Below are 51,632 nucleotides of genomic sequence, written 5' to 3' on the forward strand. Positions count from 1 at the left end.
AGTGTAATATTAACTGAAGCTTATGACAAGGCTATTTTTCTTCAAAGGTTCAAACAATAGTCTGTGAGTAAGGTGCCTCTACCTAGGGGGGAAGTTTCAATCAGAAAATCTGCCCGTTTACTGAAACCACAATTACCAAGAGGCATGAACAATAGGAGAACTAACCCCAGTCTCTGATCCAGTTAGGTCAAGCAGTCAAGTGCACACATTTTCAAGCAGGGGAAGCAGGGTCCCAAAGGCCACACAGCACTGCACCCCAGGCTCCCAGGACCTTCGTTCTTTTGTCCTGATCCTCAAATGGGGGGAGGGCCAACCGTTATCCAGGGTAGCGCCTTCCTAGACAAGGCTAAGGACTTTGCGATGACATACGCTCCCCCCGGAGGCTTTGCCGTCACAGTGGAATCACCTCCGCAGGCTTTTTGGCTGGAGGGGCCCCAACACAGGGTCTGCCTCTCTTCTTGCCCCTCTTCTCCGTTATTCTGTCAGGGAGGGGGCCAGGTGTCTTAAAATTTTGTTTATCCTTCTCTGTCTGGACCATCAGTTGTGAGGCATCTTTATCATATGACTTACTTACATAAGGCAGCTAATCTAATCAACGAGCCAGTGTGGGGGTAGATGTCACCTGAAAAAGTCACTGACACATCACCAGTGTTCCAATCAACCATTAGCAGTTGGTGCACCTCATCATCACGTGGAAGGACCAAAGCATCTCCTGGATGCCACCCAGCCCTACAGGATTCCGTTTGACCTCATCAGGTGCCAAGTGGCAGCTGTCTTGGTCTTGTTTCTACCTTTCGGATGTGCTGCAATGCTGCAGCAAACGTTCGCATACAGACTTCCTCCTGGAGTTGTGGTTCCGTTTCCCTTAGGTGCTTGCCTAGGAGCGGAATTGCTGCGCCATATGGTAAGTAACTTTTGCTTAACATTTTGAGAAATATCTAGAACAGTTTTCCCAAGGGACTATGCCATTTTCCATTCCCTTGGCATTATATAAGGATTCCAGTTTCTCCACGTCTTGGTCAACACTCCCTGTTATCTGTCTTTGGATTACAGCTGTCCTAGTGGAGTGAAGTGATACCTCATAGTGATCTCAATTTCAATTCCTTGATAACTAATGATATTGAGCACATTTTCTTGTACATATTGGCCATTTTAATATCCTTTTTGGAGAACTGTTTATCTTTTGCTTATTTAAAATTGGGTTATTTGTCTTTTCACTGTTGAGTTGTAGCAGTACTTTATATACTCTGGATACAAGCCTCATAAAATATATGACTTAAAATTGTTCTCCTTTTTTCTTTTTTAAGTTTTTTTTCAGAATTTTAAATATTTTTATTTTTCTTTGAAACATATTATAGATTAAGGAATGTGTATAATCCATTATCTCTATCAATTATTGTTGATAGTAACTCAACAATCATAACAACACAATACTGCCTTAGCAAGACAAGAGAATCAGTAGTGTAGTCACATTAGGTCCTCTGAGGTAGTCTTTGGCTAAAGTATCTAGATAAAACAGAGAAGACCCTAGTTTTAATTTTTTTAAATATCCATGTAATTAACTCCTTGTACAGATTCACTTTTATGGGTCTAAAACTAACCATTATAGAAATGAATATTTATATTACTCCTAACTATCCATTCTTTGATGGTTTCAGAACTGTGAAAGATCACTTCTATTTCACACATTTTTAACATTCTTAATTTTTTTTTCAATGTTTTATTTATTTTTGATACAGAGACAGACAGAGCATGAGAGGGGGAGGGGCAGAGAAAGAAGGAGACACAGAACTGGAAGCAGGCTCCAGGCTCTGAGCTGGCTGTCAGCACAGAGCCTGACACGGGGCTCGAACCCACGAACGTGAGATCTGACCTGAGCCGAAGCCGGAGGCTTAACCGACTGAGCCACTCAGGCGCCCCAACACATTTTTAACATTCTATTGCCAGCCATGTGTATTTTTTTTCAAAGTATAAATGAAAATAGACATACAATATCCTACTACTTTCAGCCCTACATTATAGTGATTCAATATTTTTATACATTATGAAATGATCCCAATGATGTCTAGTTGCCATATATCACCAAAGTTACAGCATAATTGACTATATTCCCTGAATACATTCCCTCTGTTGTGCTTTCCACTCCCATGACTTATAACTGGAGACTTGTGCCCCTAGACCTCTTTCACCTATTCCACAACCCCCTACTCTCTTCCTGCTGTTACCCAAAGTTTGTTGCCTGTATCTTTGAATGTGTTTCTATTTTGTTTTGATTGTTCATTTGTTTTATTTTTTATTTTATATTTTTTTAATTTTTTTTATTAATAGTTTATTGCCAAGTTGGTTTCCATATAACACCCGGTGTTCTTCCCCACAAGTGCCCCCTCCATGCCCATCACCCCCCACCCCCTTTCCTCCTCCCTCTTCAGCCCTCAGTTTTTCAGTATTTAAGAGTCTCATGATTTGCCTCCCTCCTTCTCCCTAACTTTCTTTCCCCCTCCTTCCCCTTCCCATGGTCCCCTGTTAGGTTTCTCCTGATAGACCTATGAGTGACAACATATGGTATCTGTCCTTCTCTGCCTGACTTATTTCGCTTAGCATGACACCCTGGAGGTCCATCCAGTTTGCTACAAATGGCCAGATTTCATTCTTTCTCATTGCCATGTAGTACTCCATTGTATAGATAAACCACATCTTCTTGATCCATTCGTCAGTTGATGGACATTTAGGCTCTTTCCGTAATTTGGCTATTGTTGAAAGTGCTGCTATTGGGGCGCCTGGGTGGCTCAATTGGTTAAGCATCTGGCTTCTGCTCAGGTCATGATCTCACGGTTCGTGGGTTCGAGCCCTGCGTCGGGCTCTGTGCTGACAGCTCAGAGCCTGGAGCCTGCTTCGGATTCTGTGTCTCCCTCTCCCTCTGCCCCTCCCCGCTGATGATCTGGCGCTCTCTGTCACTCAAAAATAAAACATTAAAAAAAAAAAAAAGAACTGCATTGTTTAATTTACAAGTGTTATGGGCACCTGGGTGGTGCAGTTAATTGAGCGCTGGACTTTGGCTCAGGTCATGACCTCCTGGTTTGTGAGTTCAAGCCCTGCATGGGGCTTGCTGCTGTCAGCGCAGAGCCTGCCTCAGATCTTCTGTCCCCCTCTCTGCTCCTTCCCAGCTTGCGCCCTCTCTTAAAAATACACACACACACAAATTTAATTTACAAGTGTTCATTTCCTGTTGTCTTTCTGCTGCTGATTTCTAGTTTGACTCTGTGTCCAAAGGAAGTAGGCTGTATGATTTAAGTTTTACTAAATTTGATAAGATTTGTGACCGAGGTTGTGATGCAGCTTGGCAAATGCTCCGTTGGTGCTTGAATAGAATGTGTACCTTGCTATTTGGGTGAAGCGTTCTATAATTGCTGACTGTTTCAAATGTTGGCGTTGAGTCCACGCGAGCAGGGGGACCAGCGGCTGATGGGGAGGCGCTCTTGTTATTTCCTGGTTGAGCCCCAGAGCAGAACCTACGCTTAACCACGTTTGCCCACACAACGCTGAGCTCCGCGGTCCGTACGACACCCCAACATGGCCGCCCGCAGGCCTTGGCGGCTAGTGGGCGCCGCCATGTTGGCTCCGGTCAGCCATTTGGAGGAGCCGCGTTTAACCGAGAGCCGTGTGGAGCACCGGCGAGCGACCGCCGAGGAGCCGCTGCGGAGCATGCGCACAGCCGGGCGGCGCCGTGAGGAGCCGCGGAGGGACTGGGACCGAGCGAGAAAGGAAGTCGGCCGGGTTTAGGAGCCGCCTGAGGTAAACAGCCGCTGTTTTGGGAGCGCGCGGGTGATGGGTAAGGGCGTCTGCGATGCGGGCACCGGGAGACGAGCGACGAAGCGTCGCTGATGTCCGTGGTTAGCAATCCGGGCACAGCCGGGGGCGGGCAGTGGATGCGGTAACGGGATCCGTGGAGTCTCGAAGGTGGCTCCGCTGGGACAGATGGGGTAGCTGGCATCTCTGAGGGCGGGTCCGCGGGGAGGGGTGGGGTCCGTGGGGTCTGGACGGTGGGTCCGCGGCGGAGAGTCGGGGTCAGTGTGATCTCTGACGGTGGACCGTCGGGTAGGGATGGCGACGATGGGGTCTGGACGCTGGATCCGTGAGGGAGGGATGGGGACGGCGGATCCACGGGGAGAGATGGGGGTGAGTGGCATCTCTGAGGGCGGATCCGCGAGGGAGAATGGGGCCGGTGGGGTCTAGACGCTGGATCCGCGAGGGAGGGATGGGGTTGGGGAGGGGGTCTCAGGGTTGATCTTCGGGGAGATGCGGGGCCGTGGATCCGTGGGGGCGGATAACTGCTGAGAAAGAGGATGAGGGATATGAGGTGTGAGAGACCGAGATCCGAATTGATTTTCTGTCTTTTATTTAGGCTTATCAGTTTACTTTTTTTTTAAGTTTATTTTTTGATAGAGTGTGAGTGAGCGAGGGGAAGAGAGAGAGAGAGTGAGAGTGAGAGAGTGTATTCCACTGAGGCTCTGCACTGTCAGAGCCTGGGCCCAGAAGACGGGGGGCCTTGAGCTCACCCAAAGTGGGGCTGGAACTGCTGAGATCATGACCTGAGCCCAAGTTGGATGTTTAACCAACTGAGACCCCCCCAGGTGCCCTCTTCCTTCCTTCCTTCCTTCCTTCTTTCCTTTTTTTTAAAGTTTATTTATTTTAAGAGAAAGAACGAGACAGCATGAGCAGGGAAGGGGCAGAGAGAGGGAGAGCGAATCCCAAGCAGGCTCCTCGCTGTCGGCACAGAGTCCCGTGCGGGTCTTGATCCCACCAACCGTGAGATCATGACCTGAGCCAAAGTCAAGAGTCAGAAGCTCCACCCACTGAGCCACCTAGGCGCCCCATTTTTTCTGTTTCAGACTTTATCTTTCATTGTAGTGATTAAATTTCTGTTCATGTTTCCATTCTATACCCCATATAACATGTTTTTTAATGTTTTAATTAGAAATGTTTTATCATAGAATATTATTAATTTTACCTTTAATGGCTTCATCCCGTCACCATCATTGTCCTTTTTTATAATTATATCTCTTGCAAAAATTATTGCTGAACAGTATTTTTGTGAGGCATTTCTCACCTGGTTCAATTTACATTATCTGGAATACTTCTTAAAGTATTTTTGTCAGATAAAGATAGATATAATCTGTAAGTACCTTTATTTCTGAAAATGTCTTTTTCTAGCCCTCATAGAGAAATGTCCTTTTAAATATTTTTTTAACTTTTTTTTTAAGTTTATTTGTTTAATTTGCAAGAGAGAGGGCAGCGGAGGGACAGAGAGAGAGGGAGAGACAAAGAGCATCCCAAGCAGGCTCCACACCATTATAGAGCCCAGCATGGAGCTTGAACCCATGAACCATCAGATCATGACGTGAGCCAAAACCAAGAGTCAGGCACTTAACCCACTGAGCCGCTCGGGCGCCCTAGAAAAGTCCAATTTCTGTTATCATTTAAGTTTCATTACTGCAGATGAGGCATCTTGATTCTCTGAAAATTTTCTCTCTAAATAATCTCTTATTTCACAAGGGCTTTGGATTTATGTGTTTTTTATTTTTATATTTAAAATTCAAGAATATCCCCAGATTTGATCATTGGGTGGGTTCCTTCCTCTGTGTGTGTGTGTGTGTATAAGTTTGTGGGGAAAGCTAATGATACAGACCCAGTGGCGTGGTGTGAGTGCAGAATGTGTGCCTGGGTGCAGGTGCAGGTGCATCTGGGTTGGGGACTCTTGGGATGATTGATGCGGATGCATGGGAGGTAGTGACAAAAAGTGTGTGGAGGTAGTAATGGGAGCATGTGACATTGTCATATAATAAATATTTTAGTCTTAGTCCATGGTTCCCAGCACATGGGTCCTGACACCTTTGTAATTTCCTCAATGATAAGAGCTCCAGGGCACCTTTTGTTCCTGACTCCTGAAATAGCTCCAGAGAGATGAAGGTGAAATAGGTATTTTCATCATTCATAATAAATTCTTTTGAGCCACACCTGACTTTATCTTAATGAAGTAATTTTTTGAAAGCCTCTAGATAACCACTTGAAGGGGGCTGGTTGCCAGGGGAACGAACCAACCATGTGATTAGAGGGTTGGGACTTGAAACCCACCCCCTGACTGGAAGTTGAGTCAGACACCAGTGGCCAGATATTTAATTAATCATCTGTACATAACGAAGCATCCATAAAACCCTGAAAGGTTGGAGTTTGGAGAGCTTCTGGATTGAACACATGGAGACGCTGGGAGAGTGCGGCGCCCCTTTCCATATACCTCGCTCTGTGCATCTCTCCCATCAGGCCGTTCCGGAGGTATGTCCTTGTACACTAAATCGGTAATCCAGGAAGTCAGATGTTAGTCTGAGGTCTGTGAGCTGTTCTAGCAAATTCATGGAACGCAAGCTGGGGGTTCTGGGAACCTCTCATTTATACCAGTTAATAAGCACAGGTAACAGCCTGGACTCATGATTAGCATGAGTTGGGGTGGGGGCACTCTCATGGGACGGAGCCCTCAACCTGTGCCATATGATGCTAACTCCAAGCAGAGGACGCCGGGATTTAGTTAAATTGTAGGACATTCAGCTGGTGTTGCAGAATTGCTTAGTGTAGGGATCCCTTCCCCCCCTCCCCCGACCTCTTCCAACACACACACGGTCACCAGGAATACTGAGAATAGAAGAAAAACATATAGGAGGAGTTTTTCCTTTGTGGGGCCTGGAATTTACTGGTGGTGAGCCAGGACGATCCGGCTAGAGTGTTGGAGGTTCTGTGGTCAGGAACTGTGGAATGGGTGAGTTGGGGGCCGTGGGCAGCAGGGTGTGGGAACAGTGATTCTGAGGTGTGAGTGATGGGTCCCGCAGGACGTCGGTGTGGGGCCGGCTGCGGAGTGGGAGTGAGGAACGGGGGCTCGAGGTCGGCGACGACGCGAGGGGACTGTGAAGTCAGATGACGCTGGTACAGCGATTGCGTTCTGCGTGCATTACTGATGCTGTAATAACATCAGCAACTAGTATTTACTGAGTATTTGTGTGCTTTTCGAGTATTCTAAGTTTGTTTATCTAAAGAGTATGAAGATGGGGAACCTGAGCTTGAAGTGAGTTCTCTAGAGTGTCGCAGCCAGAAGATGGAAGAGCTGGGATTCAGACAGACACTGATTGGGCTCCACATTCTCATTGTTCCCCTGTGCCACCTGTCGCACACTGTACGAGGCCCTTGGAAGGACAGCTGAGTGGCTGTCACCGTGTGGTGATGTCTCTGCAGGATCTCTGCGTTTCCACAGATCCCTGTGTCAGAGCACATAATGAGCCTTCAGAATCTCTTTTTCAGACTCCAGCCCTACTTGGCCCAGTATCCAAAAAGTCTATTTAATAGGAATACTTTTAATATAAAAGTTCAAAGCAAAAATTATTTTTAAAGTCTGTCATGAAAAGATATTGGGGAGGATAGGTCTAAGGTCAAAGGCACACAATGACCAATGTGTGCATCTTGATTAGAGCCTGCTTCCAGGGGTGCCTGGGTTGCTCAGTTGGTTGACTGCCTGACTCTTGATTTCAGCTCAGGTCGTGATCTCACAGTGCATGGGATCGAGCCCTGCATCGGGCTCTGTGTTGACAGCAATGAGCCTGCTTGGGATTCTCCCTCCCTTACTCTCTGCCCCTTCCCACTCGCTATCTCTCTCGCAAAATCAATAAATAAACATTTATTTTTATTTGTTAAAAACAATTTTTTAATTTTTATTTATTTTTGAGGGAGAGAGAGAGACAGACAGAGTGCAGCAGGGGAGGGGCAGAGAGAGAGGGAGACAGAATCGGAAGCAGGCTCCAGGCTCCGAGCTGTCAGCACAGAGCCCCATGTGGGGCTCGAACCCACAAGCTGTGAGATCATGACCTGAGCCAAAGTCAGAGGCTTAACCAACTGAGCTGCCCAGGTGCCCCAAATAAATAAACATTAAAGAAAAAACAGTTACCTGGTTTTATTAGCAAATAAGAATCTAAAAATTACCTATAATTTTACCATCACCCAAGTAATCTATTTTTAATGTGGTAGATTTCCTTCCAGATAATTTTCTTTCTTCTGTATGAATGCACTCATATGTGTGTATGTATGTATGTGTGCATGTGTATGTACACGTGTATTGTTTAGTGAAAATGGAACCATACTGTTTGATACATCTTTTACTTGTCAATTTAACATATTTTTCTACTGTAATTTAATTTTATGTGTCTTTATGTTTTCAGGATGGTCTATAAATTATTTAAGGAGTTTACAATTATTGGGTATCAATATGTTCTAGCCTTTTTATTTTATTGTTAGCCATGCTGTGGTGAAATTCCTGCTTTTAAATTTTTGTGCAGGGGTGCCTGGGTGGCTCAGTCAGCTGAGTGTCCAATTTCGGCTGAGGTCTTAATTTCACGTTTCCTGGGTGTGAGCCTCATGTCAGGCTCTGCGCTGATTGCAGACAGCCTGCTTGGGATTCTCTGACTCACTCTCTCTCTCTGCCTCTTTCTCTCTCTCTGAAAAAATAAACAGTAAAAAAATAATAAAATAAATTTTTGTGCAATTCAAGATGATTTTTTATGATGTTCTGGAAATGAGTTTTTGGGTCAGGTGAGATATGTGTCCACGTGTGGGGCTCTGGCCCACTGCCTTCTCTCATCTGTCCCTCTGTCTATCTCTTCTCAGATCTCTGCCTCTTTCCCAGAAAAGCCAGAAATGACCAAGTCCCTGGTAAGTTTTTATTTGTTCGTATATTTATGTTGTTTTGTTTTCTAGTGGATTTTAGGAGGTATCTAATAGTCTATATAGTAAGATGGACAAGTGTAAATTAATAAACACCAAGATCAGAGGGGAAAAAAGAAGTGACTATCGACTCCAGGTTAAGCTTGGAGTATAGATATATGTGAGTTGTTTGGTTTTATACAGCTGTGAACTTTGAACTGTTCTTCCTGAAAGACATGGCAATAATGGAAATGAGATACTGGGTTATATTGTTGATAAGTAATTTATTTCATCTGTAGTAAAGATTTCCTGGTTCTTGATGTTTGAGAACATTTTTGATGGCTTTTCAGCTGAATGGAGAGCGAACAGCGTCTGTGACAGCGAAGCTGTTAGGAACACACTGACGGGTTTTCCCTTGTTGCAAAGCAGAGCTCACGCTGGCACGTGCCTTCCGACTCTTATTTAACAGGATTGGGATCCCAACAGGGTGTCATTGCTGCTTGTCCAGGGACTACCTTGTGAAACAAAATTTTGAGGTTTTATCATGAATAGATGTTGAATCTTGTCAGATGCTTTTTCTGCATTACTTGACCTGGTTGTGGGGTTTTACTTCCTGAGCCTCCTGCTGTGATAGATTACATCGGTTTCCACATAGTGAGCCAGGCTTGGCAACCTCTGAATAAACCCCATTTGATCATGGCATATACTTCTTTTTACATATTTTATTTGCTAATAGTTTTTAAGGACTTATATTAATGAGGAATGTTGGCCTATTTTTAAAATTTTATTGCTACTGTGTATGGATGAAAGTTCCAGCTCCTTCCTGCTGTTTCCCACACCACACCATTGGAGCGTGAAGGGGCATCTTCGTTCAGCCAGGCAAGAGTGGGAGTCTAGGCTCCGCGCTGGATCTTTGCTGATGGACGTGGGGTCAGGCCCAAAGTTTTTTGTTTCTTTGGTTTTTTAAATCTGTTGTGTTTGGATAGAGTATATTTTCCCTAAAAGTTTTCTGCCTTCTAGGGTACCCCTTTGATGATCTTTTAGCTAGAGAGAGCGGACTTTTCTTTGAGCTCTCTTTGTGTGCTCTTGGTGATTCTGGGTTGTAGAATGTTCTAGCACCTGTCAGGGCTGTATAAGGGAGTCTTCGGGAATTCATGCTGTGTCCCTAGCCACTTTGCCTTTTCTTCTGTGGCCGTAGAGAGAGTACTCTCATGTTCGTTTTATGGGTGATGTCTGTGGCTTCTAGATGCACTTAGTGGTGACAAGAGACAAGGGCGTTTGTTCCCATCTTGTCAGTTGTTCACTGATTTTTTTTTTTGGAAAAGTGTAAATTATTTTATAGTAAGCATATTCTTATATATTTTTAAATTATGTTTATCTCTTTGTTCTTTGCATTTTAACTTAAAAATTTTTTAATGTTTATTTATTTTTGAAAGAGAGAGAGAGAGAGAGAGAGACAGAGCGTGTGCATGGGAGAGGCAGAGAGAGAGGGAGATACAGAATCCAAAGCAGGCTCCAGGCTCCAAGCTGTCAGCACGGAGCTCAAAGCAGGGCTCAAACTCACAAACCATGAGCCACAGTCAGACACTTAACTGACTGAGCCACCCAGGCACCCCTTGCATTTTAACTTTTAAAAGCAAATATTTCATTTTGAATATCATGAAAGTTATATTTACTCAGTCAAGTAGTTTTTTGAGGCTTCATAGAACTTCATTTAGCTCTCAGATTCCTGCTTCTCCAAGGCAATCCCTGTGAACTCAGTTGAACTGCTTATTTTATTTTATTAATTTTTTTTAATTTTTATTTTTTTTAGAGAGAGAGCCCAAGCAGCAGAGAGGGGCAGAGGAAAAGAGAGAGAGAATCTTAAGCAGGCTCAGCACCGTCAGTGTGGAGCCTGACGTGGGGTTTGATCCCAAGAACTGTGAGATCATGACCTGAGCCAAAATCAAGAGTAGGACGCCAAACCAACTTAGCCTCCCGTGTGCCCCACAAAGGTTTGAGAGAAACGGCTGTTAGAGCTATTGCTCATGATGATTGGAAGGAAGTGAGGAGTGTGTTACTGGAAACTGGAGGAGCGGGCCCTCTTGCACGGTGGCAGAGGCCTTGCTGCAGTCTGTCCTGTAGTTACGTGGAAAACAGCTTTGTCAGTGATGAACTTGGATTTTTCTCTGAGGAGATTTCCAAGCAAAAGATTGGAGATATAGCCAAGTTTCTTCTTCCTGATTTTAGTGAAATACGAGAGTTGAGATGGGTTGAGGGGAGAATTGTTGAGCAAACATGGGCCAGACTTGATGATGTGGGGAATCCGGGCTATCAGGATTCCCAAAGGTGCCACAGTTAGTTTCACTGTCAAGAAAGCTCTTGAAGAGGGGGGAGGAAAAAAAGCTCTTGAGAGAAAGCCAAGGATGTGGATAAATATAAATAATTTATGTATTTTTCTAGGTTTTTAGGTATTTATTTAGCAGGAAAAAGTAGGGTAAAGTGCACTTACTCCATTTTTTTTAGAACCAGAAGTCTCAATCTTTGCTTTTATTTTTTAATTATTTTTTTACTGAAGTACAGTTGATGCATTATTGTATTCGTTTCAGGTGTATGGCACAGGGATTCGATAAGTCTCTATGTTATGCTCACCACAAATGTAGCCACCATCTGTCCCCGTGTCACAGTACGGACTCTAGTCGGTACCGTTCATCCTCATGAGTTACTTGTTCTGTAACTGGAAGTCCGTATCTCCCACCCCCCTCCGCCCATTTTACCCCTACCCTCTGGCAACCATCAGTTTGTTGTCTGTATTTATGGGTCTGTTTCTGCTTTGTTTTGTTTCTTAGATTGTACATATGAGACCACATGGTATTTATCTTTCTCTGTCTGACTTGTTTCACTTAGCATAGTACTCTCTAGGTCCCCCATGTCATAAATTGCAAGATTGCATTCTTTTTTTTGGTCTGAGGAATATTCTACCATATATGCACACCACATCTTTATTCATTCATTTATTGATGTGGACACTGGGGTTGCTTCTATAATTTGGCTACTGTAAATAATTCTGCAATAAACATAGATGTGCATATATCCTTCTGAATTAGTGTTTTTGTTTTCTTTGAATAAATGACTGGATCATATAGTATTTCTATTTTTTAACTTTTTGAGGGCCCTCCACACTGTCTCTCACAGTGGCTGTGCCAGTTTGTATTCCCACCAACAGTGCACATCCTCATCAGTACTTCGTTCTTGTCTTTTTGATTCTAGCCATTCTGACAGGTGCACGGTGATATCTCATTGTGGTTTTGATTTGCATTTCCCTAATGATTAGTTATGTTGCGCATATTTTGTGTCTGTTGACTATCTTTTTTTTTAATGTTTATTTTTGAGAGAGAGAGAGACAGGGGGCAAGTAGCGGGAGGGGCAGAGAGAGCGGGAGACACAGAATCTGCAGCAGGCTTCCAGGCTCTGAGCTGTCAGCATGGACCCCTACACGGGGCTCGAATCCACAAACTGTGAAATTATGACCTGAGCCGAAGTCAAATGCTTAACCAACTAAGCAGCAGGCACCCTTAAGTATCTTTATGTCTTTTTTTTAAATGTTTATTTATTTTGAGAGAGAGATAGAGTGTGACCAGGGGAGGGACAGAAAGATGAAGACAGAGAATCCCAACCATGTTCCTCCGATGTGTCAGAGCAAAGCCCTGTGCAGGGCTCGAACACACAAACTGTGAGATTATGACCTGAGCTGAAATCAAGAGTCAGGCACTCAACTGACTGAGCCACCCAGATTCCCCATTATTTGGAAAAATGTCTCTTCAGGTCCTCTATCCATTTTTAATCAGATTATTTGTGGGGTTTTGTGGTGTGTGTTGTATAAGTTCTTTATATATTTTGGAAATTAACCTCTTATTTGATATACCATTTGCAAATATCTTTTCCTGTTTTGTAGATTGCCTTTTCATTTTGCTGATTGTTTCTTTCACTGTGTAGAAGTTGTTTGTTTTGACATAGTCCCAATAGTTTATCACTGCTTTTGTTTCCTTTCCTGAGGAGACATATCTAAAAACATGTTTCTCAGGCTGATGTCAAGTTACTGCCTGTGTTCTCTTCTAGGATTTTGATGGTTTCCTGTCTCACCTTTAGGTTTTTAATCCATTTTGAATTTATTTTTGTGTATGGTGTAAGAAAGTGGTTCAGTTTCAACCTTTTGCATGTAACTGTCCTATTTTCCCAATGCCATTTATTGAAGAGACGTTTTCCCCCATTGTATATTCTTGCCTCCTTTGTTGTAGATTAACTGACCATATAAAGCCTGGGTTTATTTCTGGGCTTCCTATTCTCTTCTAGTGATCGATGTGTCTTTTTTTGTGTTAGTACTATGCTGTTTAGCTTACTGTACCTCTGTGGTATCTCTTGAAATATTGGATTGTGCTACCCCCAGGTTTGTTCTTTGATTGCATTTGATATTTGGATTTTTTTTGTGGTTCCATAAAAATTTTAGTATTTTTCTAGTTCTGTAAAAGATACTATTACCATTTTTATAAGAATTACATTGTATCTATAGATTGCTTTGGGTAATATGGAATTTTAACTATTAATTCTTCTAATTCATAAGCATGGAATATCTTGCCATTTGTGTTGTCTTCAGTTTCTTTCATTAATACTTTATAGTTTTCAGGGTACAGGTCTTTTATCTTTTTCATTAAGTTTATTCCTAGGCGTTTTATTCTTTTTGATACAGTTGTAAATGGAATTGTTTTCTTAATTTGTCTTTCTGCTACAACCAATATCTGTATTTTTTATGTTAATTTAGCATTTGCAACTTTACTGGATTCACTATTTCTAATACTTTTTGATGGAGTTTTTAGGATTTCCTAGGTATAGTACTGTGTCATCTGTGAATAATGACAGTTTTATTTCTTCCTTGTCATCTTGGATGCCTTTTCTTTTTCCTTTCTGATTGCTGTGGCCTAGACTTCCAGTACTGTGTTGAATAGGAGTGGTGAGAGTGGACATCCTTGTCTTGCCCCTGATCTTAGAGAAAAACCTGTCAGTTTTTCACCATTGTATATGTTTGTTGTAGGTTTGTCATTTACGACCTTTATTATGTTGAGGTATGTTCCCTTTATTTTTAATTATTTATTTTATTTTAGAGAGTGTGTGTGTGTGTGAGCAGGGGAGAGAAGCAGAGGGAGAGAGAGGGAATCTTAAACAGGCTGCATGCTTAGCATAGAGCCCACTGCAGGGCTCAATCTCACAACCCTAGGATCATGACCCAAGCTGAAATCAAGAGTCAGACTCTCAACTGATTGAGCCACCAAAGTGCCTGGAGATATAGTCCCTTTAAACGTGCTTTGTTGAAGGTTTTATTATTTTTTTTTTCATGAACAGTTATTAAATTTTGTCAAATGCTTTCTCTTCATCTCTTGAGATGACTACATGATTTTTATCTTTATTTTGTCAATTTGATGTATCGTGTTGATCGATTTGTGGACATTAAACCATTCTTGCATCCCAGAAATAAACCGGAAAGAAATGAATAAATTTCTAAAAACATACAATCTTCTAAAAGTGAATCTGGAAGATACAAAATCTAAACAGACCATTTACTAGTAGTGAAATTGAATTGATAATGAAAAAAAACTCCCAATAGACAAAAGTCCAGGACAAGATGACTTCCCAGGTGAATTCTAGCAAACATTTATTTTTTAATGTTTATTTATTTTTGAGGGAGTGCAAGTGGGGAAGGGGCACTGATACTAAAGCCAGACAAAGACACTACAGAAAGTATAGACCAAGATCCCTGATGAAACAGATGCAAAAATTCTTAGCAAAATACTAGCAAACTATATTCAACAATACGTTAAAAGGGGGTGCCTGAGTGGCTCATTCAGTTAAACATTGGACTTTTGATTTTGGCTCAGGTTATGATATCACAGTTTGTGAGTTCAAGCCCCGCATCTGGCTCTGCACTGATGGCACAGAGCCTGCTTGGAATTTTGTCTCCCTCTCTCTGTCCCTCCCCTGCTTGCTCTCTGTCTCTCTCAAAATAAATAAAAATAAACTTTTTTTAAACAGTATATTAAAAGGATCATTCTCCATGATCACGTGGGATTTATTCGATCTTTGCTTTACCTTGAATGTCTAATCCATTTACATTTAAGTGTTCATTTATTTATAGAGAGTGAGAGCACCAGTGGGAGAGTGGCAGAGAGAGAGAACCCACTGTGAGATCATGACCTGAGCTGAAGCCAGATGCCCAACCGACTGAGCCCCCAGGCGCCCCAGGAACTCTTTATATATTCTAGATATAGGTCCCTTATCAGACATATAATTTGCAAAAATTTGGTTCCAGTTTTTGGGTTGTCTTTTCACTTTCTTGATGATATCCTTTTAAGCTCACATTTTTAAATTTTGATGAAGTCCACTTTCTTTTTTCTTTTTCTTTTTTTTTTTTTTAATGTTTATTCATTTTTGAGAGAGAGGCAGACAAGACAGACAGTGAGTTGAGGTGCTGAGCTGTCAGCACAGAGCCTGATAGGGGGCTTGAACTCATGAAGTGCAAGATTATGACTGGAGCCAAACTCAGACACTTAACTGACTGAGCCACCCATGTGCCCCTCTGTTTTTTTCTTTAGTTGCTTGTGCTTTTGATTTTATATCTAAGGAATCATTGCCAAATCCAGCATCACAAGGATTTACCCTTTTAGCTAAGATGTAAATTTGGCTAACTATAAAAACATTTACGCCTTTGATCCATTTTGAGCTAACTTTTTTTTATATGGTATGAGGTGGGTGTCCAATTTCATTCTTTTATCTGTGGATATCCACTTGTCTCAGTACAATTTGTTGGAAAAACTTTTTTCATTTCCTCCATTTTAAGTTGTTTTGACACCTGCATTGCGTATCAATTGACTATAAATATGGGGGTTTATTTCTGGATTCTCAGTTACACTCTATTGACCTATATGTCTCTCTCTATGCTAGTACCACACTGAAGTTTTTTTAAAGTACCTATTTTAATTATCTTTTTTAAAGAAAGAATGGATTTATTCAGTGGATCAGTAAGTGCAAAATGAAATGCAGAATATATTTTATTTAATTAAAAAAAATTTTTAATGTTTATTTATTATTGAGACAGAGAGAAACAGAGCATGAGTAGGGGAGGGGCAGAGAGAGAGGGAGACACAGAATCTGAACAACAGGCTCCAGGCTCTGAGCTGTCCGCACAAAGCCTGATGAGGGGCTCGAACTCACAAACGGTGAGATCTTGACCTGAGCTGAAGTCAGATGCTTAACCGGCTGAGCCACCCAGGCACCCCTATATTTTATTTTTTAAATGAAGTTTTAATGACATATGGCATAGAAAAGAATGCACATATCATAAAGTTTTATGAATTTTCACAGTTTATTTCTTTGTAACCAGGACATAGAAACATAACCAGAACAACCCAGTAGAAACATAACCAGAACAACCCAGAATTTTATCAGTACTACAGAAAGAATGGCATGATTGACTGATTGATTGATTTTATTATTATTATTTTAGTATAATTTATTGTCAAATTGGCTAACATACAGTGGGTAAAGTGTGCTCTTGGTTTTGGGAATAGATTCCTGTGGTTGTATATATTTTTAAATGCTTATTTATTTTTGAGAGGGGGTGGGGGAGGGGAAGAGAGACAGGGAGACACAGAAACTGAAACAGGCCCCAGGCTCTAAGGGGAGCGCTTTGTGGGACTCAAACTCGTGAACCGTGAGATTGTGATCTGAGCCAAAGTCAGATGCTTAACCTTGACTGAGCCACCCAGGCACTGGCATATTTTTAATGAGATTTATTTTATCCTTAAAATAATAATATAAAATATAGGTGTTTAGTGAACCTTATATGTTGTAGCATGATGAAAATTATTAAAAGTTAAGTTCCTAAATATTTGGTTTCCATTCTTCAATCCTCACTGTTCACATTGAATAGGAATGTATTTTTGCAGGGGTCAGTGTCATTCAAGGACATAACGGTAGACTTTAGCAGGGAGGAGTGGCTGCACTTAGACCTTGCTCAGAAAAGCCTGTACAGGGATGTAATGCTGGAAAACTACTTCAACCTGATCTCAGTGGGTAAGTACAGCTCAGCTGTGGGGTAAGGCTGCACCTGTTTGGGTATATTTTCATTCTCAGAGGGATTTTTGAAATCTGTGGGATTTCGGAGGTGTGTGGGAATTCTAACGACTGCAGGTCATCTGAAGTGTGTAATAGCTGTGTCCTTATTTTGTTCAATGTTACTAATTGTCCATTTGTTGTGTTATGATTATACCTCTATTCTGCATGAACTTTTCTGAAAAGTAGACGGAATGCTTCATTGAATCGCTTCTGAAACCAAGTCTTCTGTCATTTCCTGTTGACAGGGTGTCATGTTCCCAAACCAGAAGTCATTTTCCACTTGGAGCAAGAAGAGCCATGTGTGCTAGATGGTGACATCCCAAGTCACCGCTGTCTCGGTGAGTAGGGAGCCACGAGCAGTCCTGGCTGTCGGAAGGCCGTTCCCACTGTAAGGCCCCTTCCTGTCTTGTCGTCCTTGTCTTTGCTTGACTTTCTAGGAGGCAGTGGTTTTTAATTACCCCTACCCCTACTTTGGATCTAGGAGCCTGCTTTATGGTTTTTCTCCCTTTCTCTAGCATTTTTATTCTCTTTACCTCCATCACATCATGGTCTTAAATCCTTCTCTTACACATTTAGATACTCTTTGATTTACCTTTTTATTTTATTTTATTTTTAATTAAATACCTTTTTAAAAAATTACTGTGGGTCTCACTCTTGCTGGCTTCTTTTCATTTTCTCTCTTTCACCTTAGTGTTACCAAATTGTCACTTAGAGATGGCCTTCCTGTATCATGTCCCATGTGTCTCCTCCAGCTGTTGACTTTGAGGGCACCCTCACTACATTTGGGAGACAGCATCTGCTGTGTATGGCATCAGTAGTTATGTTCCTGACATTTTCTTTTTAGCTGGCTAGTGTAACAACATTGACTTCATCTTTCTAACTAATTATTTGGACATTTTACAAAAAGTTTCTGTACCTTGTTTATAGGAAATTAAGTTAATGTTATTCCTTAGTTTGTAATTAAGTCATTATCAATGTATCTAACATCCCCCCATTTTGTTTCTTTATTTTTCTTTTTTAATTCTCACTCCCCCTATTTGTTTTTATCCTTAAAGGTAATTGCTCTAATATAGTTGATATGTTTGCTCTCTATCCTTGAATTTGTGGAGTATTTGTAAGATTTAAATTGTTGGTATTTTTATTTGTAGAAATGGTACCATGCTGTATGTCCAACTCAGTTTCTTTCCTTTCCTTTCTTCTTTTCTTTTTCTTTTTCTTTCCTCTTAGCGCTAAACTGGCTCATGTTGCAATGTGTTTTTCTAGTTCATTGCTTCTAACCGATGCATAGATTCCATAGTATGAAGAGACAGGACATTTTCTTGTCTGGCCTCCCAGCTGGACTACAGTCAGTACTGCAGTAAATTTCTTCGTGAACTATTCTTTGGGAATGAGGATTTCTTGGAGAAGAGTAATGGGATTGCCTTATCGTGGGTTAAAATATTTTCTTTGATGAAGTGTAACCACATTATTTTCTAGATTGGATGTGTCATTCTACAGTCCCATGAGTCAACAAGGACATCAGTTTCTCTACATCCCTGTCCATTTCTAAGAATTTCTAATAATTTGGCTAATCCAATAGATTATAATTTCTAATTATTACTTTAAGTTGTGTTTCTCTAATAAAATATTTTGAACATCACATCATATATCTTATAATAGATTCTGACTTCATTTCTCTTTCCAGTTTTATTGAGAAATACCTGACATATATCACTGTATAAACAACATGATGGTTTGATTTGCATATACTGTGAAATGATTATCACCGTAGGTTCAGATAAAACCCATCTTCTCATATAGGTACAATAAAAACAAAAGAAAGGGAAAAGGAAGAATTGTTTTTTCTTTGAAATGAGAACTCAGGATCACTCTCTTAACAACTTTCCTGTATGCTGTACAGGAGCGCTAGCACTAGTCAGCACACCGTGCATCACATCTCTGGTGCTTAACAACTGGAGTTTTGTATCTTTTGACCACCTCCCTCCAGTCCCTCTCTCCTACCCTCTGCCTCTGGTAACCACACGTCAGATTTCCTTTTCTATGAATTTAGTTTTTTTCCCAATTCCATATTTAAGTGAGGTTATCATTTACGTAGTGTTTGTCTTTCTCTCACTTACCTTAGCATAATAGCATAATGCTTTCAGGTCCATCCACATTGTTGCAAATGGTTGGATTTCCTCATTTCTTTATGGCTTAATAATATTCTGTTGAATATATACACTACAACTTTATCCATTCATTCATCGATGTACACTTAGGTTGTATCCATGTCTTGATTGTTGTAAATATTGCTGCAGTGAATGTGGGGTTGCAGATACGTCTTTGTTTTCTTTGGATATATTCCCAGAAGTGTAGTTGCTGGATCAGATAATAGTTCTATTTTTAATTTTTGGATGACCCTCTGTACTGTTTTCCACAGTGGCTGTACCAGTTTGTAATGTCACTAACAGCGCACAAAGGCTCCCTCTCCTCCACATCTGTGCCACCGTTTGTAATCTTGTCTTTTTGATGATGGAAATTCTAACAGGCGTGAGGTGATATCTCATTGTGGTTTTAATTCACATTCCCCTGATTATGAGTGAGCATCTTTTCATGTATCAGTCAGCCTGTCATGTATGTTTTTTTTTTTTTTTTTTGAGAGAGAGAAAAAACTCAGGTGGGAGAGGGGCAGAGGAGGAGAGAGAGAGAGAGAGAGAAAGAGAGAGACTCTTAAATTGGCTCCACACCAGGCATGGAGCTCGACATGGGACTCGATCTCACAACCCTAAGAGCATGACCTGAGCCAAAATCAGGAATCAGACGCTCAGCTGACTGAGCCATCTGGGCAACCCCAGCCTGTCATATATTTTCTTTGGAGAAATATCCATTCAGTTCCTTGGCCCATTTTTTTCTGATTTAGATGGTATTTATTTACTCTTAAGTTTTTATTTAAATTCTGGTTAACATGCAGTGTAACATTAGCTTCAGGAGTACAACACAGGGATCCAGCACTCCCATACAACACGGGTGCTCATCACAGGTGCCCTCCTTAACCTCCGTCTCCTGTTTCACCCATCCCCCCTTTCCTCCCTACTCACCTCCCCGCTCTTTTTTTTTCCCCTTTGCTCATTTGTTTTATTTCTTAAACTCACATATATATGAAATCATATGGTATTTGTCTTTCTCTGAGTGACTTATTTTGCTTAGCGTTATACTCTCTAGCTCCATCCATGTCATTGCAAATGCCTTTGCCCACTTTATCCCCAAGTTTTTGTTTAAATTCCAGGTAGTTAACATGAAGTGTACTATTAATTACAAGAGTAGAATTTAGTGATTCATCACGTACATACAACACCCGGTGCTCGTCACCACAGTACCCTCCTTGATCCCCATCACCGATTTAACCTGTCCACCTGCCCACCTCCCCTCTGGTGACCATCAGTTTATTCTCTATAGTTAACAGTCTGTTTCCTAGTTTTCCTCTCTTTTTTCCACCTCTATGCTCCTTTATTTTGTTTTATAAGTTACCATTTACCGTTTTGGTTAGGTTTATTCCTAGGGATAGTACGGTTTTTGGTACAATTCTAATGGGATTGACTCCTTGATTTTTCTTTCCACTGTTTCATTATTGGTGTATAGAAGTGCAACTGATTTCTATACATCGATTTTGTGTCCTGCACACTACTGAATTCCTGTATCAGCAGATTTTTGGTGGGCTCTTTTGGGTTTTCTAAATAGAGTCTCATGTCATCTGCAAATAGTGAAAGTTTGCTTTCCTCCTTGCTGATTTGGATGCCTTTTATTTCTTCTTTTTTTTAATGTTTATTTATTTTGAGAGTGGAGGAGGGGCAGTGAGAAAGGAAGAGAGTGAATCCCAAGCAGCCTCCCCTGATGGAGTGGAGCCTGTCACAGAGCTCAATCTCACAAACTGTAAGATCATAGCTTGAACCAAACTGAGTCAGATACTTAACCGGCTGAGCCACCCAGGTACCTCAAGATGCCTTTTATTTCTTTTTGTTGTCTGATTCCTGTGGCTAGGACTTCCAGCACTGTGTTAAATAACAGTGGTGAGAGTGGACATCCCTGTCTTGTTCCTGATCATAGAGGAAAAGCTCTCAGTTTTTCCCCATTGGGGATGATACTAGCTGTGGGGTTTTCATATATGGCTTTTATTATTACCTACTTTGTTGAGGGTTTTTATCATTAATGAATGTACTTTGTCAAATCCTTTTTCTGCATCTATTGAAAGGATCATATCGGTCTTTTCATTTCTTTTATTAATGTTGGTGCATCTGTTGATTGATATGTGATATTAAACCACCTCTATAGTCCAAGAATAAATTCCACTTGTTTGGGGTGTTGATTCCTTCAATGTACTGTTGGATTCTGTTTGCTAGTATCTCACTGAGAATTTTTGCATCCACATTCATCAGAGATACTGGCCTGTAGTTCTCTTTTTTTGTGGGATCTGTCTGGGTTTGGTATGGGGGTAATACCGGCATCATAGAATGAATTTGGACGTTTTCCTTCCTTTTTAGTTTTTTGGAATAGTTTGAGAAGAGTAGCGATGAACTCTTCATTAAATGTTTGGTAGAATTCCCCTGTGGAGGTGCCTGGGTGGTTCAGTTGGTTAAACATCTGACTCTTGATATCAGCTCAGGCCATAATCTCACGGTTTGTGAGATCAAGCTCCACGTAGGGCTCTGTGCTGATGGTGTGGAGCCTGCTTGGGATTCTATCTCTTTCTTTTTCTGTCTCTCTCAAAATAAATAAATAAACTTAAAAAAAAATTCCCCTGTGAAGCCATCAGGCCCTGGACTTTTATTCGTTGTGAGTTCTTTTTATTATTGACTTAATTTCTTTGTTGGTTCTAGGTCTGTTTAAGTTTTCTATTCCTTCCTGTTTCTCTTACAGTAGTTTATGATTCTAGGAATTTATCCATTTCTTCCAGGTTGTCCAGTTTGTTGGCATATAGTTTTTCATAATCTCTTGTAATTGGTTGTATTTCTGTGGTGTTGGTTGTTGTTTTCTTATTTGTGATTTTATTTATTTGAGCCCTTTCTGTTTTCTTTCTAATAAGTCTGGCTTGGGGTTTATCAGTTTTATTAATTTTTTTACAGAACCAGCTCCTAGTTTCAGTGATCTGTTCTAGCGGGGTTTTTTTGTTTGTTCTATGTCATTTCTTTTTTTTTTTTTTCATTTTTTTAAATAGTTTATTGTCAAATTGGTTTCTATGTCATTTATTTCTGCTCTCATATTTATTATGTCCTTTCTTCTGCTTGCTTTAGACTTTGTTGTTCTTTTTATAGCTTCCTTAGGTGTAAGGTTAGGTTGTTTATTTGAGATTTTTCTTGTTTCTTGAGGTAGGTCTGTATTGGTATTTACTTCCTTCTTAGGACTGCCTTTGTTGCATCACAAAGGTTTTGGACCATCGTGTTTCATTTTGATTTGTTTCCATGCATTTTTAAATGAGATCTATTCTGGAGAATGTCCCATAGGTACTTGAGAAGAATGGGTATGCATTCTGCTGCTTTAGGATGAAATGTTCTGAATATATCTGTTAAGTCCATCTGGTCCAGTGTGTCATTCAAAGCCATTGCTTACTTGTTGATTTTCTGCTTAGATGATCTGTCCATTGCTGTAAGTGGGGTGTTAGGGTCCCCTACTATTATGGTATCATTATCAGTGAGTGCCTTAATGTTTGTTATTGTTTTATATATTTGGGTGTTCACATGTTGGGGAACATAAATATTTACAATTGTTAGATCTTGTTGGATAGGCCCCTTTGTGATGATACAGTGCCCTTCATCTCTTGTTATAGTGTTTGGTTTAGAATCTAGTTTGTCTGATAGCAACATTGCTACTCTGGCTTTCTTTTGACATCCATTTGCATGGGAAATGTTTCTCCATCCCCTCAGTTTCAACCTGCAGGTATCTTTAGGTCGAAAACAAGTCTCTTATAGGCAGTATATAGATAGGTCTTATTATTATTATTTTTTTTACCCATTCTGAACCCTGCCTTTTCAGTGGAGCATTTAATCCATTTACATTCATAGTAATTATTGGTAGATATGTATTTAGTGCCATTTTATTACTTGTTTTGTTGTTATTTCTACAGATTTTACTGTTCCTTTCTTTTCTTGATCACCTTTGGTCTTTCATTTCCATTCATAGAGTCCCCATTAGGCTAGTGGTCACGAACTCTTGTAAGTTTTGTTTGTCTGGGAAGCTCTTTATCTCTCCTTCTATTCTGAATGTGTACCTTACTGGATAGAGTATTCTTGTCCTTTGCCCGTTTTTTAATTAGGTTGGTTTTTTTCTTTTGAGTTGCAGGAGTTTTGTAATCTATTTTGGATATTAACCTCTTATTGGATACATGGTTGCAAATGTCTTCTCCCATTCTGTGTGCTTTCCTTTTATTTTGATGTTGGGTTCTTTTACTGTCCACACGGTAGCTTTTAAATTTGATATAGTCCCACTTCTTGATTTTAGTTTTGTGGCTTGTGCTTTAGGTGTCACATCTGACTTCATTTTCGATGTCTGACTGCTGACATCTCCTAAGCCTCGTCCCTCTTTCATTGCCTTCTGCTCCACATCTGAGCAAACCTAGAAGAAAGCCCAGGTGCTCCCACCCTTGATGCTGGTGGGAAGCTCATATGTGCAGTCAGCCTGACTGCTTGTGCTGAGCAGTGAGCCTTTTCGTACCTTGTTGGTGTATGTATTACATGCTCACTCTTGACATCTGAACCAAATTTGGGGTGAGGGTACGTCCTCTGTCATATATATATATTGAAAGTTATAGTTGGCATTTAGGGACAGATGTGTGTCTTAGATTGAAATCAAGGGTCTCAATTCCAGCATAAGTTGTGACCAACACTAGGCTTGGGTCAGGGAAATGAGTCTTACGCTGTCACTGTTGGTTGTGTGTCTCAAGCAGGTATTGGCCCTTGTATAGAGTACTCAGAGGAATGACTGATGCCTTTTGCATTTTAGGGCACATATGGTGGTCACTTGTATGAAGGAAAGAGCTACAATGCAGCGTGCTAAGAGTGAATGGCTCACCTTTCAAAATTTCATCATGTTCTATTGTGGTTTTTTTTTACTTTGCCTGTGATTCATCTTCTCAAATAATTCCTTCTTCCATTTCTACTAACATTTCTCTTTTAGAAAATATCACTTAGATGCCCTCCTCCTCTTATTCAAAACCATGTCTGTATTTTCTCAAGTCTTTAGTTTATTCTAACCTTACTTGGACGTGCTAATCCCATATTTTTTTTTACTAGTTCATCTTAGGTGCTAGATTTCATTGCTCAAAACACCATGTTTATCCTGTCATAGCTATATAGAGCTACTGCCTATTACCTAACACATGACAAATTCTCTCAGTGGGTTTGAAAACTAAAGAAAGGAAGAGGACAGGTTTTGAGGGACAGCTTTTAGGCCCTGCTCAGCCAGCCACTCCTGTCTGCTGTTATGTGCCTCCTGTTGAGTGCATGTATGTCTGCACCCCAAACCAGAACAAAAAAGTGAATCATACATATTTTTGCCCTTTGGCTAAGTCAGAATAACTGAAGGTACAATAGTTTTACTCTATAAATAAATTGGTATTTAGGGCACAGTGATCAATAGGGAAGGAGAAAGCAGGAGATTATTGGATGAAGGATAACTAGAATAATAGGATAAGAATAATAACTATAATAAGAATCTAGACCCATGTGGCTTAAAAGAAGTTCTTTTAAGCCACATAGTTTGTCACTTTGTCCCTCTGACACCTTACTAAGTAGTTCTGCTACATACATGGAGCTCATGTGGCTTCAGATTGACACTCGTCTTCTTCAATTACTAAACATTTGATTTGGGCAAATTACCTGACTCTTCTGTGACTCAGTTTCCTCATCTGTAAAATAGAGACAAGCATGATACCAAAAGCGAAAGGGTGTGATGATTACATGAGTTAGCATACAACTTAGGACAATGCTAGTGCATCTAGCTGCCACTGCTTGTTTAGTAAATGTAACATAACAGTTCATTTTATTGCTATACCTTATATATAAATCTATCACAAATACTATATTATTTACATTTTGTGTGCATATGTTATATAAAGCTTCTCAAAGTTCTCTGTATTCACCCTAAATCACCTGTATATATTATCCCTCTTATGTTCTTAACTCTTCTTTGTGTGTGTGTGTTTTTTTTCCCTTCTTTTTTAGATGGGGATGTTGGTTTTGAAACTTTACAGCAGGGAATGTCTGAAGAAGTTTCAATCCAGTTTGAGAGAATTAATCTCTTTACAAGAGATAACCCATATTTCATTTTCGAAGAATTGTGGCAAGATGACAAACAGACAGAGAGATGTGAGGAATACCAGAACAAAAGTGTAAGTCATGTCGCCTTTATCGACGAGGAAACAGTAGCTAATGAGAGAGACTGTGAATATAAGGACATTGGGAAAACTAAACATGTAAACACATACCTTGTTCCTGCAAGAAAAAGACTCCAGAACTATGACTTATTTGGAAGGAGTTTGAAACATATTGTAAGTTTATATAATTATAGAAACAGTGCAACAGAAAATATTGGTAAGGTTACTGGATATGGTAATATTTTCACTCCTGTGAATTCTCATACAAAAATGAATGATTGTGAATATAACCAGTGTAAGAAACTTCTGAGTCATAAGCAAGCTCTCATTCACCATCACAAAACTCATACTGGGGAGAATCTCAATTTATTTTCTGATTATGTAAAAACTTTCACCCAGAAGTCACACCTGTTTGCACAAGAAAGTATTTATACTCAAGAGAAACAGCATGAACATAGTGAGACAGTCTTCAGTCAGAAGCCCCAACTTGCTGTACCTCAGAAGGTTTCTACAGGAGAGAAACCCTACAAATGCACTGAATATGAGAAGGACTTTTGCCTCAAGTCAAGTCATGAGGAAACTCAAACTGAGGAGAATAACTGTAAATGCAGTGAATATGGAAAAGCCTTTATCCAGAAGTCAGATCTGTTCAGATGCCAGGGAATTCATACTGGAGAAAAACCCAATGAATACAGTGAATGTGGGGAAAATGTTCCTCAGAATTCAAACCTCAATATACATAAAAAAAATTATACTGGAGAAAAACATTTTGAATGTACTGAATGTGGAAAAGCCTTCACAAGGAAATCCACACTAAGTATGCATCAAAAAATCCATACAGGAGAAAAACCTTATGTATGTACTGAATGTGGGAAAGCCTTTATACGGAAGTCACATTTTATTACACATGAAAGAATTCATACTGGAGAGAAACCTTATGAATGCAGTGACTGTGGAAAGTCCTTTATAAAGAAGTCACAACTCCATGTGCATCAGCGAATTCACACAGGAGAGAATCCCTTTATATGTACAGAATGTGGGAAGGTCTTCACTCACAAGACAAATCTCATTATACACCAGAAAATTCATACTGGGGAGAGACCTTATATATGTACTGAATGTGCGAAGGCCTTTACTGACAGGTCAAATCTCATCAAACACCAAAAAATTCATACTGGAGAGAAACCCTATAAATGCAGTGATTGTGGAAAATCATTCACTTGGAAGTCACGGCTCAGGATACATCAGAAATGCCACACTGGAGAGAGACATTATGAATGCACTGAGTGTGGGAAAGCCTTCATCCAGAAGTCAACACTAAGTATGCATCAGAGAATTCACAGAGGAGAAAAACCCTATGTTTGCACTGAATGTGGAAAGGCCTTCTTCCACAAGTCACATTTTATTACACATGAGAGAATTCATACTGGAGAAAAACCTTATGAATGCAGTGACTGTGGGAAATCCTTCACTAAGAAGTCGCAACTTCATGTACATCAGCAAATTCACACTGGCGAGAAACCCTACAGATGTGCTGAGTGTGGAAAGGCCTTCACTGACAGGTCGAATCTCTTTACACACCAGAAAATTCATACTGGGGAGAAACCCTATAAATGTAGTGACTGTGGAAAAGCCTTCACTCGGAAGTCAGGCCTCCATATACATCAGCAATCTCATACTGGAGAGAGACACTATGAGTGCAGCGAATGTGGGAAAGCCTTTGCAAGAAAATCAACACTAATTATGCATCAGAGGATTCATACAGGAGAGAAACCCTATATTTGTGCTGAATGTGGAAAGTCTTTCATCCAGAAATCACACTTAAATCGGCATCGGAGAATTCATACTGGAGAGAAACCCTATGAATGCAGTGACTGTGGGAAGGCCTTCATTAAGAAGTCACAACTCCATGAGCATCATCGAATTCACACAGGAGAGAAACCATTTATATGTGCTGAGTGTGGAAAAGCCTTCACCATCAGATCAAATCTTATTAAACACCAGAAAATTCATGCTAAACAGAAGACCTATAAAGGTAGTGATTTTAAGAAAGCCTTAAACTGCAGGCCACAGCTCAGTGTACATCAGAAATCGAATACTGGGGAAGTAACATGTCCAGTGCCACAAGCATGGTGTGGGGATACCAAGAAGTGAGAGGCTCCTGTGTGACTAAGACACAGGAGGTAACCAAAGCCACCCTACCTCTGGTCAGAAGAATGAATGTCTGGATCACAGAGCTGATGTCCAATTATACATATGCGGGAGCCACTTTGGAGAAAGTGTATAAACAATCTATGATGGCTGCACTTAGTTACTGGACAGGTACTGGGATAGTCAAGCCCCTGCAAATAATAGCAAATCTACAAGAAGAGGACTTAGTCTTTCTTGTTTCATATTATGGAGAAGCAGCTTTATAAGTTCAGGGCTGTTGAGCTTTTCATGTCCTGGGTAACAAAAGTATTCCTTGTTGACTAAAGAAAGTCCTTAATGAGCAGAGAGCTAAAAATTTTTTTCATTTCTAAGGACACTGAAATCAAGGCAAAAGTATAGACAATTTTGGTCTATAATAAAGAGAAGCCAGGAGTTTTTGTGAAAACTGACATTAAAGACACAAAGGACTTTTTCCCCCTTTGGGAGTCACTCTTATTTATTGTTTATAGTATCTATTAGTGTGTAGAAATTTGGATAAACATTTTTTTTATTTGACTTTGAGATGGGTAAATTGGAACCATAAGCTTACTTGAATATTCATAGGCCTCGCTACTTATTAACCAGTATGTTCCCTTATTTATTAATTCCTTGCCATGGCCTAGGTAACTCACACCTAAGAGGCATAAAGTTCTCCCAGCTATATCCCCAGAGTGACCAATGAGGCAAACAGCCCCACAGACTCCTTACCTGTCACCTTAGGACTGGCCCTGAGACCATGGGACTCGGGTCGAAGATCCAGAGGTCAGCACTTTGAACTGTCAGCCTCATCCACAGAAATCTATTTTTTACAGATTCTGTTTGGAAAAGAGACAAATTAAGAAAATGGGTTTCAAAACCTAGAATTCTTTCCTTCCATGGAAGTTTGGTTGGTACATTTTCTACATGGCCATTAGTGCCAGCTGACTATGGGACACTACTGTTCGCATTTGAGCTTGTTTTCTGAGAAGACAGAGTCGCACATTCAGGAGAGTAATCCTCTTGTCCTCTCCCAGTCTCTACAGATTAATCCGACTGTGTTTGAAGACCCTCTGTGTTCTTACAGACTTTTTTGTCTTTCCTTCTAACAGATTCTTAAAGAAGTGTTTCATCTTCCAGAATATTTGTGAATTTGTCTTTCCTTTATGTCAATCCATTTTTGTCTTTGTTTCTACATACATTCAGATTTAGAATTGTTATACTCTTTCTGGTTAATTGAAACTTAATTGTTATGAAATCTTCATTCTTACTGCCACTAATGTTCTTTTTTGCCTTAAAATTTACTGCATCAGATATTAATACTGTATGCATACTTCACTTAATGAAGGCTAAAATAAATTAATTAAATTAGCACTATCTATTTTAGCCTTTCAAAGCTTTCTGGATGAGGTGAAGAGCTAGAACATTAGCTCCTTTATTTCCCTCTTGGTTTACATAGTATTAATGTCATGCTTTTGGATTTTGTGTATAGTTGATGTGGTCAATCATTGTCTCAGAGTCCACATTCATTTATATTAATCTACATAGGTCTTCCATTGTTTTTTGGAAAATAAGCTTTGAAGATAATGTGCTTTTTTAACTTTTTATCTCCCTCTTTCAAAATGTATGTCTTGTCTTTGGCTGCCAGCAGTTCACTGTGGTGTGCCTAGGTGTGATTTCCTATGTATTTGTTTGGGGTTTGTGGTATTTTTTAAAATCTGTAGCTTGGTGGGTTTTTTCTTTACATTTTGGGAAATTTCTTGCTATTATCTATGCAAAGTACACTTCTGCTTCATCATCTTCCTCTGCTTTGTCTAGAGATTATCCCATTATTTAGAACCTCTGTAAACATTTTTCCATTTTTTGCTTCAGATTTTGGTAATGCTTGTTTTCCCCTATACCTGGTGATTTTAAATCACCTTCCTGTGTGTTAAAACACTGCAGAGACACTGAGATGGTCTGGATTGTATCATCTTCCAGAGAAGATTTGCCTTTGGCTCTGTAGGTGACTAGGCAAGAGCATGAGCTCACCCGCCTGTCCCCATCCAGTCCTGTACTGATAGTGGGCGAGACTGGGCACCCGTCGCAGGGAAGGCTTGTCTGGGCTTTTTCACCCTAGAGATGTAAGACTTCAGGAGATCTGCTTGGTGTTTCATTCTGCGAAGGAACTTAATTCTAGTACTTGTCCTACTAGGTCCCATAAGTTTGTTAAAAACTGCTTGAAGGTCTCTTGCCCAGTATTTGCTTTAAAAATTAGCAAACACCTGTTTTCAGTACTGCCAAACTCCAGAGGTTATATCATGTCTCTAATCCTATTCCTGTATTTTCTCACTTCTTGGTAGCTCTCCAGTGCCGTCACAAAATTAAATATATTTAATATTTTCTTCAACCACTTTTAGTTCTCGAAGGAAGTACTTGTCTGTACACTTATTCTGTCTAATCATTAGCAGAAGTTTTCAGTGCCCTGAGATAGCTATTTGTTTCTTTTAAACAGTTTTTTAATGTTTATTTGTTTTTGAGAGAAACTGAGTGCAGGTGGGGGAAGGGCAGAGAGAGGGAGACACAGAATCCACAGCAGGCTCCAGGATCCAAGCTGTCAGCATGGAGCCCAACATGGGGCTCGAGCCCACAAACGGTGAGATCATGACCTGAGCTGAAGTCATACGCTCAACAGACTGAGCCACCCAGGTGCCCCAGCCCAGGAGTTTGAAAATAAGGATTTCAAAGATTAATTTAGAAGAATTACTGAGATAGTGATTCTCAACCTTTTTATTCCCAGGCACATTTAAAAAAAATATAATTCTAGGGGCACCTGGGTGGCTCAGTCAGTTAAGTATCCAACTTTTGATTTTAAGTCGGTCATGATCTCATGGTTTGTGAATTTGAGCCCCATATCAGGCTCTGCACAGCTGGCACAGAGCCTGTTGGAATTCTCTCTCTCTCCCTCTCCCTCTCTGCTCCTCCTCCACTCTCTTTTCTCTCTCTCTCAAAAAAAACTTTATACATACATAAATACAACAGTCCTATATTACTAAGCCAGAAAAAGAAGATATGTTACCTTTTGTCAGCACAGTAACATCTAGGAGAAAGGAAAACTTCCTTTTGTGGGCCTCAACGTATTTGAAGGGGCACTGGAAATTGGGGAATGGATGGTGGACAGTTCTGGGTAGAATGGGGGGGCGCTAACTCTTACTTAGATGGAACTCCAAGGTTAGCATAGATTGGAGGCATCTGCAAGGAGGAGAGTAGTGTCAGTTAGACATATCTTTGTATGCCAGAACTGTAATATAGTTCATTTGTGTATGGCAGAACTTTTTAAAAACAGTTTTACAATCTAAATTTAATTTAAAATGTAATTTTTAAAAAGGAATCTCATTCTGCGAATTCAGTAAATATAAGAAAACTTTAACTCAAACCAACATTTATATATCAGATGGTTCATAGGAGAGAGTAGTTTTCTGTGTTAACTAAATGTGAGTAGGGCTTCATTCATAAATCATTACTTCATTACATAACAGAGAATTCATGCTAGAGAGAAACCTTATGAACACACTAACCAGAAGATCGTCCACTGAAAAGTCAACTTTCTAAACATCAGCAAATTCATACTTGGGAGAAATAACAGGTCAAAAGCTTATTGTTCTCCAGAAACTAATTTCTTAACCTGTAAAAGCAATACCTGAAGAACCAAGTGTAAGTTATCATGAAATTTTTTCTGGAAGTTGACAAAATAAATGCACTTCGTGTGAAAATAGCTTCATTCAGAAATCAGTTTTCAGTATTCAGTATTTGTGCATGAGTGAAATTGTGTATTTCCTGAAAATGAGAATGGCTTCTCATGTATAAGTTTGAACCAATTGTAAATTACCCATACAATAGAGTTGCTGTATGTCAAAAAGTCTTTGTCCATGAGTTGTTATCTTAGTGGACATCATAGACAATGGAGAAAAGTGAGTCATTTCTTAATACATCACATTTTCTTTTCAGACACATCATTTTCTTAAAATGCCATAAACTTCATACTGGGAGGATACTAAATTTGTTACAGTCAGAAGAAGTGTTCCCATAGAAGCAAATTTCACAAGAAATATAATTCATTTTGTCTATTGGTTAAATTTCATGCCTGTGTTTTCAACCAGTGGGGACAAATAGGCCTGCCCCAATAATTGCCTTTTTTTTTTTTTTTTACTTTTTAAACTTCTTATGTAGAAATCATTTAAAACATACAGAACAGATAGAAGTGTTTCAAGAATAGGAAAGGTACAAAAAATATATAGTACCCTTTACCCAAATTCATCTATTGTTAACATTTCCCACCATTTGTTTTATTATTGAAATTTTAATTTTTAGAGTTTTATTAGTAATGTTGGCAAGAAACAACCATATCGTATCAGTCAGGTAATTGTCTATTACTAATAATCATAGAAAATTAAACACTACAAGTCAAGGGAAATGAAATTTGAAGTCTGCTACCTTTTCTCCTAACATTGTCAAGACCTGTCTGATGTCCTTATTCTTCAAAGTGCAGATGATGGGGTTTAGCACAGGAGTGACAACGCTGTACAGGACAGAGACCAGCTGGGCTTTCCCCAGTGAGTGAGGGGCCTTACGTATGTGAACATGACACTGCCGTGGTGGAGAAGGACAGTGACCAGGCGCAAGGCACAGGAGTGGATCCTAAAGTCGGTAGAGATAATGAGGAGGTAGGAGAAGACAATACTCAGGAGAGGAGTACGCCGAAAGAAGACCCCCATGGAGAAAAATACCAACTCATTGACAGAAGTGTCCCCACAAGAACACAGCCTTTCTTTAAATTAAATGCGTTAAGACGTGTGTGTACACACACATAAAAGTGTAAATGTGACATTTTATCTCTTGAATTTTGGACTTTGTCCACTCTTTTAGCAACTTCAGCCACAGCAACAGTCTGTCACCATATAAGAAATGGTTGTCAACTTCCTAGTTTTCTTTTTACTCAGTCATATAGACCTGTTATTATGTTATATGTGCACATGTATGAGGTTTTTAAAAATTTTTTTAATGTTTATTTTTGAAATAGAGACAGAGTGTGAGCTGAGGACAGGCAGAGAGAGAGGGAAACAATCCAAAGGAGGCTCCTGTCTCCAAGCTGTCAGCATGGAGACCAATGTGGGGCTCGAACTCATGGACTGTGAGATTGTGACCTGAGCCAAAGTCAGACACTTAGCCGACTGAGCCACCCAGCAGGCACCACATGAGTGTATTTTAATTGTCTTAAGATGGGATTACATTACACAATGGTTTTGCATCTTTTGCTCTGAACAATAACCAGCTGAAAAGAGCCCATGGTATGGACAGGCCGAAATTTGTTCAACCACTCTGGCGCTGTTTATTCACCTTCTTCTCAGGAAAAATGATGTATAACCATTCTCCAGAGATGGGATAGCATAATGGGGCTAGTAGACAGTCATAACCATGTCCTTCTACTGGAGCTTTCTTTCTGTAAGCTACTTCTAGCAATGAGGTTGATGGATTGTGTTTTCTTTCTTTTTTTTTTTTTTAAGTATATTTATTTTGAGAGAGGCAGAGACAGTGTGAGTTGAGGAAGGGCAGAAAGGAGGAGAGAGGGAGAGTTCCAAGCAGGCTCCACACTGTCAGTGCGGAACTTCATGTGGGGCTCACACTCACCAACTGTGAGATCATGACCTGAGCCCAAACCAAGAGTCAGTCGGATGCTTAACCAGCTGAGCCACCCAGGCACGCCTGTGTTTTCTTACTTAAAAAAAATTTTTTTATGTTTATTTTTGAGAGAGAGAGAGTGAGCAAGAGAGCATGAGGGGGAGAGAGGCAGCGAAAGAGGGAAACAATCTGAAAGTAGAGACAGAATCCCAAGCAAGCACTGTGCTGTCAGTGCAGAGCTGGATGAGGGACTCAAACTCAAACTATGAGATCATGACCTGAGCCGAGATCAAGAGTCTGATGCTTAACCGACTGTGCCACCCAAGGGCCCTTTAATTGTATTTTAATATGAATGTTGTAGGGTTCTCCTGCATGTGTGTCTAGAAGCCATTTTTATTTTGTTGTAAAATGCCTGCATATTTTCTTTGTCCATTGTCTTGGGGGATTTTTTGTTGTTGTTGTTGATTTTATATATTTAGGAAAGGATCCCTTTGTCATATGCCATGCATGTTTCTTGCTAATCTGTCATTTCTCTGTTTATTTTGCTTGTGATAATTCAGCTACACATATTTTCTTTAAAATTTTTGACATAATTCCATACTGAAAGAAAATTTGAAAGAACATTAAAAAAATTCCCATGTTTTCTTCATAGATTCCCCAAATGTTAGCATTTAACTACATGTAGTTCAACCCTCTCCCCACATAAACATATCACTTAAAATATTTTTTGACAGTAAATTGTAGACATGACTCAACTTTGTCCCAAATTCTTCAGTTTGTGTGTCTTTGAAAAAGGACATTCTATATAACCACAACATAATTACCAGAGCAGGAATTAATATTGATCCCATATTATCCAGTCCACATTGCCATTTGTTCAAATAACATACTTTGTTGCTAAAGAAAATCTTAGATCATGTATTACATTCAGTTATCATGTCTACTTTGATCTACTACAACTCTTGTCTTTTTATGTCCTTTATGATGTTTTTTAAGTGTTTGTTTATTTTGAGAGAGAGAGAGAAAGAGAAGCAGGGAAAGGGCAGAGAGAGCAGGAGAGAGAATCCCAAGCAGGCTCCACACTGTCAACACAGAGCCGAATGTGAGGCTTGATCCCATGAACCATGAAATTATGACCTGCGCCAAAACCAAGAGTCAGACTATCAACTGACTGAGCCACCCAGATGCCCCCTTTACGAAAACTTTAATGAAGAGTACAGACCAGTTATTTTGTAGAATGTCTCTCAAACTGTTTTTTTGTGATGTTTACTCATGATTAGATTTGGGTAACTTTTTGCAAGGATACCATAAAAATTATTCTGTATTCTAAGTTCATCATATCAGAAGGCATAAGGTATTGATTTACTCCTCAAAGATTCATCCATTATACTTAGCATTTACTGATGTTTCTTACCCAGCCCAATTATTACTCTGATGTCTGCAAAATGATAATTTTCCAATTCTGCATTTCTTATATAAATTCCTATTTTTATTCCTATTTTTTCCAGCGTTATCATGATGTAACTGACATATAACGTGCAAATTTAAGGTGTGCAATGTGCTAAATGATGGCTACAATAAGGTTAGTTAATATAACCATTATCTCACATGATTCCTTTTTTTTTTTTTTGCAGTGAAAACATTTAAAATCTAGTCTCTTAAAAACTTTCAAGTATGCAGTGCAGTATTCACTACAGCCACCATGCTGTACATTACATTGCCAGCAATTGTTCATCTCCATTTCCTCCTCACCCCACCCCCCGGCAATTATCATTGTCCTCTCTTGTTTCTAGGAGATTGGTCTTATTAGATTCCACATATAAGTGAAATCATACAGCATTTGTCTTTCTCTGTCTGGTTTATCTCACTTCAGATAATGCCCTAAAGTTCCATCCATGTTGCAAATTGGAGAAATTCCTTTTTTTATATGATTAGCATTTCACTGTGTGTTTGTGTGTGTATTTATAACATTTTCTTTATCGTTGATCTGTTAATAGACACTTTCCATCCCCTAGCTATTGTGAATAATGGTACAATATGTGGGAGGATCGGTATCTCTTCAATATACTGGCTTTACTTCCCTTGGGTATATGCCCAGAAGTGGGATTGCTCTGTTGTAGCCTAGTTACATTCGTAATTTTTTGAGGAAACTCCGTACTGTTTTCTAATAGTGACTGCACCAATTTACATTCCTATCAACAGTGCATAAGTGTTTCCTTTTCTCCACATCCTTACCGACATTTGTTATCTCCCTTATAAAAAATAATAGTCATTATAACAGATGTGAGGCAATATCTCATTGTGGTTTGATTTACATTTCCCTGATGATAAGTGATACTGAGCATCTTTTCATGTACCTATTGAACATTTGGACATCTTTGGAAAAAATGTCTTTTCAGATCTCCTCCCCATTTGTAAATCAGATTGTTTGCCTTTCTGCTACTGAGTTGTACGAATTCTTTTTATACTTTGAGTATTAACTCCTTATGTGATATATGGTTTCCAAATATTTTCTCCCATTCTGTAGGTTTCCATTTTGTTTTTTGACTGTTTCATTTGCTGTGCATAAGCTTTTGAGTTTGATGTAGTCTCACTTCATTATTGCTTTTGGTGTCATATATATATGTATTATACATTATATATATATATGTATGTGTGTATATATATATATTATACATATATAATATAAATAGTTGCCAAGGTCTATGTCAGGGAGTTTTCCCTTTGTTATCCTTTGGGAATTTTATGGTAGTACCTGTTATATTTAGTCTTTAGTCCCTTTCGAGTTAATTTTTGTGAGGGGTAGCAGGGAGTGGTTCTGTTTCAGTTTTCTGCATGTGGTTATTCAGTTTTCCCAGCTCTATCTGTTGAAGACTGTCCTTTCCTCATTGAGTAGTCTTGACTCCATGTCAAAATTTTTCACTTAATATGCATGAGTTTGTTTCTGGGATTCCAGTTCTGTTCCATTGATTTATGGTATTGTCCCAATACCATAGTGTTTGATTACTATAGCTTTGTAATATAGTTGGAAATTAGGGTGTGTGATGCCTCCAGCTTTGTTCTTTTTCTTCAAGACCACTTTGGATATTTGGGGGTATTTTGAGGTTCCATACAAATTTTAGGATCATTTTATCCAATTCTGTGAAAAATATCGTTGGAATTTTGATAGGGATTGCATTGAATCTATAGATGATTTGGGGCAATATGTATATTTTGACAATACTAATTATTCTGATTCTTGAATGCAGGCTATCTTTCCTCTTACTTGTGTCCTCAGTTTCTTTCATCATGGTCTTAATGGTTTTCTGTGTACAGATAATTCACCTCCTTGGTTAAGACTATTTCTTTGTATATTGTTTTTGACACTATTGTAAATGGCATTGATTTCTCTATTTTTCTATTTTTTTATATATTGTTGTTAGTGTACAGAAATGCTACTCATTTCTGTATGTTACATTTATTTTTTATTTTAACCATTGCAATTGTTTATTGTAGAAATATTGAATCACATAATAATCTCCATATATTCATCACCAATACCATTGTTAAAGTTTTTATTTATATTACTGTTAGTTAATATACAGTGCTATATTAGTTTCAAGTGTACAGTACAGTGATTCAACAATTCCTTAAAACACCTGCTGCTTTTTGCAACATGTGCACTTCCTTAATCCCCATCACCTGTTTCATCCATCCCCCCGCCCCCCATCCCTTCTGGCAACCTAACCATCAATGTGTTCTCTATAGTTAAGAGTCTGTTTCTTGGTTTTCCTCTCTTTTTTCTCCCTTTGCTCATTTGTTTTCTTTCTTAGATTCCACATATGAGTGAAATCACATGGTATTTGTCTTTCTCTGAGTGACTTTAGTTTGCTTAGCATTACACACTCTAGCTCCATCCATGCCATTGCAAATGGGAAGATTGCATGTTTTTTATGGTATTGTGTATATATGCCACCTCTTCTTTATCCATTCATCAATTGATGGACACTTGCGTTGTTTCTAAAATATGGCTATTGTAGATAATGCTGCTATAAACACTGGTGTCATAATTCCCTTTGACTTTGTATTTTTGTATTCTTTGGGTAAATACCTAGAGGTGTGATTGTTGGATTGTATGGTACTTCTATTTTTATCTTTTTGAGGAACTTCCATACTATTTTTCACAGTGGCTGTGTTAGGGGAAAATCTGATAAGATGGCCGACAAGACTGATAGGGAAAATTCCTCTCCCTGACCAAAGATCCCTCTTCTGGGTTCTTCTTCCCACCTGGCTTGTCACGCCCCAAATTATTACTAATGAGGAAAGCAGAAGTAACAGACTATAAATTGTTCCCTCTGCTTATGCTCTGGTTTCAGACCTCTGGAGAGTGATCTCCCCTGAGCCCACTGGTGTAAAATGAATCTCCTGCTTTCCAAGAACTCTGAGTGCCACTTGGTTCTTCTGCAGGGTGATCCAGACCAGATTCCAGAACAGCTGGACCAATTTGCATTATCATACTTGCCCATACCTGTTGTTTCTTGTGTTGTTGATTTTAGTCATTTGGATAGGGGTGAGGTGACATCACATTATGGTTTTGATTTGTATTTCCTTGATGAGTGATGTTGAGCATTTTTTATGCGTGTTAGCCATCTTCATGTCTTCTTTGGAAAAATGTCTATTCATGTCTTCTGCCCATTTAAAAAAAAATAAAATGTCAAGTTGGCTAACATACACTGTATACTTGTGCTTTTGGCTTTGGGGGTAGATTCCTGTGATTCATCACTTACGTACAACACCCAGCCTCATCCCAACAAGTGCCCTCCTCAAAGCCCATCACCCATATTCCCCTCTCCTGTAACCCCCATCAACCCTCAGTTTGTTCTCTACATTTAAGAGTCTCTTATGGTTTGCCTTCTTCCCTCTCTGTTTGTAAATATTTTTTCCCCTTCTCTTCCCCAATGGTCTTCTGTTAGGTTTCTCAAGTTCCACATATAAGTGAAAACATATATCTGTCTTTCTCTGACTGACTTATTTCACTTAGCTAATGCCCTCCACTTCCATCCACGTTGCTGCAAATGGCAGGATTTCATTCTTTCTCACGGCCAATAGTATTCCATTTTATATATAAACCACATCTTCTTTATCCATCAGTTAATGGACATTTAGGCTCTTCCTGTAATTTGGCTGTTGTTAAAATTGCTGTTATAAACATTGGGGTACATGTGTCCCTATGCATCAGCACTCCTGTATCCTTTGGACAAATTCCTAGTAGTGCTATCAATGGGTCATAGCGTAGTTCTATTTTTAATTTTTCAAGGAACCTCCACACTGTTTTCCAGAGCAGCTGCACCAGTTTGCATTCCCACCAGCAGTACAAGAGGGTTCCCATTTCTCCACATCCTCCCCAGCATCTGTTGTTAATTTAACCACTCTGACTGGTGTGAGGTGGTATCTCAATGTGGTTTTGATTTGTATTTCCCTGATGATGAGCAGTGTCTGTTGGGCATCTGGATGTCTTCTTTCAAAAAATGTTTATTCATGTCTTCTGCCCATTTTTTCACTGGATTATTTGTTTTTCAGATGTGGAGTTTGGTAAGTTCTTATAGATTTTGGATACTAACCCTTTATCAGCTATGTCATTTGCAAATATCTTCTCCCATTCCAAAGGCTGCCTTTTAATTTTGTTGATTGTTTCCTTCACTGTTCAGAAGTTTTTTATTTTGATGTTGTTCCAGTAGTTTATTTTTACTTTTGTTCTCTGTGCCTCAGGAGACATATCTAGAAACACATTGCTATGCCAATGTTAAAGGGGTTACTGCCTGTGTTCTCTTCTAGGCTTTTTCTGGCTTCACGTCTCACATTTAGGTCTTTGATCCATTTTGAATTTATTTTTGTGAATGGTGTAAGAAAGTGGTCCAGTTTCATTCTTCTGCATGTTGCCGTCCAGTTTTCCCAACACCACTTGTTGAAGAGACTATTTCTCATTGCATATTCTTTCCTCCATTGTCACAGATGACAAAGTTGTGGGTTCATTTCTGGGTTTTCTATTCTGTTCCATTGATCTATGGGTCTATTTTTATTCCAGTGCCATGTTTTTTTGATTCCTGCAGACTTGTAATATATCTGATACCTTCAATTTTGTTCTTCTTTTTCAAGATTGCTGTGGTTATTTGGTCTTTTGTGGTTCCATCCAAATGTTAGGATTGTTTGTTCTAACTTGTGAAAAATGTTGTTGTATTTTGATAGGGATTGCATTAAACATGCAGATTGCTTAGTGTAGTGTAGACATTTTAACAATATTTGTTTTTCTAGTTGATGAGCATGGAATGTCTTTCCATGTCTTATGTCATCTTTCTTTCATAGTGTTTTGAAGTTTTCAGATTATGGTTTTTCACTTTTTTGGTTAGGTATATTCCTAGGTTATATTAAGGGTTTAGATGCATTTGTATACAGGACTGATTCTTTGATTTCTCTTTTTGCTGCTTCATTATTGGTGTATTGGTTTTCTATCCTGTAACTTAATTGAATTTGTTGATCAGTTCTAAAAGTTTTTTTTTTTTTTTTAGTCTTTTGGATTCTCTCTATAAAGTATTGTGTCATTTGCAAATAGTGAAGGTTTTACTTCTTCCTTGCTAATTTAGATGGCTTTTATCTCTTCTTCTTGTCTGATTGCTGTGGCTAGGATTTCCATTTAGATAAAAGTGGTGAGAAGTGACATTCTTGTCTTGTTACTGACCATATAGAACAGCTCTGTTATTCCCCATTTAGAATGATATTTGCTGTGGATTTTTCATATATGGGCTTTATTATGTTGAAGTATGTTTCCTGTAAACCTACATTGTTGAGGGTTTTTATCATTAATGGATGTACTTTGTCCAATGCTATTTGGCATTTCAAATGCTATCTATTGAAAGGATCATATGGTTCTTTCCCTTTCTTTCATTTATGTGGTGTATCATGTTGATTAACTTGTGAATATTGAATCACTCTTGCAACCCTGTAATAAATACCACTTGATTGCGGTGAATGATTTTTTTAATGTAGTGTTGGGTTGGGTTATTTTATTGAGATTTTTTGCATCAATATTTACCGGACAGATTGGCCTTTTTTGGTGATGCTTTTATCTGGTTTATCAGGGTAATGCTGGCCTCATAGAATGAATTTGAAAGTTTTCCTTCCTTTTCTATTTTGTGGAATAGTTTGAGAAGAATAGCGATTAACTATTAATTAAATGCTTGGTAAAATTCCCTTGTGAAGGCATCTGGCCCTGGACTTTTATTTGTTGTGAGTTTTTTTTATTGCTGACTCAGTTTCTTTGCTATCAGTCTAATCAAGTTTTCTCTTTCTTCCTGTTTCAGTTTATATATATTTCTAGGAATTTATCCAATTTTTCCTAGGTTCTCCAGGTTGTTGACATGCAATTTTTTATAATAGTCTTTTATAATTTGTATTTCTGAGGTACTGGTTGTTATTTCATCTCTGTCATTTGTGGTTTCTTTCTTTTTTCTTTTGGATACGTCTGGCTAGAAATTTGTCAATTTTATTAGTTTTTTCAAAGAACTAGCATATGGTTTCATTAATCTGTTCTGTTGTTTATTTGTTTTGTTTTGCTTCTGTATCATGTATTTCTTCTCTGATCTTTATTTCCTTCCTTCTGCTGGCTTTAGGTTTCCCTTATTGTTCTTTTCTTAGATTCTTTAGGTGTAAGGTTAGTTTGTTTACGTAATATTTTTCTTGCTTCTTGAGGTAGGCCTGTTTGCTTATAATTCTTTCAGGAAAAAAAAGCATCCTTGAAACCATCCTGTTGTGTTTTTACTTTAATTTGCGTGTACTTTTTAATTTCTTCCTTGACTTCCTGGTTGACCCATTCATTTTTAGTAGCATGTTATTTAACCTCCATGTACTTGTGCTCCTTTCAGATTTTTAATTGTGGTTGATTTCTAGTTTCATAGTATTGTAGTCCAAAAAGATATATGACATGACTTCAGTCTTTTATAATTTGTTGAGACTTGTTTTGTGGATTAATATGTGATTTATTCTGAAGAATGTTCCATGTGCACTTGAAAGGAATGTGTATTCTGCTGTTTTAGGATGGAATTCTCTGAATATATCTGTTAAGTCCATCTGGTCCAATATGTCATTCAAAGCCATTGTTTCCCTGTTTATTTTCTATTTTGATGTTTTGTCCATTGATGTATATGGGATATTATAGTCCCCTGCTATTATTGTATTATTATCAACTAGCTCCTTTATGTTCGTTACTGTTTTATGTTCTTGTGTGTTCCCACTTACCATTGTTATTTCTTTTTGTTAGAATGTCTCCTTTATTATTATATAGCGTCCTTCTTGTCTCTTGTTAGTCTTTGGCTTAAAATATAGTTTATCTGCTATAAATATTATTACTCTGGATTTCTCTTGACAACCACTTGCATAATAAATGTTTCTCTATCCCCTTACTTTCAATCTGCAGGTGTCTTTAGGTCTAAAATCAGTCTCTTATAGGTAACATGTAGGTGGGTCTTGTTTTGTTTTGTTTTTTAATCCATTCTGACACACTTTGTCTTTTGATTGGAGCATTTAGTCCATTTACATTCAGAGTGATTATTGATAGATATGAATTAGTGCTGTTTTATTATTTGTTGTTTATAGAGATTTTCTCTGTTCCTTTCTTACATGTTTTGCTGATTTTCTTTAGTGATATATTTGGATTTCTTTATTTATTGATTTGCATACACTGAACCATGCTTGCACTCCAGGATAAGTCCCATTTGATAATAGTCTATAACCCTTTGAAGTGAGTCTCTTATAGGCAGCACATGCTTGCATCTTGTTTTTTGTCCATTCAGTTACTCTCTGTCTTTTGACTGTTAAATGTAATCCATTTACATTTAAAGTAAATATTAATAGGGAAGCACTTACTAATGCCATCTTATTGTTTCTGACTGTTTTATAGTTTGTTTATTTATTATTTTATTATCTTCTTGTTTCCTTTATGAATTGGTGATTTTCCATAGTGGCATATTTTGATTCCCTTCTCTTTACCTTTTGTGTATCTAGGTTTTTGCTTGGTAATTATCATGAGGCTTACATAAAACATAGTTTAGATATAACAGTCTATTTTATGCTGATAACAACTTCAATCACATACAAAAGCTCTGACCTTTTACTCCCCTTCACATTTTCTTTGATGTCACAATTTACCTCTTTTATATTGTTTATCCATTTCCGAAGTATTGTAGCTATAGTCAATTTTAATACTTTTTTTAATACTTTTTTTATTGTTGTTGTTCTGATGTTATGCTCGTTTTTTCTGCTGGATTCTTGGACTTCCACAAATTGACTGCTGTCTTGTCCATTGATAATTGTCTAAATTGTGTTATTTGGCAGTAAGATAGGAAAGCAAACTCTTACCGTGTTGATGACATTACTCCCTCTCAGTGTCTTTCTTGTTTTTTTTTTTAAATGTTTATGTATTTATTATCTAGAGAGAGAGAAGCAGAGAGAGGGCAAGAGGGAATCCCAAGCAGACTTCATGCTGTCAGTGCAGAGCCTACCCAGAAATTACTTGGGAACTCAGCTAGGTGATCAAGGCTGACATCAACAGTGATAAGTCGTGTTCATGGTATGTAAACAGTGGCACTTTACCTTTGTGGTCTTCCTCCCCAAAACACAGAACACCAGTATAATCATAAGAAAAACATCAGAAAAATCCCAGTTACGGGACAGTCTACAAAATTCATCTGCAGTGTTTCTTTAACCTGTCAAGGTCATTGAAAGCAAAGTCTAACAAACTATCACAGTTAAGAGGAGACATAATAACTAAATGTATTGTGGTATCCTGGATGGGATCCTGAACACACAAAAAATAACATTATATTAAAAAAATTTTAATTGAATATGTTAGCTTTATTACTAGTAACACATCAGTATTTGCTCATCAGTTGTGACAAGCACACCATACTAATGTAAGATGTAAACCATAGAGGAGAGTAGGTGTGGTACACCTATAGAAACATATAGAAATATATTATAGAAAAGTCTCTTGACTTTTTTTTTAAGTTTATGTATTTATTTTGAGAGAAAGAAAGAGAAAGTGCGCTTGGAAGCAGGGGATGGACAAAGAGAGGGAGAGAGAGAATCTCAAGCAGGCTCTGCACTGTCAACAAGGAGCCTGTTGTGGGGCCAGAACTTACAAACTGTGAGATTATGACTTGAATTGACTCTGATGCTTAACTGTCTGAGCTACCAGGAGCCCCTCTGTACTATTTTAAAATAAACTTTTGCTAAATATAAAACTATTCTAAAATAAAGTTTATTTAAAAATTTTTTTTCTGAGGAAATGAAGTATAAGTCTGAGGAGGTCAAAATGGCTAGATTTCCAGGGCGCAGAACTAGACAGGAGGGAGCATGCGCGTGCGCACACACACACAGCACAAGGCTGTAAATAGTCCCTCTTCAGGCCAACCAGCGTGGAAAGGCTCATAATTTGTGGGATATTGGGTAAAGTACTCAGGCAAGTTTTGCCTCACTAGAGAGGCAAATTTAGCTCTATACCAAATGATGTTCTGGTCCTAATGAACTTCTTAGAAATGTCATTTACAAATATCTTCTTCCATTCAGTAGATTGTCTTTTAGTTTTGTTGATTGTTTTCTCTGCTGTATAGAAGCTTTTTTATAAAAAAATTTTAAATATATACTTAGTTAGGTAACATGCAGTACAATATTGGTTTCAGAAGAGAATTCAGTGATTCATCACTCACATACAACACCAGTGCTTTATTTTTTGTTTTGTTTCTCTTCCCTCAGGAGAAGATATATATAAAAGAGTTGCCACGGCCAATGTCAAAGAAGTTACTGCCTTTGCTTTCTTCTAGGATTTTTATGGTTTCAGGCTTCACATTTTGGTCTTTAATCCATTTTGAGCTTATTTTTGTGCATGGTATAGGAAAGTGGCCCAATTCATTGTTTTGCATGTTGCTGTCCAGTTCTCCCAGCACCATTTGTTGAAGAGACTTTTTCCCATTGGAAAATCTTCCATGCTTTGTCGAAGACTAGTTGACCACGTAGTTGTGGGTTCATTTCTGGGTTTTCTCTTCTTGTCTATTGATCTATTTGTCTATTTTACAATGGTTTGATTACTAAAACTTTGTAGTATAACTTGAAATCTGGGATTGTGATGCCTCCAGCTCTTTCTTTTTCAAGATTGCTTGGCTATTCAGGGTCTTTTGTAGTTTCATACCAATTTTAGGATGTTTTGTTCTCAACTTCAAGATTTCTGCCAAAAAACCTGCTCATAATCTTATTGGAAGTTATTTATACGTGAAAAGTTGCTTTGAGATTTTCTTTGACTTTGACTTTTGGCTATTTATCATGTGTCTCTGTGTGGTTCTCTTCATTTTATCCTACTTGGAATTTATTGAGCTTCTTGGATTTGTAGATCCATGTTGTTCCTCAAATTTGGGAAGTGTTTTATATTATTTTTTCAAAAAACCTCTCTGCCCCATTCTTTCTTTCTTCTTCTGGGACTCCCATAATAGAACATAAATGGTCTACTATCAAGTAGTAGAGTCCCAAAAGTAGAGTCCCCAAAGCCCCTTGGGGTCTATTCATTTTTCTTTAATCTTTTTTTTTTCCTCCGGAGATTCATTAATTTCAAATGTCTTCAAGTTTCCTAGTTCTGCTTGTTTTAGTCTGCTATTGGGTTTTCTCAATTCAGCTATCTGTATTTTTCAGCTACAGATATTCTTTTTGTTTCCTCCTGAATGTTATTTTATTTATTTATTTAAAAAATTTTTAACATCTATTTATTATTGAGAGACAGAGACAGAGCATGACCAGGGGAGGGACAGAGAGAAGGGGAGACACAGAATATGAAGCAGGCTCCAGGATCCGTGCTGTCAGCACAGAACCTGACGCTGGGCTCTAACACACAAACTACAAGATCATGACCTGAGCTAAAGTCGGACATTAATGGATGGAGCTACCCAGGCACCCCTAATCAATTTGTTTTTAAGTAGGCTCTGTGCCCAACGTGGGGCTTGAACTAACAACCCTGAGATCAAGAGTCACATGCTCTATGAACTAAACCAGTCAGTTACCCACCCCACCATGTAATTTAAAATGTCAACTTCCCAATAAGGCTCACCCTACCTTCTCTTTGGAGTGTTAGATGGTCTATCATATTCCTCCACCCATAGTCTCTCGCCGCAGCTGTCTGTGGGTCTGCAACTTTCACAAGCACTGCTTGCTGTTTTCCATGGCTTTTTCCAGGCTGAGATTCACACTATTCCACTTTTCTCCCATCTGAGTTCTTAATCCAAACAAATAGATCCCTCAGGCAGGTTAGAATGTCACAAGTAAAGTCTGCTTGGCTCCCTTCACTGTGATGGAGGAAATTGAGAACTGGGCTTTGGTCTTGTTTGGACCACCCTACACTGCATCACACCATCGAGGTGTTGAGATCAAAGTGAGCAAGGATGCTGTGAAGTTGCCAGCTATTTTGAATGCAGCTTTTTGTTAGTTGGGCATTTTCTTGATTGCTGTAGTCCATTGTTTTCCAGGGCTTCTATAAAATCATTTCAGGTGGACCCGGGTGGCTGTCTGTTGAGTGTCTGACTCTTGGCTTTGGCTCTGATCAATGATCTCATGGTTCGTGTGTTCAAGCTCCATGTCGGGCTCTGAGCTGACAGCAAGGAGACTGTTTTGTATATTTCCCTCTCTCGCTCGGCCCCTTCCTCACTCACTCCCTCTCTCTCTCAAAAACATTTTATGATTTCAAAAAAATTTTATTTATTTTTAATTTTAAAACAGATTTTACTAATTTTTGAGAGAGAGAGAGAATGAGTGTGGGAAGGACAGAGAGAGAGAGAGAGAGAGAGAGAGAGAGAGAGAGAGGGAGAGAGAGAGAGGGAGAGAGACACAGAATCTGAAGAAGGTTCCAGGCTCTGAGCTGTGAGCAGAGAGCTCAATGTGGGGCCCAAACTTATGAACCGTGAGATCATGACCTGAGTGGAAGTCAGATGCTTAACCGACTGAGCCACCCAGGCACCCCTCAAAAAATTTTTGAATGTTTATTAATTTTTGAGCGGGGGAGGAGGAGTGGCAGATAAAGAGGGAGACAGAGGATCTGAAACAAACAGACTCTGTGCAGACAGCAGACTGTCCGATGTGGGGCTGGAACTCATGAACCTGAGTTGAAGTCAGATGCTCAATCAACTGAGCCACTCAGCTACCCCTCTCTCAAAATTAATAAGGTAAAAACAAATATTTAGCCCATGTGCAGTTTTAAAAAATGTTTTTTAAACATGGCAAAAAAGACCTGGGGCTTCCTAGTCTGCCATCTTGCAAGTCTCACACTCACTAGTAGTTTCAAGCTGGATATGTGAACACAGGCGTCAGGCCTTCCTCATGGTTTCTTAGCAGGAATCAAAATGAGATGTAGCACAATAGCACAAAATTACATTCAGCCTATGTGTACTTGTAACTACATCAAGATGGAAGCATTTACATGCTTTATTAATGCAATTAAAAGAAATGTAAAGCATAAACTATATTTAAAAAAGAAATGTAAGCGATAGTTGTAGATTTTGTTTTGCAAAGCCATGGGTTGGTGATTCTGAAACTACTTACTGTATATCTGTCTTCCCACAAGATGCTTATTAGTAATTGTATAGTGGAGAAATCTGAAAGGCATTACCTTAACCAAATGATCAAAGGTGACAGTGCCATATGGGGTAATGTTCCTCCTGAACATTAGACTTTCTTGTAGTATTTCTGGTAAAAAGTAATCTGAATTTAACACCAAGAAGACATTAGTGAAATCCAAATCGTCAATGTTATGAAAATACAAAGAAATCATCTGGAAAACTAACAATTTGTTGCCTCATTTAAAGTGAGACCTGTCAGTGTGGTTTCTTTTTTCCTCTTGCAGCCACATTCAGCTGTACTGCAAGGGTACAGATGCGCAGTGGCAAAGGTCGCTGTATAACCAGACTGTATTTAATCAAAGCAAGAGAGCAGCCAGCAAGTTACAGGAGTACGTAAGTGAGTATACAGACTGATCATGTAAGAAGGGAGAAGAGGGATGCGAGGTATAGGGCTATGATCAGTGCACTGGCGTGGGGTTGGGGAGACTTCCAAAATCTGGGGAGGAGTTTATGAAACTACAAAACGTCCCCGGACCTGTGGTCAGATGCTTCTCTGGAGAATGCGGCGGCCCCGGGTCAGCCCCGCTCAACGAATGCCCCTCGCTCCTCTTGCACCCCAGGACTACGCCTCCCGGCGACACCCCGCGCCCGGCAACCAGGACTACACTTCCCGGCGGCCCCCGCTTCGGAAGCCGTTTCGGCCAGCCCTGCCTTCCCGCCGCTGATTGGCTCAGTGGCTCTCGGAGGAGGTGTCGGTCCGCTTGCCCTAAGGCGAGACCTGCGTGCAGGTTCCGGTTACCGTGGGTGCGGGCGGGCGGCTGACGGAGTGTGCGCGTGTCTGGGAGCGGCAGTGGAGGTGCGAAGGGCGCTACAGAAAGGGGCCGGGCGCCCCGAGGGGTAGAGCGTGGGTCCAAGTCTGGGGCGGGGCCGAGGCCGGGCCTTGCAGATGTGCCCGCCCTCCGGCTCGGTGAGCGGGGCCAGAGCTTCCCTGGCGTGGTGCCGAGGGCCGGGTGAGGGCGGGGGCGTCGGAGCCCGAGGGAACCTGCGCCTCCCCGCGGTCTGCTGTGTCAGGGGCTCTAAGTGTGCCTCAGAGGGCTTTCTCCAACTCATGGTGTTGGTATTTTAATATCGCCTAATTGCTCTACTTGTATTTTGGTTGCATTCTCAATCTTTTCATTCGAATCATACATATGATTGCACAAGTTGATGATTTTTGTAACTCTAATACGCCTTTGTAATCAACACTGAGACAGGGTGAAAAAAATAAAAGGACATTGCCAGCATTTTAGTTATCATGCCCCCCTGCCTCGTTACTTTATTGCCAAGAATAACCATTATCCTGATTTCAAACATCATAGATTTCCCGTATTTTAAAATTTATCTACTTGGAAACACTCTCTATTGTGCGCTTCTCTGTCTTTTGTTCATTATGTTCATGAGAATTATATTCTTGCTCGTTATAGTTTATCCGTTCTTACTGTTTTATTGTGTGTTCCCTAGTGTGACTGTAACAGTTCCACTGCCTCAGGCAGTTACAGTTACATTTTGGGGCTGTTGCAAATGATGCAGCCATGAACTTTGCAGTAGGCGTCTTTTGGTGCACATAAGTGTGCATTTCTGTTGCATTTCTATCCGAAGTGACGTTGGTGGCCCTTATTAATTAGTAAACACGTACAACTTTAGTGGATATAGGTTTTCAGACCAGTCGCTCTGATTTATAGTCCCGCCATCAGTGTCTGAGAGTTCAGTTGCTTCACAGTCTCACTAATACTTGGTACTTTTCTTGTTTTCATTTTAGCCCTTACTGTGGGTGTACATTTCCCGTATAACTAATAAAGTTGTGTACATTTTCTTGTTTATTGGCCATTTGAGGATTTTATTTTGTGAGGTAACTGTTTTTGCCCATTGTTCTATTCGGTTGCTTTTTGTTAGTGATTTTAGGAGGTTTAAAAACATATAGAGACAAATTCTTTGTCAGATATATGTATTGTAAACATCTTATTCCAATTTGTGGGTTGCTTTCATGGTATCTTTTGTTGAACACAAGTTCTTAATTTTAACATAGCCCATTTTATCATTTTTTTATTTATGCTTAGTGGTTTTAGTGTCCTATTTAAAAAATCCTTGGCCATTTCAAGGCCACAAATGTATTTTCTTCTAAGAGCAATAATATTCAGCTTTTCACCACCATCTGGAATTGAAAGCAAAGAGTCTGACTGGGATTCCCTCTCTCTTCCTCTCTCTCTGCCCCTCCCCTCAACATAAATAAACTTAAAAAATACATTTTATAAAGCCATAGCTGCCACAGACACGGACTGCTGTGATGGAGGTGGGGGTCACCATCCTCGATGCCACCAAGGAGCATCTGTGACTCATGGGGAGAGGTCAGAATCCGACATGAACAGGAGGTGGGAAGAAGTGGATCCCGGCCCGCGGGGAGGACGTCCAGGGGTCCCGGCTCCAGGGGAGGCCGTCCCGGCAGACGTGTGCGAACGGGGGAACCGGAAGCGGAAGGGGGGCCGCCACCGCGGGACAAAGCTCCAACGGGGGGGGGGGGACCCGCGTCCCGCGGAGGAACAAAGAAAGCGGTTTCCTGACACGGAGTGTGCTCCTGGTGTCGATGCGGTGAAGACCGTTGAAGTGACATCACAGTGTTGAGAATGTCACACGGACTTAGCTGACAGAGCAGCGACACGGTGTGACAGGATGCACTCCAGTTTTGAAAGAAGTTGTCCTGTGTGCAAAATGCTACCAAATAGCATTACTTGCTACAGAGAAATTGTTCATCAAAGAGTCCATTGATGCAGCAAACTTCATTGTCTTATTTTAAGAAATGATCACAGCCATCCTAACTTTCACAACCACTACCCAGATCAGAGAGCAGCAGTTAACCTTGAGGTAAGACCCTCCAACAGCAGAAAGAATACAATTTGCTGGAAGTTCAGATAATGGATAATGTGGGTTTTTTTTGTCAATCAAATAACTTAAAAATAAGGCATAAACATTAAAAAAAAAGTTTATTTGAGAGAAAGCAGGGGAGGGGGCAGAGAGAGAGAGGGAGGGAGAGAGAATCCTGAGCAGCAAGGCTCGAGTTCCACGAATCATGAGGTTGTGACCTGAGCCAAAATCAAAAGTTGAATGATTAACCAACTGAGCCACTCAGGTTCCCCCACACTGCTTTTTTTTTTTTTTTAGACACAATGCCACTGCACACTTAGTAGACTATAGTATAGTGTAAACATAACTTTTATATGCACTTGAAATGACAAGTAATTTGACTTACTTAATTGTGATATTTGCTTCACCATGGTGGCCTGGAACCAATCCTGCAATATCTTTGAGGTATGCCTGTATCCTAGAGAAATGGGCTAACCTGCACACCAGTAGTCATGAGCCAAAATGCTCCAGCAGCAATGTAACAGCCCCAAATTGAAAAGTACCAGAGTCACCCTGTGACATAATGAACATATAAGTTAACCTATTTATATAAGGATACACTATCCAACAGTATGAAAAAATACACAATAGACTAATTTCACATTGTAAGTTCAAAAATTGTTATATTCAAAAATATAATACAAAAGGACAAAAGTCACATAAAGTTTGTAAAAAGTAAGCTATCCTTTATTGATGCATACTTAGGTAAAACTACAATGAAAACACTGATTATCCTAAAAGTTGGGGGTAGACAGGAAGGATGATTTTAATTGGGATGTTACTGAAGTGCTTGCAGGGCTCTATGTCTTGACCAGTTCTGTCCTTTTTCCTTTCCTTCTCTCTTATTTATTTGATGTTTATTTATTTCTGAGAGGGGGCGGGGAGGGGCCGAGGGAAAAGGAGACAGAACTCGAAGCAGGCTCCAGGCTCTGAGCTGTCAGCACAGAGTCCTTCTGGGGACTTGAAATCACTCATCACCAAGATCATGACTGGAGCTGAAGTCTGACGCTTAACAGACTGAGCCACCCAGGTGCCCCTCAAAGGTCCTCTTTATATTTCACATTACACTTTTTAAAAAAGTATGTATTTTTAAAGAGAGAGAAGGAGAAGAGAGCAGGGGAGGAGCAGAGAGAGAAGGGGAGTGAGAGAATCCCAAGCAGGCTCTACACTGTCAGCGTAGGTCTCACTAAGCACGACATCATGACTGAGTCAATATCAAGAGTCCGGTGCTTACCCAACTCAGCCACCCAGATGACAGTTTTTATAATAAAGGTTACTGCAAGTTCATTTAAAGAAAATTATTTGTCTTATTAAAAAACGGTGTTTTTACAGTCTATTCAAAGATATAGGAATGGACACAATGTAAGTTTAGATGGTATGAACACTGTAAATATGGTAGGAATGTGCACATCACACACAAATCTAAAACACTTCAGACCGAAATAAAAGTACATCAAAACGTTAACTGTGGTTATGTTGGAGGTTTGAGATTTTAATTTTCTTTGTCACCTTGTGTATCTTCCATCTCCAAAATGATTTATAATTTTACAAAGAGAAAAAAATACATTAATAAAAATAAAAAGAACACAGGAGAAAACTGAAACATTTGCTAGATTACTAATGGCGTTATGGGGAGGTTGAGCCATCTGGGCTATTTAAACACACCCCGCCCCAACATTTTCTCAAATGGCAAATACTAGAAGCCGGGGCACTTAATAGGCCTAGATCAAGCATTAGAGGGGGGAAAATCAATTCAGAAGGCAAGGAAATCAAGGCTGAGGAAAAAGTGAATTATTACAGAAGAAACATTAAGGTACACCGTAAGTGGCTTTTAGACAGGCAGCGGCCATCCGTTTCCCGTGCGGGCGCTCTGGCAGAGAGCGCACGCCTGGGGACGCGGGAACCGTCGGTGGGTTCCGGCCGCCCGCGCCCCGCCCCCCGCGCCGAGCACTACCCGCGGGCTCTAGGGCCTCCCGGCCGACTCCGCCCCGTGCAGGTGCCCGCCGCGCGAAGGGGGCGGG

The 51,632-nt window shown here is 39.6% G+C and overlaps 1 protein-coding gene across 3 annotated transcripts; it reads left to right on the forward strand.

Annotated features, from left to right (window-relative positions):
* Nucleotides 1-3,561: 3,561 nt before the first annotated feature.
* On the forward strand, nt 3,562-28,768 carry ZNF484 (zinc finger protein 484). 3 transcript variants are annotated; one of them, XM_029920049.1, is made up of 5 exons: nt 3,562-3,792; nt 8,701-8,745; nt 16,713-16,839; nt 17,127-17,219; nt 25,074-28,768. In XM_029920049.1, exons 2-5 carry the CDS (start codon nt 8,731-8,733, stop codon nt 27,377-27,379), a joined length of 2,541 nt encoding a protein of 846 aa, XP_029775909.1. In that variant the 5' UTR covers nt 3,562-3,792; nt 8,701-8,730; the 3' UTR covers nt 27,380-28,768. The 3 variants fall into 3 exon arrangements, with proteins under 3 accessions (XP_029775909.1, XP_029775911.1, XP_029775910.1); XM_029920050.1 differs by lacking the exon at nt 3,562-3,792 and adding an exon at nt 13,805-13,835 and having other exon boundaries at nt 8,728-8,745; XM_029920051.1 differs by lacking the exon at nt 8,701-8,745.
* Nucleotides 28,769-51,632: the final 22,864 nt, after the last annotated feature.

Source organism: Suricata suricatta, chromosome 13, assembly GCF_006229205.1.
Source record: "Suricata suricatta isolate VVHF042 chromosome 13, meerkat_22Aug2017_6uvM2_HiC, whole genome shotgun sequence".
In the NCBI taxonomy this organism is placed as follows: Eukaryota; Metazoa; Chordata; class Mammalia; order Carnivora; family Herpestidae; genus Suricata; species Suricata suricatta.

Excerpts from the sequence above, each read along its gene's own strand:
- ZNF484 (XM_029920049.1), top strand. Across the intron at positions 16,840-17,126 it reads CTTCAACCTGATCTCAGTGG|GGTGTCATGTTCCCAAACCA; the intron begins GTAAGTACAGCT and ends TCCTGTTGACAG. Across the intron at positions 17,220-25,073 it reads CCCAAGTCACCGCTGTCTCG|ATGGGGATGTTGGTTTTGAA; the intron begins GTGAGTAGGGAG and ends CTTCTTTTTTAG.